Below are 72,089 nucleotides of genomic sequence, written 5' to 3'. Positions count from 1 at the left end.
ATTGCTTCTTATTTTCTGCTAAAAGTAGCTTTGGTCAAATAAACTCTTTGGTGGATTCAGAAGAACCATGCCTGGCCCAGAACAGAAGGACCACACCTGGCCCAGACCAGGAGGACCAAACCTGGCCAAGACCAGGAGGACCACACCTGGCCCAGACCAGGAGGACCACACCTGGCCCAGACCAGGAGGACCACACCTGGCCCAGACCAGGAGGACCACACCTGGCCCAGAGCAGGAGCTGCAGAGCACAGACCCTCACAGTGCATGACCATCTGTGTCTTCTAAGCTGTCTTGAGCCCTGTCTGGTTCCTCATGGTCACTGGTTTTCCTTCAAAGATGCTGAATGAGCCTAGGTCAGTGCCACTCAAAGTGTGCTTCTCGAACCAGCCTGTAACAAAACAAATAACAAACTTGTGAGTAGACATCTGATGCTTACTTTGTCACTTGCCATTGCTAGATCATTGAGGTTTGAACATGAAGGGCCCTCAGTGGGCTCCTGTCAATACTTAGTCAACAACTGGTATTACTGTTTTGAAAGTTGTGGCCCCTTTAAAAGGTGGAACCTCAATAGAGGTCATTGGGGTCTGGCCTTGAGATTTCACAAGCCTGGCCGCACTTCCTGCCCTCTCTCTGCTTCCTGATGACAAATGCAATGTGTCCAGCTATATCACACCCCTGATGCCATGCTTTATCTAACACAATCAACTGAATTCCTCCCCCACACACACACCCTAATTTCAGCCAAAGTAAACCCTTACTCCCTTAAGTTGCTTCCTGTCAGGTCACAGCAAAAAGGAAAGTAAGCAATGCAAAAATCTGAGAGCAGAATTAATGAGCAGGATTAATTAATAAGGAAACTGTTTAGGGAGCAAACTCCTCTGCTGAGCAGCATGTGGCAGAAACTCTGGTTTTGAACAGTCAAATAATTTATTGGCCTGCAAGAAATCAGAAGCACAAAAATATTTTTAAAGAGTATGAGTCTGGAGAGATAACTCAATAAATTGCTTGTCCTACACACATGATCATCTGTGTGCAATCTCCAGCAGCCACACAAAACGCCTGCTGTGGTCTTACATTATTAAAGTCCCAGAACTGGAGAGGTGAAAACATAGAGGTCTTTACACCATCAATGAACCTGAAGTCCCAGTGAGAGACCATATCTGCAAATCAAGGTGGGTGGCTATTGAGGAACAACCCCAAAGGTTGTCCTCTGGCCACCACACTCAGCAGCGCATGCATGCATGCATGCACGCACGCACGCACGCACGCACGCACGCACGCACCAACCCACACCTGCATACACAAGTATGCATCTTGACATACAAACAAAACTAGTTATTCATGCAAGATGATCTTAGAAGTTTTGGCCTGGGCTATTGAGAGTAGCCTGGGAAAGTTTAGTGAATGAAAGTTGGCAAGACTTCCTGACCTCTATAGTGTCCTCATTTCTGCATCATAACAACATGCATGAGGGTGGGTCACAGATTGGATAACATCCCAACGTAAAACTGCTTCCTTGGAGCCTGCAAAGCATTTTTGTCTATCCAGCAGAGCAGAAATGACTTGCCCTGTGCACGGCACTGATGTCCAAAAGAAAAGCCACAGAGGGACATCTAGTGGCAGTGGGAAGTTACCAATCTGCTCCAAAAGAGTTCAGGCATTCTGCACTGCTCACTGCCTGGGTGCTTTAGATTCATTTCTTGAGCTTTACGGCACGGCCCAGCACATTAGTCCCTGCATTTGAAGGCTAGCAAGCACCGGAGGAAAACAGAGCCATCTCCCCGGCCAAAGATGCCTTACCACCCAAGCCACTGTAGAGCCAAGCAAGGCAGAGTAAGGGCAGAAAGCAGAACTTGCAGAAGTGTGTGCTGAGCAAAGCATCCATGGAGAGCACCTTCACTGTACGCACAGCTATTTTTATACTCTTTCTAGTAAGATCCATGCAGACACGGCACTTGTCGGCTACAAACCTCTGGACTGCACGCACGTTTTAAAGGCAACCCTCCATGCATCCTGACCCGTCAATCAGCCTCCTCAGAGCTCTTCATAAGAACGACGGTGAATCGTGCAGCAGTAATCAAGGGCAAATGGAAGTAGTCACCCTGCACGTGGGCAGGCTTCTCCTGGAATTTGCTGGTGAGATGGAAGCTGCCTTAGACCCAGCTGCAGCTGCCTGAACTTGACTCTTCCACAGGAAGACAGATGCAAAATAAGTTAATAAAATACATTATTAGCTATAAAAAAATCATAATAGATTTTGTTTAGGAATACTAGTGAGCCAGGTGGTGGTGGCACATGCCTTTAATCCTAGCACTCAGGAGGATCTGTGAGTTCAGGGACAGCCTAGTCTACAGAGTGAGTGAGAAACCTTGTCTCAGAAAAAAAAATAGTGAAAGTCTCAACTGATGATTTTGCCATCTCTATGAATCACAAGGTCAAACGTTATATATTACAATTCATGTACCTAAAGGGTGTATTTTAAAATATTTATTATATTTTATTTTAGCGTGTGTGTGTGTGTGTGTGTGTGTGTGTGTGTGTGTGTGTGTGTGTGTGTCCCCGTCCATCACAGGATCTGTGTGACGGTCAGAGGAGAGGACAACTTGTATGAGTCAGTTTTCCCCTTTCTACCATGTGGGTCCCAGAGAGAGAGTTCATGTCACCAGGCTTACTGCAAGGACTTTTACCTGCTGAGCCATTTTGCCAGGCCCTCATGAAGGGAGCTTAAGACATTTGTAACTATAATCTCAAATCTCCCCTCCAGCATTTCCACCCTCGCTCCATTTTAAGAACATAAGAGAATTCTTCACTTTACCCATTCATGCTGACTCAATCTCTCCTTATCATTGCCATTCACTGTTTTTTGGGTTTGTTGTTTGTTTGTTTGTTTGTTTGTTTGTTTTGTTTTGTTTTGGTCTTACTGCACTGCACAGTACCCATTAATTTTTTTTTCCTTTGAAGTTCTTCTCCTCCTCAAAATGAACTGGAATACAAGAAGAAACTGTTTCTGGAGAGTCCTGCCTCAAGCCCTCATGTTCAATGCATCCTCTGCCTTCTGCCTCTCTGGTGAACAATGCCTCATTTCTAGCTCAATGGACACAGCTGCTATTGAACCTAAAGTCATTCCAGCAAGCCCAGGGCTGGAGAAACCCATGGTCTCTTCTCTGTTTAGTTCTGGCCTGTCTCCCTCTCCTCCCAATCCATTCCTTCTCTTATCTCTACCTGTATTGTCCACCTTCTCCTAAAAACATTGCAGGTGCAGTCAGGAAGCAAAGAAATATGGGTACTGATGCTCAGTTCATTTCCCCTAGTTTTACTGGGTTGAGGACCTACCCTAAGGGATGATGCCACCCACATTCCCAGTGGGTCTTCCTCCTTAGTTGAGCCTTTCTGGAAACTCCCTCCTAGACATACCCACAGGTATTTTTCCATGGTGTTGAAGTCTATCAAGCTGGCAATCGAAATTAACTCAGAGGGCCTTTGTAAGGTGGGGCCCTCCAGAGTGGGCTGTGGGAACTGAGACAGATTCGTTCCCTAGTTCCATCAGAACAGAGGACCACCAACTTGGTGACTTAAAGCAGAAATGTGTTCCCTTTGAGATCTGGCAGCCAGAAACCTGAAATCTCATTGTCGACAGGGTTAGTTCTGCCTGAGTTTTGAGGAAGAATCCGCTGATGCTTTGTTCTTGTCTTCTGACCATCAAAAACTCTTGCTATTTCCTTGACTTAAGGCTGCCTGACTCCAGCTTGCCTCCTCCTCTACTTGTCCAGCCTTCTGTGCCTCTCTGTTGGTCTCTTCGCTTCCTAAGATATACCCCTGCGTTACAGCCTGGTCCAGTTTCATCTGCAAATCTCTAATCACATCTTCTAAAATTCTAGTTCTCTATAATGTCACATATATAGATCCCAGGAGTCAGAGTTGGATGGATGGCACTTTTTACACAATCACATGCAGGCACAGTCTCTGTGAGAACTCTCCACCTGCTTACAAAAGCCAAGGTCCTTGATGGACCCTGGGAGCATCTTAGATCCTTCTCTTTGTGCACAGAGGCCAGAGGTCAATACTGGGTGTCTTTTTCCATCACTCTCCCATTTGTGAGACAATGTCTCTCTCTGCATCTGGAGCTGGCAGATTTGGCTAGACCAACTGGCAAGGAAACCCCAGATATCCCCTTGTCTCTGCATCCCCAATGCTGGGATTATAGATGAGCTACTGTACCCAGCTTTTTTATGTCAGTTCTGGGGGCTCATAGTCAGGTTCTTTCATTTCAATGGCAAGTACTTTACGAACTGAGCCCCCCTGTGTTTTGTAAATGAATAATTTACTTATGTTCCACTTGCATACACTCTGATTTGAAAACTTTTGATTCTCAAAGTACATATTCTCCATTTCCTTTTAGTTATTAAAGGCATAACATTAACAGTAAATAAATAAATTAACAAATAAGTAAATATCCAGAGTAGTTCAAGAGAGCCATTGTATTATTGGGAGAATATATTTCAAAGATATGATCTTTGTTATTCACATGGAAACACACAGAATACTGTATATTACAATATCCACCCAATATGACCTCTACAAACTTTAAGAGAGAAAGAATAGGGACTTGGAAAATGTAAAGCTTTGCTATGCAGAAAAATGCTAATCAAAAGCACCAACAAAAAACAGCTCAAGATTATATAAAAACCTTCCTCTATGGGATACAGAATGTTTTATAAATATTAGTTCAGCAGACAGCATGTAATTCGTTTATGTTTAAATAAATTAGAGTCTGAATTCTTCAAATAATTCATTCACCTTTCCCCTATATATTTTAACTTTTTTTCCCCCTGAAGAACATTTCTGGCATAAATATAAGCAGAGAGAATCCATTACTCTCAGTGTGCCTCTCTCTGGGTCAGCAACTAAGAACTAGTGCATTACCTCACTTCCTTTGTGGTTCAGACTCTGTCCCTACCTGTGAACGTTGATGTTCTCACTCATATCAACTGTAAACATTCCAGGGAAGTTTGTGAAGGGGGACCGAGGATCCAGCCCAATTGCTGATGTGCTCAATGAGAAGCCCTGAGTTCAATTTCCAGCACCACATTTCCAGGAGTTCCAGGATATAGCTTGCCTATAATCTCAGTACTCAGTTGGTGGAAGCAGGAGGATCATGAGTTCAACGTCAGCATTGGTTGTAGACAGAGTACAAGTCCAGCCTGAGTTACTTGAGACACTGCCCCCAAAAACAAATGAAGGTGCTTGAGCTATGGCTTAGCAGTGAAGAATGCTTGCTACACATCCGGGTAACAAGCAGGCATCTTTCTTGAGTCTGAAACCCCAGCTTGAAAGGGTAGAGACAGGAGGATTGCTGGTGCCAGCTGACTCCAGCCTGATGTACCACAGGCTCAGGGAGAGACCCTGCCTCAAAGGAATGGATGGAGGATGAAAGAGAAGGACACACTTGATTCCTTCTCCTGACTCTGCCCTTGTGAACAGTCGTGTGCATCTCTCCCACACTGACAGGAAATACTTAAGTAGTTAATATCAAGTTTTCAGTACTGATACATGTTTCTTAAAACGTGTATGTTTTGGAATTAGAATTCAAACAACACCCATACCCTGTCCCATTTCTTTTCATCTATAGAATTTTTTTTCTACAGAGTTCCCTCTCTTCTCATCCTCTCTCCACAATCTTTTATTGAAGAAATGAACTCCTTCCTAGGCAGTTCTCAGTCTGATCTCTGATTTTATCGTGTTTTGTCCTCATTGTATCTCCTATAAACCCCATATTCAAAATTAGAGACTTCTAGAGAATTTTCTTGGCTTTTATCCACAGTTTTATGGATGATGCTGTGTGAGTTTCTTGGGAATAAAAATTTCTAGCTGTCTACTTCTGTTAGCAGTCATTGGTAATCTTTGTTTAGATCCATTATCTCATCAGGTGCTGAAAAGGTAAATTATTTCTTCAATTATTAGCTGGTTTACTTTCACAAAGAGACATTTCCCTCTCGTCAACTAGTGGTTATGCTGAGGCTGAATTTATATAGGAAAAGTAGGATAAATTCTTGGAGGGTTTTCAAAAAGAGCAAGATCGCAAACATTCTTCAGGTAAGTCTATATGTGTTTATAGATGCATAGATACATAAATAGATATGTATCTATATCTATGTATGTGTAATTGTGTGTGTGTGTGTGTGTGTGTGTGTGTGTGTGTGTATTACTAACTACCTGGTTTAAAGAACTTTGTCCTGTGACAATTTATTGGCATAAAGCCTAGATATTTAACTGGATTCCTTTTGACATGCCAACAGAAATCTTGAATAGCATTCTTATTTTCTTATATGACATGTCATAGTGGTCAATCCTACATTTCTTGCACCTGGCTGTTAGCTCTTCTTAGTAGATAAAAACACCACACACACACACACACACACACACACACACACACGATAAAACACAGTACCAGTTCCAACTAACCTTTCAGTGCCAAACTTAAGAACGTTGAATCCTTTTATTTTTACCTATTCAAGTTCATTTCTATAACTCAGGTATGTCCTGCCTCAAATTCTGATTTTAATAATTCTATTTTAACTACTGTTTTATTTTACTCCATATTGCATATCCCAGTCTCAGAATGGTGTTTCCTCAACTGTCAATGATATTCTTGTTTTCCAAACCGTTATACTGTAAAGTCTCCTGGGATAGGTTCTTGGTGGGGATTAGATCACCAGCAGTGTTATCAAGGAGGTATCCTTTCTTTTAACTTTTTATTGTTTTATAAGAAGATTGTCTATATTTTAATTACTATGTAAAATATGCTTCAGATGGTTGTAGCTTCCAAAGGTGATATTAAGAAATCTCACCTTGTTTCTTATTTCTAAACTTCATAGTTTGTCTTTTTTTTTTTTTTTTTTTTGCTTTTTTAAAATGTAAGCGCACATGCATCACAATCCTCCTGTATCTTTGATATTGCTTTGTGGTAGCCATAGCAGTATGCACGGGGTCTTCTCCTTATTATAGCTACATAATAATACATTATGTGGGGCATCAGATTTCTCTCCTGGGGAACATTTTAAAGACTTGCAGTGCTTTGCTGCAGTAAATGGTGCCCCAGTAAATCTTATTTGCAATCATTTTCATATATTTGTCTAGTATTTAATTTGAAGTAAGTCCCTAAAAGCAGGAAACGTGTCATTTTTTTTTTCTATTTAGACATACATCTCAAAACTCTAATCAGGATTCTAGCCGTAATGGTTACTGATTTTGTTTTGAGTAGAGGGATTTGGGATGGGTTTTTAATTAATATATTTAGGGCCTGTTTGTGTGGCAGAACAGTGAGAAGATACAATGCCCCTAGCGGAATCACATGCCATTTCCACTGACAACACGAATAGTTTCAATTCATCAGAGAAACTAGGCACAGCTCTTAGAAGTAGGCACCATGACTGCATTGGACGTGGGAGGTGTAAAGCCATCACCATGGGTCCAACCATCCCAGGGAGAAAACCACAGGGTTGACTTAGATGTAGATATCACCAGCTCTTTCTGAGCTTGTTTGGTTGGTACCTGCTCTGTGGGCAGAAAGACTTGGCTTCTGATGTGATTAAACATGAATGATTTTAACTACCATTCTGAAAAAGGAGTGATTTGACAGCCTCCCACTGGAGCTGTCACGAGTTCTATATATTTACTATAAGCAAAAGGAGACCCTGCCACCCGAACTTCAAACTCCAGTTTTCATCACAGAGACAATGAGACCTCATCCTGCAACGTGATGAGAGCTCACCACCAGGGGGAGCACATCCAAGCTCAGACAAGCCCATCTCCATAAAGAAAACAGTGTGTGTGTGTGTGTGTGTGTGTGTGTGTGTGTGTGTGTGTGTGTGTGGTGTGTGTGTGTGTGTGTGGTGTGTGTGGTGTGTAGTGTGTGTGTGTGTGTGTGTGTGTGTGGTGTGTGTGGTGTGTGTGGTGTGTATGTGTGTGTGGTGTGTGTATATGTGGTGTGTATGTGTGTGTGTGGTGTATATGTGGTGTGTGGCGGTGTGTGTGTGTGGTGTGTGTGTATATGTGTTGTGGTGTGTGTGTGTGTGTGTGTGTGTGTGTGTGTGTGGTGTATATGTGGTGTGTGGCGGTGTGTATGTGTGATGTGTGTGTATATGTGTTGTGTGTGTGTGTGTGTGTGTGTGTGTGTGTGTGTGTGTGTGTGTGCATGTTCATGCATGCACATGCAAAAGCTAGAGGACAGCCTTGGATGTCGTTCCTCATGAGACAAGAACTTTGGTTTTGTTTATTTTTCCGAGACAGCCCTGTCTCCACACTACCCTGGAGCTTGCCCAATAGGCTATGCTACCTGATCAGAGAGTCCCACTGATCTGCCTGTTTCCACCTCCCTGGTGCTTGGAATACAAGTGTGTGCCACCATACCCAGATTTTGTATGTGAGTTTTAAGGGATCAAATTCAGGCAAACAGTTTACCAAATGAGCCATCTCCCCAGCCACCACATCTCATTTTTTAATATAAGTTAGCCAAATGCTTAGAAATCTTGATGTAGTCTAACATCTTCCATACTATGTAATGATATGGAACAAAAACAATTAATTTGGGTTAAAATAGAAAAGGATAAATATGGAAATCATGTGATTTTCTTAGTAAGAAGTCATTCGGTCAGTTTTTGGTAACAAGTAGCTTTAAAAGCTGAGTTACCTCACTGGCCCTGATGGTGCATTTTCAGTATGACATGCATTTAGAACTCATCAAAGAACCTCAGTTAACCAGGAAGAAGCCCCTCCCACCCCCCACCGGTCTTCCCTAGCTGGTGGCTGGGGCCTTCTTGACCACGTACTTTTTGTTTTATCCTAGGGTTGAAAAGGTACCGTCTGTTAGGTGATTGAGTGAATGTGTCCAGTGCAGTTGGATGGAGATTTGGAAGGGGGACCGTGATCAACAAGCAAGAGAGACTGTAACTCCCTGAAGAATACGGGCTGGCAGAAAGGGGGTGGGATTCCTCAAGAGGAATTGTAAAAACCACAGTTTTTGATAAATTATCAAAATAGTCATTCTTTCCTTTCTCCTAGAAGAGTGGTCAACTTTTCAAGATTGTAAAGTAAACAGCAGCATGTTCTGTACCCTGAGTCTCCAGCACTCTTACTGTGGAAGGGAAGGTTCATTGTCTATCACTGTAATTGCTTTGATTAAACCTTGGGACCAGTTAGTAGGTGCCAAACAGCTAGATAACTCATAGTCCTATAACAACGTCTTAAGCAACTGTGTGCATCACAGGTCCACATGTCTTATAAAGAGTCTGAGTAAATATTTCAGACTTTATGAGTCAAGAGGAAGAAACTAGCATGTCACAAAGGAGCCCAGAAAACAAGAGCAGGAGTAATGGCTACAAGAGTATGGTGTGCTTCTGTGTGTAATGAGAATAATGATGTGATCCTCCTCCTTCCTTTCTTTCTCTTTTAGTTTTTCAAGGCACTGTTCATTCTAAGCCCTGGCTAGCTTGAAACTCACTAAGTATATGAAGCTGGCCTGGAAACAAGGCATTCTGCCCAACCTTCCTCCTCCTCCTCCTCCTCCTCTCTGTCTTTCTCTCTCATTCTATATTCAGGCCCACTGTTAAGGAAATGGAGATTTTTTTATCCAGCCGATAGCTATCACTCTGCTTAATCTTGGTTTATTGTTAATGTCCTCAGGCACTGAACTGATTACAAATGTTTGTTAGTAAAACACCTTTTTATCCTGTGGTCTCTACTGAAGCATGCCAAGGTAGATTTGACCAACAGACTACAGTGACTTGGTTTCTGCCCGAGGATCCCATGGACAGTTTGATTTCGGCTATTTAATGAGCTCTTTTGATTTCTTTACAAACCCCTGTCTAATGTCTGTCTCTTCAGTGCTCTACACCAAGCGCCTACCACACAGAGGTTCTTAGTCAATAGTTCCCTGAAGAACGAAACACTTCCTTCTAATCTGTGTATCGAGATTTGGCCTGCAGGAACCTAACTCTCAGTGTCAAGATATGGGAAACTCAGAATGAATAGGACAGGGAATCCCATCTCATTGGCTTCTGGTCATTCTGTCTGCTCCACCCCTGACACTAATATCTATCAATGGCTGGTCTATTCAAGTGACAGTATGTTCCCCATCTGAAGAAAAAAATGAGGAAAGAAAAAATCTTAAAATGGAGAGAACTCAATATTTATTTAATGTTCTGGAGTGTTCCTGGTGTTTGGTGACATGACATTGATTCAGAGAAAATTAATTTAAACATTATTATTCTAAGGTGTGAAACCCACAAAATGCTATTTAGCTCACAAATCATCTCTGACCTCATTAATGAGGTTACAGGTTCTCTACTGTAATTACTCCCACATGTTGACGCCCCCATTCTATCACCAGAAATGAGTAGATCAACACCTGCCTCCAGAACAAATAGGATTTTCAGAGTCACTGATCATTTCAATCATCTACTTCACTGGAATGGAGAGAGCATAAGGTGATTCATCTGTTGTTAGGTGGGTTGGTGAGAAACAAATCATTAGAATAAATTCTTGGATTCCATCTCTAAATATAGTGTTACAAAGGGTAAGTTATAAAGAGGAAAAAAAACCTATCACATTAGCTATTAACTTTATAGACTGAGTAACAAAAAGTTTAATGTAGCATTTATGTTCATGATTAATATAAGCCATGGACTAATATTAGTCATTACAGCAAACACCAACATGGTCATTCACGCTTAGGCCAGTAATGTTCTCCGATCTACACTGACTACACCAATAGTAAAAAACATTAAATTTTATGAAGTGCTTGGTTGGGAGCATGGTGCAGATGATAATTCCAAGAGAACAGACGGGGCACAGTTTGGGAATCAACTTGGTTATAGAGGCTATAAGGCTATCCAAATATTTGTTCTTTAACCCATCTGTCTTCCTAAGGCGGCATGTTGTAAATGAGAGATGGGAGGCCAAATTCATATGCTTGCTTTTTTAAAGCTTAGTTGTAACCATTGTTATGACACAGAGCATACCATGGGTTACAATTAATCTGATAAAATGGTGAGCAAAGACTGATTTCATGGCATGAGGCTTTAAACAATGCTTGTGCTTGCATCTAGATTGAACTTCATAACATCATCACAAAGGATTTTTCCCATCAATAATTCCTCCATGCATACCTACCCTGTGCCTTGTGATGCTGAGGTTGTTCTCACGGGAATCTGAGTCTAAACACTTTGATTTTGAGGTCATCTGTGTGACGTGTGACTTTCTTTGTCCATTGGCATGTCAGTTGACATGATGCACTGATGTTTTCTTGGAAGGCTGTTCATGGGATTCCATTTCCTCCCTTGTTCCTTTGTCACAGTCATGGTAACATTCCCAGGCCAGCTGAATGCAGCAAAAGTCAGTAAATTTGTTCTATGAATAATCAGATAGTAAATATGCCTGTCTTGTGAGTTGTGGAGGTCTCCTTTACAGCAGCTTACTTCACTCTGCCACTGTGGCAGGAAAGAAGTGACAGAAAAAAATAAACATAGCTGTACCCCAAGAAGGCATCATTTCTAAATACCATCAACAGCTAGATTTTTTGCCGCAGAGGCCAGAGTTTACCAAGTCCTGCCATGGAAGATGAGACATACAAAATCACACTGAGTTGGCTCCAGCAGTCTTCCTGAAGGTCTTTCTAGATCATTCTGGTTTTAGCCAATTCCCAAAATGTGGCTGCACCCAGAGACACAGAACTGCCTGGCCGACAAGCAACTCAGAGAAAACACAGGAGGCGCCTCAGCCGGGGCCCCTCCACCTCACAGAGGCCGTTGTGCAGCCGCTGAGTCAAGGGATGCTGTGTACTCCGGGATGGTTGCACAATCAACCATGAACACAGAGGGCCATGTGTCAAAGCATGTAGGGTGGGAGATGGGGCTCACAAAGCAGCGACACTGACGCTCTCTCAGGCAGAAGAAAGTCTCAGGGCCAGCACTGAGATAAAGGCGTTTTTCAAACCCACTGTTCTGTTCCCATTCCAAACGATTTCAATAATTTGTTATTTTATTGTTGTTGTTTGGTTTTTGTTGCTTTTATTTGTTTGTTTGGTTTGTTTTCTTTTGTTTTGCTTTTCAAGACAGAGTTTCTCTGTGTAGCCCTGGCTGTCCTGAAACTCACTCTCTAGACCAGTCTGGCCTCAAACTCTCAGAGATCTGCCTGTTTCAGCTTCCCTGGGATTAAAGACATGCATCACCACTGCCTGGCCTTAACATTTTTTCTCATTTAGCGATTTTAATATTTATTAGATGTGAGTGCGTCCATGTTTGATACATGTGTTCACATGTGGAAGTCACAGGACAACTTGGAGCCTGTTTTCTCCTCACCATGTGAGTTCCCAGGATTGAACTCAGATCACTAGGCTTTTGAGAACATGCCTAAACCTGCTGAGTCATCTTGCCAGCCCAACGTTTTTTCTTAATTGTAGGTAGTCTTGTTTGTGTACAGTGTAGATATGTGTGATTTAAGCTAAATTATGTAGAATTCCAGGCGTCTTCTAACTTTTCATTAATTTTCTTCGTAACTTTCAATTATTTAAACCATGTGGCCTTGGCATCATGCCTGGAATATGTTCTTGAAGTCACTAATGTTGATCTCTTGGTGATGTATTGGAATCCATATTGTCCTGGTTTGGATTTTCCCAAAGTCCAGTGAAAGGAAATAATGGCTCACTCATGCACACAGTCTCAATCTCTCCATTTTTACAGCTCACACTTTATGCAGGGCTGTCAGGATTTTCTGAATTAAATGTGACTCAGGGCCTGCATTTGCTGACTGAGGAGGCTCACGGGTCCTATAGCTCATCCACCATCTTGCACTTGAGCTGTCAAGGATGAGAGATTGGTGCCAAATTCAAGCCAACATCGACCCTTCCCAGTAGTCTGCCTTCAACAACTCCTCCTTGTCAAATCCAACAGTTTACATAGAATTTACAGTGAATCAAGGACCCTGAAAGGCACGCAGGCAGTGGTACTGCTTCGCCTCCTAGCAGGAACACCTATCAACATCCCACAGGGCTGACATTTGAGGCTGGCAGGGGGGAGATGATCAGAGGATTTTTGTGTTGCTCTTTCTAAATGGATTGTTGGAAACTCCCAAGGCAAGAGGCTAAAAGTCAGGGTGATTCAGCTATGCAATCCTCCGCCAAAAACCCTCTTTATTAAATTGTAAATTACAGAGTCCTTGAATGAATGGTTTATGGAAGCCAAACAAGACCTCCTCGGACTGGTCCTCTGGGTGCAAGTACAATGCACTGTGGGTCAGAAACTCCATTCTCTTCTTCTTGCTGCCTAGAGAAACTTCTGGACATAGAATCAGAGAATGTTGGATCGTGGAGGTAGTTCTTAGCAGTTCTTAGGAGTTTTAACGGGCCCCACTAATGACAGGGGGCCAGAGGTTGTGGAATTATACTTTGACAGTTGACTAGATAACTAAGCACAGATTAAGAGATTGGTTTTCTAGTTAGCAGGACCCACAAAGTGTCACCTCTCTGTTCACATCACAGTGGCAGGGAAGAAAAGAGACAGGACTAGGGTCCCAATATTCTCTTCAAGGGACACCCACAGAAACTTATCCTCACGCTAGAATCCTCTCCCTAAAGGTTCCACAGGACCAGCCTCCTAAGTGTCCAAATGCTTTTACACATGAACCTTTCAGGGACACTCTTGATTACCACTATGGTGTCCTTCCCAGATAATAGTTACAGCATCAGCTGTGTGGTCCCCTCAGCTTCCCATCACAGGTTAAAGTCACCAACCACAGACCATAGGCAAAGTGATGTCATTTGGCTAATGTCATTTGGCTAAATGAGAATTCCTTGATGCAGGAAAGGCAAAATCAGTAATCCCCCTCTCCCCATAAAAGCAGCTTCATTAATAGATCTCTCAACACTTACAGCTTCTCTTCTGAATGAAAATTTAGTAAGAAACTATTCTGAATTTACTTACAGCTATTACTTAAATTTAGAATCTGAAATGGGTAATTCTTTGGCACTTTATTTTTCTTTAAGTGGGTTCTGTATTTATGCATAGATTTTAGGCCTTAGAGAATATAAAATTTAATACCCATTTTCCCTAATAATTACTGAAAATGGGTATTAAATATTAAGTGCTAAATAGATACGTATTAGAATAACCACAATCCATTTTGCTGTGAGTCTGAGACTTGAAATTTAAAGAAACAGTGGGGGAAAGGACAAAGTTAATGTAGACACTACTCAGAGTGAGAGGACGCTCAGCTACTGAGTCTAGGTGATTAAAATAGATGACTCGGTGCTTACACAGAAGAATTCTTGTTTGAAATGTACCAGTTCGTAGGTTTCACATACATACTAATATTTCACCTTCAAGAAACCCCTTAAAAGATTGCAAAGGCACTAACTCAGACACAGTGAGATGGTTGCTCAAGCCTAGTGTGTGCATCTGTGTGTGCATGTGTGTCTGTGTGTGCACTGGTGCAGGTGCATTAGTGTTGGTGTGTGTGTTCGCGCGTGTGCTTGTGTGTGTGTGCGTGCATGCACACGTATATGTGTTTATATGTGTGTATATGTGTATAGGTGTGAAATGACTGTGTACATTGGTGAATGCATGTATGTATGTGCATATGTATGCATGTGTGTGTCTGTTTATGTGTATGTGGTGTGTGTCTCTGTGTGTATATGTCTGTGTCTCTGTATGTCTATATGTGTATTTGTCTGTGTCTGTGTATGGGGTGACTACCAATCCAATCCCTGAATTTCAGATTTTTCACTTTGATTCCTATGTACAAAACTCCTGGTCTGATGGGTTTTGTTTCTGAACATTGGATGTACTCAGATTATCAAAACTGCAATGTCACAATGACTTTCCTCTTGTGAGATAGACTGAAATGAACAACTCATAAGGGTCACTAAAACTGTTTTTTAAGAAATATGTATTCAAGGGCTGAGGGGTGGTTCAGCAGTTAGGAGCACTGGCTGCTCTTATTGAAAACTTGGGTTTAGTTTCTACCATCCATGTAGCAGCTCACAACCTCTGTTACTCCAGTTGCAGGGGATCTGAAGCCCTCTTCTGACTTCTGTGGGCATTGCATGCATGTGGTGCACATACATGCAGGCAAGCGCTCATATATAAACTAAAAACAAGAAAATCCTTTTTTACAAAAGCAATATGTAAGCAATAAAAGTTGAGACTGTTGGAGTTTGGGAAGGAAAATGAGTATAAATGATGACATGTGCCAGGAAACTGTTGAGACTGTAAGAGTTCACCCTTCAGTGTAAGCTTTAAGGATTCACAACTCAGTCTGAGGCCAGTAGTCTACATTTATGTGGGTTTCTGTGTGCTTACAAATACTTCACTTTCACGTTTGCGTATTTATCTTTTCACATAGAAATCAAAGCAAGCAGCACTGAGTGTTAAACCACTGGGTGAAATTTGTTATGATCCATATGTAATTACAAAGATAAAACCACATCTTCACAAGGGACAATCTGACCAATATGACTGCACTTGCCTGTGATTTGAATTTATAATCAGAATAATGAAGCAAACTTACATCATATACTTACTCATAAATTATAGTGTATGAGATGAATCACCAGAAGTGTTTAATCTAGACCTAAGAATAAGAAGCTATAGACAAAACAAATCTGTACTAAGAATAAGAAGTTATAGACAAAACAAATCCGTACTAAGGCCATGCTGTAAAATTGCTAGTCAATACTCTTCAAAAAAGATCAGTTTATAGATAACACATGTTCTTGCTTCTCATGTAGACTTGTGTTCTAATTTTCATATATGTGTTTATGTGGGAGTGATTGTGGGTACAAATCAGGAAACTAGAAAGGGACCCATGAGAGGGGAGGGCTGGGTGACAGAACATGTGACCAGAAAATGGAGTGGGTGGGGCAGGGGTGGAGGAAGGGGGGGGGAGTGGAATCAACCAAAAAAAAATATGCCTGAAACACCACAAGAGTTCTGTTAATTTGTTTTCTAATTAAAAATTATTTTCAAAATGCATATTACAAAAGAAAACAACTGAGTAAAGGAATTCTTTAATCTCAATGAAACTGCCTAATAATGATCATCAAAAGGTTATATGTGCTCCTCATTTGGTTCCTAAGTCTGAAACAAGACAGTTGTGGAGGTTATTCATAGGAAACTGACAGAATTTGAGTGTCGAGCTTATATTAAAAATATTACTGTGGTGCTATATTTCATGGGTGGTTCTCTGAAGACTGCCTTCTTCATGGGAGAAACACACAAAAGTTAGAAGAAAATACCCTGATGTCTACAACTTACACTCACATGGTCCAAAAAACCCAACCTGAGAAATGGCCAAAGCAAAGGAGGCAAAGTTGTTGAAAATCAATGAGTCGACATGAAGGGCATGAAGAGGTTCCTTATTCAGTTTGCCCAACCTTTCCACAGATTTTTTTTTTTACTATTATAAAATAGGAACAATAAAACTAAAGGTGGACTGGAGAAATGACTCAGCAGGTAAGAACTTGTTGCTCTTCTGGAGGACTTGAGATCAGTTCCCACCTATAACTCCAGGTCCAGAGGCTTCTGTGGGTAACTGCACACACACGCATGTCATACACATCCAGACACATATTCATAAACATTAACAAATTAAAAATAAACCAGGTAGTGGTGGTGCACATCTTTAATCCAGCACTCAGGAAGCAGAGGCAGGCAGATCTCTAAGTTCAAGGCCAGCCTGGTCTATGGAGCAAGTTCCAGGACAGCCAGGGCTCTGTAGAGAAATTGTGTCCCCAAAACAAACAAACAAACAAATAAATAAATAAATTTTTTTGAAAAAGAAAACAGAAACAAAATTTATTTTTAAAGTTTTTAATTCATATGCCTACTTCAGCAATAATGAAACCTGGGTTTCACATACTCCTTTATAGATGCACAATATGAAATGTAGATAAATGTTACAAATTAGGGCACAATCAAGACTTAGAACAAAGTACTGCAGGAGTTAGAGAACATGGTTAAGGTTGATTGTATTAACTGTCTCTCCCTATTACAAAGTAAGATTAGAGACAACTGATGCTGGCCTTTAACTGAGTTTTCCCTGATTCCTAATTTCTCTGCTCCTCTCCTACATAAAACCTTAGAAATTGTTTGAGTATATTGAGAATACAGAATTCTTTTTTAAAAGCCAATCAGATGATGAGGATTGCAATCAGATGATTAGGATTACAATTCTCTTTACAGGTACAGTCTACTCTTCAGCAGCCTGTAAGCCATTGAAAAAGTAACTCCATAGCCAACGAAAAATGCCAAGCCCCTGTTTGGCTGAGGAAGAGGAGTCAAGTAGGCAATCGTGTGGTAGATCCGAGCACCGACAAAGATTCTGAAGTGCATGAGGGCTGTGGAGAGGTCTGGACCACTCAGGGAATACAGAAGGCCGATACCGAGAAAGGGCACAATGTTTTCAAGATCGTTCAGGTGGGCTCTGTGAGAGATGATGATATGAAGTTCAGAATCAGTGGGAATGTGTATACCCTTCCCTCTCTTCTAAGACAAAACACAGTCTTAATGGATGCAAGGGTTGGACTGGGTTGGGTTGGGTTTCATTTGGTTAGAGTCAAGGTTAGCTGAAGCTGGCCTGAAACTTACTATGTAACCAGACTCGCCTCAAATTCACAGTCCTTCTGCCTTTGCTTACGAGGGCTGCAATTACAGATATGAACCCACCACACTGAGCAATGCTAGAGAATCTTTACATTACGAAGGAATAGTCTTGATTTTCTTCCCAGCTGCCTCGCTTGCTTACTAACGTGATTTTTATTTAGAACAGCACATTTCAAAAAACTTTTAGTTTATCTTGAGACGGTAATTCACTGTTTCCAGAATACTAAAATGTCATCTATCTAGAAAAACACACACCATTTTTGCAAGTATGAGATATCATTCTTTCAATTCAAGTTTCTTGTAATAAAAATTTTTCTTCCCAAAGGAAAAAAAATTCTTTTATGGTCTTTCTCAAAACTCCTCCTTCACTTCTCCTTTACTTCAGAGTGGTTACATAGACATTCCTTCAGATAAACCATCATCAAGTCTCATGCTCTTTCAAATCCAGATAAAACCACCATCCCCCCGGATATGTGTGAGATTTCAGACATTTTCTATTGAAACCACAGAAAGAACTAGTGAGGAAAGGGCAAAAGAATGGGTCTACAAAGAAATGATTGGGGATGGGTGGAAGAGAAAGAAAAAGAATATGATTTCTTAGAATCTCTCTGTGTACCCCCCACGAGAGGAAAACAGAAAACACTTTTAAGTCAGAATTTTCTCTCTGGCTTGTGGAATCTTAGGCTTTTCTGACTTGGACTATGAAGAAAAGTACATCCATTATTGACCTGAAAAGTTTTAAGTGCATAATTACTAAATTGAATGTCTTTTATTAAGCACATAATTGGTAATAGCTTTACAACCTTGACTAGAATTTGGTAGCATCAGCAGAATAGAAAGTTTGTGTGTGGCATGTTACTGTTTTGACATAAATGCACAGTGCCCTCTGGATGGTATTTCCTTTCTCTACACTCCCCCTTTCTCTAAGAGCTCAAGAGAAAAACCGTACAACTTAAAGCCATAAAGAAGTCACCACAGACCTGGGAAGACCTAGAAGTATCCACCCCACTTCTCTTATGAAATAACCCAAGGGTACTTATGGAAGGGTCGATGAGAAGGTACAGTAATAACATCTGCTGGGAAGGGGCCTGCCACCTTACTCCGGGGCTGATTGCTTTGGTCCCCTGAATCCTTCTGAACACAACAGAGGTATCTTCCCCTTTGTTCTTGTGTGCATTTGTGTGTGTATGTCCACATTACACAGTGTTCGTGAAGGTGTGGATGCACAGGTAAATGCAGGTGCATGCGGAGTCCAAAGGAAAACCTCGGGTATTTACTGCTTTTGAGAAATCATCCACTTATACTTTTATTTATTTATTTTAAGACAAGGTGTCTCAGTGGCCTGGAACTCACAGGGTTGGCTAGGCTGACTGGCCGGTGAGCCCCAGGGACCCACCTGTCTCTGCCTCCCCTGTGATGGGATGATGAGCTTGATCCACCACTCCCAGCTCCTCTATGAACCTGCTAGGTTCACATGTCCAACCTTCCCACAAAGGCTTAGGAGACACTGTCACAGTCCATTCCCTCAGATCAGGCTCTCTGGTTTTCAGCATCTGCGTCACCTGGACAATAGCCACTCTGAGCATTTTAAATGAATTATCAAGTGGTGACCAACTATGAAAGGGGTGGAGGGCAGGGGGATCCAGTCATATTTCCCTGATGCCCTCTGCTCAGACAGGGCTCTAAGCATACAGCAGGGTGTCTAAATTCTCACAAGGAGTTTTCTCAAATTAATGTAATTTCTCATCACTTTTTCTTCCTCCATGAAATAATTCAAAATGCCATAGGGACTTACTCCTCGTATCCCACCACCCCGTCACAGGCATAGATGACTGCTTCATGTAATTGTCTGATTACTACATGTACGTTGCTCTCATATCTTCTTGGAAAATCTTTGATGGCATCCCAAGGAAGGTAGACCATGATGTACATGTAAGAACCTTCTAGCAGCTACTCTGTTCATGAATTGAGGCCACAAAGGACATCATCTAGTTCAGCCTCTAACCCATAGTTCAGTTTCTTGATGGAATTATCGCTTGGGTCACTCAGGCTCCACAGAACACTCTGGGGTAAAGAGTGTTCTATACCCCTGAAGACAGTGTGTTATAGATTCCTGGAATTTCCCTATAACTAAACCCAAGTTCTTCAGAATAACTCACTCTATTGTTCTAGCCTTCTTGATTACCTTTTGAGTTTCACTTATCTTGTAGTACTGAGTGTGTGTGGTCTTGAATTCCTCTCAGAATATAGTGAAATAGGATTGAGTAGATAAATCAGTATGTAAAGTGTTTTCTAATCAACCCTGGCTTGCATCTGTTTGGAACTCAAATTACTGACACTAAGTTACATTGGTTGGCATGTCAACACATGCTACTTTAAGATTGTAGCTAACTGTCCTATATGTACATGTATTAACTTTCTTAATATCTTCAAGGATAGTTTCCATCTTGTTTGTAGTACCTACCACCCATTCAACTACGGGAACAGCAACAGGTTTGTAATTACAAGTTGAAATAAGGAGAGGGAAATTCTATGTTGAAAATAGAAAAAGGAAATTCTAAAAACTTCTTCCAAAATTTATTTCACATGGGTGCTATTAGTATTTCATTTGATGAGGCCAATCAATTCTCAAAAATATGTAACTGGAAATGGGATCCTCGTCCTTCTGTAAAAGATTGCCTATTGCTACACTGTAAGTTCAGCTTCTGATCACCAGAGGGCGCTGTGCACACTGGTGTTTTACCTCTCTAGGCACCTAGAGCTAAGGTCAATGGTATTAAATGTCAGTTACATTTATTTGTAGTCTGAGAAGAAAAACATCAGATTAGATTATAGATTTCTCCTCTAAAAGTACCCACATGAGGGTATGGATGGCAGATGGGATAAATAATAAAGAGAATCTGATCTCTCAAAATAATTTTTTTTTTTTTAAGTTTCTGTATAGGAAGCTTGCATGTTCCTGTACATCTTGCTAATAATGCCACTGTAATGCTGTTAGTGTTTTCTAGTCCTAGTCTACTGTGTGAGGAGAATGCCATGATTAGCATCAACCATGCAACTGCTTGTTGTTAAAGAGAAACTGAGAAGGAACAGATAACCTTTAAAAGGTTTGCTGTCCCCAAAGCGTCTGACGCACGGCTCTACTCTTCATTTTCTCGCATCGTAACACTTGACACTGCTTGAGGTTTTCCCTTGGATTCTTTTGTCCTGAAACTATTTCTGATGGCACAACCTTTTCAAAGACTGGCTTACTTAAGAGGACTAAGTTACCCAGCACAAAACCCAGCACAGAAGCAGAAGCAAGTGTCTTAAGAATCTAGCACTCGCAAGCCGGGCGGTGGTGGCGCACGCCTTTAATCCCAGCACTTGGGAGGCAGAGCCAGGCGGATCGCTGTGAGTTCGAGGCCAGCCTGGGCTACCAAGTGAGCTCCAGGAAAGGCGCAAAACTACGCAGAGAAACCCTGTCTCGAAAAACCAAAAAAAAAAAAAAAAAAAAAAAAAAAAAAAGAATCTAGCACTCGCTTCCTCTTCAGAAAACACACTCTTGTTTGAGAAATGTCTGTAGTGGACAGTGTAAATTCCCATGCACCTTGATTTCCTCAAGGCCATTTCTGTTCACAGTTTTTCAGTTGATTTGTTGAGGGAATTGACAGAAGAGCTGACTTTACATCCAACATAACAAGATGCAAAATTTGGAAGCATGCATGAGTCTATGATCCCAGGCCAGGGTTCATCTTGAGCCCCTATACCTATCTCATGGCATGAGAGAATCTGTGGCTATCCCAGGAGGGCCATCAGAACTTCCCAGAAAAGCAAGGAAGGGCAACATAAACATGATACAGAGAGTTCATCTGACATCCCATTTGCAGAAGGAAAACTCTTTTCTCTCAATTCCTATTTCATGACAGTTCACACCAAACTGAGGAAATCTATTCAAGTACTCATCACTTTCCTGTCTTCACTCTCCATCCCAGGACTACCAGGCTACTTGGTGCCTTTAAAACTTCCCTGGTGCTTCAGCTGCAACATCACTGGCTGGGATATGACTGGAATTGTTCCATAGCTCAGGTAAACATTACAAAATAGTAACTGGGAAGACAGCATATAGCTCTGATATTCCATGTGTTATTAAAAAGGGAGCAACTATTACTTAAATTTGGCATTGAATATCTGTATAAAATAATAGGACACCACATGGCATTATGATGTCATAAGATTAAGAAAATGCTTTCAGTCCTACAGTTCTAGGTGTTTTTGAAATAAAGCTGTGAGGATGGAATGTGGCTTCTCTCTCCAGTGTTCATTGGATTTGCAATATATTAAATATAATAGATACAAAGGAGATACAGAGATGAAGGAGTGGAGAGAGACAGAGACACAAAGAGGCAGAGGCATAAGGGAGAGACCTTAGTTCTCTGAAAAGTGTCAACTTTCATATTTTAATTCTTCTACAGAAGCACCTAGTCCTTTGGCCCTTTGTGTGATGGACATCTCAATTTGGGAAAGAAGTGACATGTTAACTGCCGGCATTTGCCCTCCTACCTACTATTATTTTAATGTGTCCCTAAACCGAACCTGATCTCTTGGCCATGATCCTTGACCATGATTCTAGAGTGAGGAATTTCCAGAGATACTAGCTTACCTTCGCACTCGCTCCACCTTGTCGTCAGTCCGAAGAAACTTCTTGGCATTCTCCCCCTTGCCAAAGCTAGCGCAGTCTTCTGGGTTGGCAAAGACCTATTCCAAATACCAAAGAGAAGTAGAGGAAGAAGAAAACCACTTATGCATGCCAGCGCGAGGTACGTAGTTGATGACAGAGCACAAGGCCCCATGCTCAACTACTAGTGCCAACACTACAACAAAACAAACCGAAAAAACAGCATCCGAATTCCAAATACTGTGAAATGTGAAGGAGCAGTAGTGGTAGTCACCAATTTGCTAATTTGCACTTGTGTGTGTGTGTGTGTGTGTGTGTGTGTGTGTGTGTGTATGTGTGTGTGTGTACAGGTGCACATGTGAGCACAGGTGCATATACACATGGATGCAGGTACATGTGGAGGCCTTGCATATTCAAGTTTCATTTCAACTGGGAATTACTGTTAACCTTGTTTTTGAGATAACTTCTCTTAATAGCCTAAAGCTTCCCGGAGTAGGCTAGGCTGGCTGCCAGTGAGCCTCAGGGATCCGCCAGTCTCCCCCTCTCCACTGGTTAGATTATAAGTGCAGACCACCATGTCTGTCATTCTTAATATAGATACAGTCAGGTCCTCATGCTTACTGACTGAGCAACAGCCCCAGCACCAGTAATCTGAATCTTAATAAAAGAAACACAGCATCCTGGTTGGCCCTTACAAAAAGAAATTGTTGACCAATAAATCAAACACAGGGAGGAGGAGGGAAAGCGTGCGCAGTTCAAGCCTGAATCTTTATCAACATGAAAACTTTTTAAAAATAACTTCAATAAAGGCTAGGATATGAAAATCCTGAAAGGGGGGCAGTGAGATGACTCTGTAGGTAAAGGGGCACAGGCCTGACCAGCTGAGTCCATGTTCCAGAAACCACAGTAGGAGGAAAGAACTGACCCCCAAAAGATGACCTGAACACATACAGCAATACGAAATCTCTCTCTCTCTCTCTCTCTCTCTCTCTCTCTCTCTCTCTCTCTCTCTCTCTCTCTCTCTCTCTCACACACACACACACACACACACACACACACACACACACACACACACACAATGACCACAATGACACATTAAATAAGTAAAAAAAAAATAGTTAACAAGGAAGTAAAAACATAAAAGAGACATAATTCTCAGCCACAGCAGACCATCAACATAGTCCCCTGGCATCCTTTACATAGTGCTGTTGATACACCTTCCCTCAAGTGTATCAACATTCCAGGTGCTCAGCTTTCAGCAAGTAATGCCTTTGCCTTCCAAGGCTGTCAGAAGAGGCAAGCAAGCAGTGAGGGATGGAGAGGCATACTGACTTGATAGGGATGTGGAAATGCCCTCCATTTCTCTTAGGGGCATAAACCCTCATGTTGACTAATACAGTAAAATATAAGCAGATGAGATGCATTTCAATAGGCAAAAAGGATGTGTTCAGGGGCATCTGTTCATGGATTCCTTCCTTTAATTACTATGCTGTTTGAAATGATTTCCCCCATCCCTTGAAACTTGAAATATGCATTTAAGATATATTTAAGTAGGCTTCACTATTTAATAATTTATAATAAAGAAAAACACAGACTGTAAAAAGTTTTAATTTTAGCTTGAAAATATCATAAATATTATAATATTTTTCCTAACCTATAAGCATTTATTACAAATAAAGATGTTAAGGAGAACTGCTAAGCAGAGATGTGACAGAGTCAGCTCCTGAGGCCAGGTCTCTTGGTCTTGCTCCTCATGGGGCCTTTTAAATGGGTGCCTGGGCTGCACTGGATATCCAAAACATGAATTTTGAATAAAGAAATAAACAAACCACAATAAAAAATACCAAAAGTTAGGGTTTAAGCCAATCTGTATTAGAGGGGTTGCTGGAAATTGAAGTCAGGGCCTTGTGTATTCCAAGCAAGCACTCCACCACTGAACTGCATCTCCTGTTTCTCAAGGTGAGTTTGCATCTCAGCGCCATCCTTCCTTGCAAGGTCAAGGAAGCACTACTATTGACTGATATTTCTGTCCTCACAAAATGCATAAGCTGAAGCCTAATTCCCCAGGGTGATGGTGTGTGAAGGTGGGGCCTCTGTGGCATCATAAGGTCGTGCGGATGGGCCCCTCATGAATGAGATCAGCACCTTTCTAGAAAGGAACAGAACAGATCCTCCCCACTCCTCTTTTTCTTTGATCTAACATGGCCACAAGGAGAGGCTGGTCCCCTCAAAAAGACATCAGATCTGGTATCTTGATCTTGGGCTTGCCGCCCTGCAGAGCCATAAGGAATACACACTTGTTACCGAAGCCTCCTCTTCAGGGACACTCTGTACCACTGGACTACACTGACTTCAGCAGCTACTTGCCCCCTCTCTCTGTTTCCCTCCTTGAGGAGACTTCATTTCACCTGAGACTGCCAACAATGCCATAAAATGATGAAGGGGTCCAGGACATGTGAGAAGCAAAAGAAAGCTCGATTACACCACCAGCCCCTGCTATGGGATTACTGTAGTAGAATATTGTTTTACACTGTTACTTTTGCTTATGTTGCATTTTTTTAACGCTGTGAAGCTGTGTTACTTGTGCCTGCCTAAAACACCTGACAGCCAATAGAAAGGCAAGAGAATGGATAGGTGGGGCTGGCAGGCAGAGAGGATATATAGAAAGAGAAATCTGCAGGGAAAGAAAAAGAAGAGGAGCCAAAGAAGGGGGACATCAGGGGACAGCCACCCAGCTACTCACAAGCCATGGAGTAAGAGTAAGATTCACAGAAGAGAAAGAATAGGATAAGTTAAGTTAAGCTGGATAGAAACTAAGACAAGCTAAGGCCGGGCATTCATAATTAAGGATAAGCCTCCGTGTGTGGTTTATTTGGAAGCTGGGTGTTGGGCACCCAAGAAAGAGTAAAAACAAAACACAACAGTTTGGCTTTCTAACATGGGCTCATATTTTCATCTAGAGCCTGAGAAAGCTAAACAACAACAAAAAGGGATACAGCTCCTTGAAGAGTTTCAGCCAGGCAGTGTCTGCCATCAGTGAGACCTTGAGCAGTTAGTACTTAAGTAGGAAAAAAAAAAAAAAAGTAAAAATACCTGCCAAGCATGGGCATTCTAGAACGCAGTTCTCAGTCACAAACCTCCGACCAGGATGCAAGCTTTAGGCTTGGCTCTCAGGACCTGAGAAGTGGATGGAGCCAGCCGAGAGCCTTGGAAGGATCCAGGTATATCTTAGCAGTTTAAAGTTTGCTTGTGTATTATTGTACAGGATTATTCTAGCTATCCTGGGTTTTTTTTTATTTTTCCATATGAATTTGGGTATTTTTCTTTCCAGGTCTGTGAAGAATTACATTGGGATTTTGATAAGGATTTCATTGAATCTGTAGAGTGCTTTTGGTAAGATAGCCATTTTTACTATGTTAATTCTACCTATCCATGAGCATGATCTTTCCATTTTCTGATATCTTCTTCAATTTCTTTCTTCAAAGACTTAAATTTCCTGTCATACAGGTCTTCCACTTGCTTAGAGTTACCCCAAGGTATTTTATATTATTTGTAGCTATTGTAAAGGGTGTTGACTCTCTGATTTCTTTCTCGGCCTATTTATCATTTGTATATAGGAGAGCTACTGATTTTTTTTTTTTAGTTAATCTTGTACCCTGTCACATTACAGAAGGTGTTTATCAGCTGTAGGAGTTCCCTGGTGGAATTTTTGGGTCACTTATTTTTACTATCATATCGTCTGCAAATAGCAAAAATTTGACTTCCTCCTTTCCAATTTGTATCCCTTTGACCTCCTTTTATTGTCTTATTGCTCTAGCTAGAACTTCAAGTTGAATAGATATGGAGAGAGTGGACAGCCTCTTGTTCCTGGTTTTAGTGGAATCACTTTGAGTTTCTCTCCATTTAATTTGATGTTGACTGTTGGCTTGCTGGCTTTTTGGAGCGCATTACCTATGGTGGGACACCTTGCACAGTTTTGATGCAGGGGAAGGGGCTTGGTCCTGTCTCAACTGAATGTACCAGGCTTTGCTGACTCCCCATGGAAGGCCTTACCTTTCCTGAGGAAGGAATGGGGGGTGGGTTGGGGAAGAAATAATGGGGGGAGCAGGAGGAGGGAAGAGAGGGGATCTGTGGTTGGTAAGTAAAATGAATAAAAAATTTCTTAATAAAAAAAAATTTTAAAGTTTGCTCATGCAGTCAAAAAAGACTAGAGATATGCAGTAAAAGAGATCCAGATGGAAAAACCTCTGAACAGATTACAGTGTGTTTAGCAATGTGAATAGTCTTTAAAAAAGAAAAGCATACAGTCATACAAAAAGAATGAATAGTTTATAAAATAAAGTCTTTAAAGAGAGAGTAAAAGAAAGAAGCCACGGAGATGGGAAATACACAGGTAGTCTGGATCCTGTAGGTTATTGTGTTGATTTTGAATTTTTGATTGTTGAAAAGCAAATGATAGCTGCAAAGAGACCTGGAATTGAAATAGAGACTGTTGAAATAAATCATCCGATATACTTTAGGAATTCCTTAACTTCTAGAAAGTCAAAAAATATATTTGTCAAATGGAAATGAAAAATGCTTTGGAGTTTTGTTCCCACAGGAGATGAGAGGCTTAGATTCCTTCAGGGTTAATATGGATCAGGTCTGATCAGGTGAGACCTCCTGAACCTTGACAGGTGATATCTATCAACAAAGATTATAACTGGTCTTCCCAGGACTTGGTCATTATCTCAAAATTTTCTCAGGGATCCTAAAGATACTTCATCCACAGACAGCAGGAAGCAGTCTAGAGAAAACTATGCCCACATTCCCAAGGGTTGGGGGGTATGAGTGGTTTTTGGTTATTTGGTGGGTTATGGATGTTTGTTATCATTTAGGGGAAAATAGTTTATTGATATGAAGTTAAAGTTAGTTTTGTTACACTATATATATATTTCTACTCTTTTTTAAAGGATTTTTGTATGATAAAAATTTAAGGTTATTTTTGTTACAACATATTGTGTATATGTATCTATTATTGCTTAAAGTATTGTACCTATGCAGTTTATTTTAAAATGTAAGGTAAAATTTTAGTTTTTTGAAAGCTGTTATTATAAACTATATAGGATACTGTTGGATGTCCTGTATGTTGTGAATATATGCTGCTATGATTGAATGATAAATAAAACACTAATTGGCCAGTAGCCAGGCAGGAAGTATAGGATAGGCAGAACAAACAGAGAAGAGAGGCTGGGAGGTGGAAGCCAGGAGGAGATGCCATCCAGGGAGCAACATGTAAAGGCAACAGGTAAAGCCACAGAACACGTGGCAACATATAGATTAACAGAAATTGGCTGAGTTAAATGTAAAAGCTAGTCAGTGGTAGGCCTGAGCTAATGACCCAGCAGTTTAATTAATATAAGTTTCTGAGTGATTATTTTATAAGTGGGTGTAGGGTCCATGGTGCTGAGCAGGACTGGAGAAAACTTCAGCTACAATAGGATAAACAGGAAACATAGGTTAGTGGTTAATCATTTATAACAATCAAATTTGTAGATCTAAAATTTATCTCTATATGATCTGGAAAGTATACCTCTATATAAAATATATATAGAGAGAGATTTTAGATAGATAGATAATCTTGAAACCTTCCAAAGACCTACAGAATATGGCATTTAAAATGTTTTGTTAACTTAGGGCTTTTCATGACAATGAGACACATCTGCTCCTGGCAGCACCAATTTACTTCAGAGATGATGGGCATAGAAGAAACTCCTTATGGAGTTTGCTTTCATTGTGACAAGGTTAGCCACTGGGCAAAGAAACTGCTCTTGTCCTTGACAGCTTGACTGTGTGCTGTGCAGACTGGACAAGCAGGACCCATAGGAAACTGACTGCTAAACTTTGCCAAATCAAGGCAGGATTGTCCATCAGTATTCCTGCTTCACAGAAGAAACTGCCAGACATTCTGCAGGACACAGACGAAAGTGAATATTGAACTTTGCCAAAACAAAGCAGGACAGTCCAACATTCCTACTTCACAGAAAAGTCTGCCAGATGCTCTAGGCCTGCAGGTTGAAGATGGATGCTCCAACATTGCAGAGGAACTTTGGGTGACTGTTCAAGCAGCTAAATGTCTGTTAGACAGTATTACATCCTTCTGGGTCTTTGATGGAGTTGAAGACTAGATAGTTATAGTTGCCATTTTTCTTAGTGATGATAGAAAGTAAATCAGGTATAAAACTTTAGATTCACTAAGATAGGATAGATAATGCATTATTTTCTTTGAATATGCTATCTACAAATGGACTGAATATTATAAATTAATTCTTAGTTGATAACTTTTTGTTGTATGCAGTTTTATTATGTTAAAGTTACAATCTTTATTTTTTTATTAAGACAAAAAGGGGGAAATGTAGTAGAATATTATTTTATGGTGTGTTATTTTTGTTTATGTTGCATTTGTTTAACTCTATGAAGCTGTGTTACTGTTCCTGTCTAAAATACATAATGGTCTAATTAAGATCTGAATGGCCAATAGCAAGGTAAGAGAAAGGATAGGAGGGGCTGGCAGACAGAGAGAATATGTAGAAGGAGAAATCTGGGGCGGGGGGAGAAAAAGAAGTAGCCAGAGAAGGAGGAGGACTCCAGGAGCCAGCCACCCAGCTACACAGCAAGCCACAGAGTAAGAGTAAGAATTACAGCAGTAAGAGAATGGGAAAAGCCCAGAGGCAAAGGGTAGATGGAATAAGTTATGAAAAGCTGGCTAGAAACTAAGCCAAGGTAAGGCCGGGCATTCATAATTAAGAATAAGCCTCTGTGTGTGATTTATTTGGGAGCTGGGTGGTGGGCCCCCCAAAAGAGTTAAAACGAACAACAACAGATTAAGCAAAACCTGAATACTCTGGAGGTTTCATCTCCTATGAGAACTATAAAAGATGACGTCCACAGAGAGACAAGCAGCAGTGGGTTCATCGTGAAAGCAAAAGTCTTGTGCCATGAGACATACCGTGCGAGGACCAAGCGCTTCAGACTCCACTCATCGCACAGCACAGCACACCCTGCTGCTGATTGCGCATTACTTAAGAAAAGCAAAACAGAAGTAGAGAAGGCTGGTTCCCAGAATTCTAACCCTTAAAAGTGAGAAAGTGTTGCCACTGAACTCTTACCTTGTTGGTTAGCCTCTGGAATGCAGTTGCAGAGCTCATGAGCATCATCTTAGTAAGAATGATGGTTGCGTAGGAGGCAAAGGCCATCAACACCTCATTGTCCATGAGTTGCTTGAGGTCAGCCATTCTTTCGATCTTGGTCTCAATCTTTAAATGACTATAAAGAAGAGAAGGGGAGACAGAAACACCCAGGTAACTTGGGGATCACCTATTGTGCTGGTGTCGCTGCACTGATCATATTGTTCTTTAAAAAATGTACATCATGGACTGTTTACAAAGGAAATGATGACATCTTCACAAAATTTTCAAAGTAAAAGCAATATATGGTGATTCATTCCTGTAATCCAACTGTTGCAAGACTAGGAAGGAGGACCGCTCTGGGTTTAAGGCCACCCTTGGCTATACAGTAAGTTTCAAGTCAGCCTGAGCTACAAGGTAAACTCTTGTCTCAAATAGTTTAATTCATTAATTAGAAGCAAAAATATTTCCAGAATAAGCTGTATAATAATTTCTCTAGTTCTGGATCATTAAAGATGAAGATACCCAACAAATGTTGAAATGAAGTGTAAGGGGTTTTGGAGCATAAAAATAGTCAAAATGTCCCACCAGTGGAAGAAAATGCAGATTTGCACCAGGAAGAACAAAGGATTCAATGAAGAGCACAGAGATTGTGGCAAGGTCTTCAGAAGCACCGAGCTCCACTCACAGAAGGGCTGCCATGTTACTGAGAATGACTAAAATCTGATACACATCCTAGGTTAGAAACCTAGCTCACTGTTCTCTATCACTTCAGTCCTGTCCAAATTCTCAGGCACCCAAAATTTGAATTCAAGTCCCACAGTTTGGTTATCGACCTTGCTTGGGGAATATAAGTTCTCTGAGACTTAATGCCTCCATCTATAAAATAGAAATATTAATAATATCCAATACTAATTTGCTATCAGATTCAAATAAAAAAGCATTAGAAATGCATACAATAGCTGGGCAGTGATGGCACACGCCTTTAATCCCAGCCCTTGGGAGGCAGAGGCAGGCGTATCTCTGTGAGTTCGAGGCCAGCCTGGTCTCCAAAGTGAGTTCCAGGAAAGGCGCAAAGCTACACAGAGAAACCCTGTCTTGAAAAAAACAAACAAACAAACAAACAAAATCCATACAATAGTAACCAAGTGTGGCAGGGGAGGCCATCCATATTTTATTAGTTTATTATTTGTTCATTTGGGGGGACATGGTTAGAGGTACACTGTGCTCAGGAGAAAAAACACAGGCAAGACAAATTTGACAGGAACTTAGGGTAAGGTTCAACATCTGAGTTCCCCACCCTTTCTGGTGGCCCTCTGACCCCTGACATCTGCCGTTATCCACTCCTTGTCGCATGCATCTTCTCTCACACTCGCCTTAGGCAGCTTCTCCATGATGCCCATTCCTGCCCTTAAACTCCTTCCTGTAATTTTATAGCTTAACCTCCAGAAGCTTTGTCCACTTGCCTATAGTCTACAAAGCTACATCTATCTTTCTATTTGTTGCTAGTCAGACAGTTGTCTCTGTGTTGCTGGAGAATATAATAAAAACCATTTCCATTAACATTTAATTTGTAAGACTTTGTTGTGTGCAGCAATACCTCAGACTTTTCTACAAAACTCTACATGATGTTTATGAGCATAATGTTGTAATCTACTTCATAGAAACAGAATATGGGGGCTGGAGCACAAACCTAGGTCTCTGATGTCTCATCCCTCATGCTTGCACATTGTGCTGACTCCTTGGGGACACTCACTTCATTTGCCTTTCGACCCCTTGATTCTGTTTAATCCTAATTCAACTAAAATTGGATGTTTACTTGCGGCTGACCCAAGTGGACAACACATCTCCCACCCCTTACATCCTTTCTTCTGCCTGGTTATACCATGTACTAGGTGCTATGCTATTTTACTAATAATGAAACTGAAACTTCCTAAGAAAACTCTGAATTTTGTCTCCTTAAGATAAAAATGTGTGTCTTGTATGCAGAAACTACACAGTCATCCCCAGGGGTCCCACGGTTTTAGGAGCTTCCTGAGGGTACCAGCTCCACAGACGTTCAAGTGTCTTCTACGGCATTACCTATGCACACCTCCTACGCAGTTTCCAATATTTAAAATCATATGTGCTGAGTAGTTTTTATTGTGGACTTGACAAAACTGAAATTTACTGGGAAGAGGGAACCTCAGCTGAAAGATTGCCCCAACCACATTGGCCTGTGGTCATGTCTACAAGGAACTGTAGAATGATGTCAGAGGGCCCAGCCCACTATAGGCAGCACCATCCCTAAGAAGGTAGTAGGCCTGTGCTGAATAAGAAAGCTGAGAGAAGGGGCGGAGGGAGGGAGGGAGAGAGGGAGGGAGGGAGAGAGGGAGGGAAGGAGGGAGGGAGAGAGAGAGAGAGAGAGAGAGAGAGAGAGAGAGAGAGAGAGAGAGAGAGAGAGAGTTCCTTCATGGTTTCTGCTTCAATTCCTACAATGATATCCCTCAATGACAGATTGAGACCTAGACGTGTAAGCTAAATAAACCCTTTCCTTCCCAAATTGTTTTAGGTCAGAGTGTTTTATGACAGCGAAAGAATGAAGCTAGGACGTCATCTCACCATCACTCCCAACACTCGATGCCCTGTACACCACATGCAAATAGCTACATACAGTACTGCTCAGAAATTAATGAGAAGAAAAACTTCAGCACACACTCAACACAGACACAATTTCTTCTGATATTTTTTATCTACAGTTGGATGAAATTCACAAAATAAATGGTTCACTATACTCTAAATTGTTTTTAAATTCCACATATGACAGTAAATTAATCCACTACTATGAGTTCATGGTCTTGAAAGCATAGTGTGTTATCTCAGTGCAAGATAATACTTTCAGTAGTTTTAATATATCTGCTATTGCTCTGGTATTGAGGGAATAAAAGTCATGGTAAAATGCCCTATCCTTCAGAGCTCTTGTAAAGTTAATTAGCTTAATAAAGAATCCCTATGGTCCATGCTTCGGAATAGAGATCTGAAGAAATACAACAAGAACTTTGATTTAAAAAAAAGAAAAAAGGAAAAAGGAAAAAAAAAACTTAGGAAGTTTATCAAGTAGAAAATTCAGCTATCTAACAACCTTCAAAATAAAAGTCTCTGTGATTGTTTCCAGAACAAAACTTATTTACAGCCAGAACAAAAGTTCAGGAAGGTTCTGCTGGTGGTGGTTGTTTTGTTGTTCAGCATGGCAGAGGAGAGAAAATCGGGAACCTTCCAGAACTGTCAGTGAGAAAAATACAAAGGTGTCAGCAGGTGGAACGAAAGGGTGATGGAGGGTTTTCCACACCTGCAAACAATACACAAGCAGCTTATACAAGTGGAGTTGCCAGGGGTGTGGGCGAACTCCTCGGGCCTGTGATTCTGGGAGACTGGCCAGTACCAAGTCCCTGCCATCGTACACCGTGGGCCCAGGAACCTCCTCTCCCAGACATCTTCCACTTCCCAGGTATAGGGGGGCGTTGTGGGAATTGTGCCATTTGGTCCAGTGGCCAACTGAATGGAGTGGTTCGGCCAATGGGCATGGTCTTCTCTGAAGATACTGACCCATTAAGAACCAGGGGGGAAGGGTCACGTGCTCTCTTGGGCTGGTTAGAGCAGGCAGCGAGCAGCGGAGAAGCATGGCTTGCAGTTTGGTCTCCAGCTGTCCCTTGGGAACCGAGAGGCGGCAGCACAACTCCGTTCTATATTTGTAAGTGTGTTGTATTGATTTTCATCCTTTAATAAACCCGACCTGGTCCCAGACTTCCGTATCCCACCACAGGGAGGCCGTGTGATGGGAGTAATGCTAAAAACATTAAGAAATAGGAAGCACCAACCACGAGAAGGAAAGCAATATAACTCTGCATCTCTTTTCTTTTGTCATGAGCCTGCTACCCCTAACTGAAACCAGAATAATGGCAAGACTGTAATGGTGAGAACAAGCCCACTGAAAGTTTGCTGTCAGGGAAGGTGTCCAGGAGGGTAGAAGTGGTAAATAAAGAGACAGATAACATGTTAGGTGAATAGAATCTTTCTAAAACTGCAGTGGAGAAAATTCAGGCTATTTGATTATAAAATACATGAGATACAAAATTACAAGGCTAGGATCTGCTGTAGTCATCCATTCATTTCACTATCCTTATCTTGGTTGGCATTATGCCCAGTCCCATGGTGTGGAGACAGCGATGCTGTGCCTGAGAGGACACAGGGAGGTTGAGTTCACACAGTCTCTGGAAGTAGCCTGGGGTCCAAGTAGATTTCAACAGACCATTTCCTAGCTACAAATTAACCATACCTGTAAAACAGGATTTCTTATGTAGCCCCTGGTGGCACTGAACTCCTGATCCTCCTGCCTCAACCTCCAAAGTGTGGGGATTACAGGTGTGCCCCACCACACCCTAAACACGTTACCAGTAAATCCTACCTCAGAGGATTCTTTTATGTGCTGATTGTGTAGTGTTTTAAGACTCACCAATGCGCCAGGCAGTGGTGGCACACACCTTTAACCCCAGCACTCGGGAGGCAGAGCCAGGTGGATCTCTGTGAGTTCAAGACCAGCCAGGGCTACAGAGTGAGTTCCAGAAAGGCGCCAAAGCTGCACAGAGAAACCCTGTCTCAAAAAACCAACACACACACACACACACAAGACTCACCAGTGCCTTGTCAGTACCATATGAGTGCTTGATAAAGACTCCTGCTGTGACACTGTTCTCATCGCTAAGGATGTAATATAAGGGTTTTTTAAAGGTCTCATATACCAGACCTCCCTTTAAGACAGGTGAAGGACCTACCTCTACCTCGAGTGTTATGAAGGTGTTAAGCATTATTGAAACATTGCTAAACACCATAAAAGTCATTATTAAGTTTAGTAAGTCCTACAGTAAGCACTCCTTCTGATATTTATTTTCTTGTATATTAGCAAATATGTTGGTGGACGGAGTAATTTAGCTCCTTAATTGGCAGCTGTTAGATGCTTCCCCGGCTGTGTGCAGCACAGGACCATCAGTCAATCACCCAGATGACATACTGTCATGCCAGAAGATCATGCCCATTGGCCTTGAAGTGTCCAGTGTCATGGACACTTCAAGGAATCAAGCAACACAGCCACCACAGCTGCATGCTAACAATGCACATCTCTGGCTCCTCAAGGCCTCGTTGCAGCCATCACGGCACCAGGTGCTTGATCATCACAAGCCTTGGTGACTCTGGAAACCCCAAAGCCTTCTGCACAGATGAGAGAGGAGCAGTTTCTCGGGGGGGGGGGGGGGGGGGGGGGGGGTGTAGGACTTAGCTAGTGAACACAGGCCTGTGTTTGCATGTGAACTGCTGTGATTGGTGCATATGCAGCTTCTCATCTGCATGAGAGACTACGCCACAGTCTTTCATTTACATGGATGTCTGCTGTGATGGACACCAAGATTCTCTTTCTAGACTGCGTTGTAGAAACACCCTCCTGGTACAATAGCATCGAAAGCCTTTTCTTGAGAGGCCTTTTACTGTCTACCTTGTATGTGTGTGGTCTTTTGAGGCACAGTCTCACAGCGTAGTCCAAATTAGCCTCAAACTCACTACACTCCTAGCTCTGTCTCCCATATAGGTACTACAAGCCTGTATCATCACACTCTGCTTCTTGACTATTCATGCTGTTGTTCATCATTAGCCACAGTGGGTCTACTTGATAAGCCAAGGGAAGACCACCAAGTCCCAAGGCAGCAGGGACCATGGTAATAATCATGCGAGGCAGCTGGGGAAGAAATGGCGTGGAGCAGAGGTGCCAAGGACAATTGGGGCCAAAGGCAGAAACTCTGGATCCTGATGCCAGAAAGACTTGTCAGGAGCTGGTAAAGATCTAGACTCCCAACCCCAAGCCCAGGATCTAGAACACTCGCCACTGTCAAGGCTGAGAATCCCATTACCCTAGACCTGAGAGCTGCACACCTGTCACCGTGGGTCGAAGAGGACCGGAACGTGAGACCCCTAGAACTGCAACATTACACTACCTTCCGCTGCTTGCTCAGTTTGCGATCACCTATCTCACTGCTGCCTGAAGCAGAGAAAGACAAGAGCTACCAATCGATAAGCCTGGAGATATGGACAGTTGGACCTTTAACCCAAGAGTCTAAAACTGTGGGACTCTGCTTTCCAAAATGTTTGTAGTTACATACCTCTAGGTCTACTAGTCCAGCCTCTAAGCCCGGCTCCCCTCCATGGACTACACAAGGTTCTCTTCACCTACCCAGGATTCTTGTCAAGAGAGAACAAAGGGACACGGGTCAGTTGATTGGATATAGCTTGGGATGAAAGACTCCAGCACAGCAAAGATTTTTGTCTACTTTAGGATAGTAATAAAGCCAGGCGGTACAGTAGAGGCATCAGTCTGGAGCCCGCTTTCCTCGACCTGTAATTCCTGGGCTCTCTACTATGATAGGAATTGTGAAGAAACTGTGGCCTCCTGGAAGACTGCCTTTACCTCCCATCGCCATGTTTCACCCTAGTACAGGATCTCACAAACAAGATGCTATCTCTGGTTGAGGGGCACTCCTCTTTCTCTTCATGGGCCCTTGGCCAAGAAGAGCAAAGTTCCTTTCTTCTCAAAACTACTTGGCCTTGCTGCATCAGTATTGTGAAACACAGAAAGTCTGGGCACATAGCCACAAGACCATGACTCGTCAATTTTGAGCCTACTGAGAGCTGCAAACACTTAGAGAGGAAAAACAGGAAAGAGGACGCTACAGCCATGCTGCTGCTTATCAGCTCCACAATGTCCTGAAGGGATTGAGATGGCTGAAGCCTCAGTTTGCTGAGAGGCCTCAATGAAGGAAAATTTAGGAAACCAAATAATGGTGGCTTACAGGGGAGGGTGAGATGGGGGAATTACTATGTGAGAGGGTAGGTGTGGGATTGGATATGGGGGGAAGAGTGGGTGCTGGGGAGAGGTGGACATAGGAAGAAATGGATATGGGATTGGATTTGGGAGTAGACAAGGAGGAGGGGTGGGTCTGAAAGACAGAGGTAGGTTAGGGGATAAGTAATAAAATAGATATGGAGGAGGATATGAAGGAGGGATGGCTATGGGGAATCAAATGTTTCTTGGAGACCATGAGGAGTCAGGTGTTCTTTGGAGACCATGCTGACTTTCCTCTCAAGCTTCAGACATTAACCAAAAAAAAAAAAAAAATGGCTTCCTAAAAATACTTGACTATCACAGAGTAATACTCAAGTCAGGACCAAATTTGTCATTTTTGCAATAGCCAAATATTGTCGGCACACATCCGTCATCTTGATTTGAAAACTGCCAAGGACAACAGAAGCAATGCTGGGCAAACTCACTGGAGGAGGCACTTCTTGGAAAGCAAAAAGTGCTTCCAGCATGGGTCCTGAACACCCCAGGCTTCAAAACCCTTAGCTGGGATCCTTCCTTACACAGCAGCTTAGTTGGCATCCTCCCGGCATGGCACTTGGAAGAAAAGCAGGAAGAAGGGGAAAATGCTTGTGATCGGAGTCCCAGGAACACCTGGGACTGAACGGAGACGCAAGGAGACTTGTCGACTCAGGCTCCTCCCCTAGAGCCTCAGTCCAGCCATAGCAACCCAGGCTGGACCCCAAAGCAGAAGCCCCTTGTCTTCTGGAGTGGAGTGGAGGGGGAGAGTGGCACCCGGGAGAAGCCCTGCAAAGGCCGCACCCTCAGCTCTCTGGTCATCTATCTGCCTTCAGTACCGTGATAGCTTCATCTACCAAGTCTTTCTACCCAGTCTTCCCACATCAGCTGACATCGAAATTATCATGTCTGAGACTTTTCGAGGTTTCTCTGGCCTACCAAAAGTGAATCTAGAAAAGCAAACAGCCTTCCAACAATTGCAAAGGCCTTCATGTCGGAGTCACCAGAAACACTGGAGGGCCGTACACACTAGGAACGGGCCAAAGTTGCTGAAACCACAGTGACTTCTCATCTTGCTACACCTTGCATGTACCTTTTCCTCTCCTCAAGACCAACGGAGCCTTTCAAAAAGGGGGTGCGATTTGGGCTTGAGGAAGTAAGAAAACTATTTCTTAAACACGAAAAGACATATGCTTCCAAGTTTCTTCTTGGAGTAAAGAAACAGAAACTTAATGCAGGAAGAAGAGAAAGGCACAATTCTCTTTCAGAGCAGGCCACTAAAAGGGACATTTAAGCAGCTAAAGGGAACAAAGACTTCAGACAGGCCCAGCCACCCTCTCGCCTTACACTGGCCACCCACCGACCCCTGGCACCCACCACCCTCCCCTGGCCTGCAAGCAGTACCGCGGCTGCGCAGCTCCCCTGCTGTGCACCCACCTGAGTCCCTGGAGAAGCTCCGCAAACTGTAGGGCCAAGCTGGCACACCCCGGGACTTTTCACCCAGAGGATCGGAGCCGGCACCTCCCTCTTAGTGGCTTTCTTTTAATTACCCGCCTCCTGAGCTCGCCAAGCCCCGCCCCCAATCAACCGCGGTCCTGCAGCTACCGCCCAGCCGGAAGAAGCCTGGATTCAGGTCGGCTCCAGGTGAGGACCACTCCCTGCCAAGGACCTCTGCAATTCTGTCCAGGCTTGGGGGTAGGAGAACAAGGAAGGCTGCTAAGTTTTATGTCGCTGGATAAAGAAAAAAAAAAAATTCTGAGGTTTTATTGCTGTGACAACCTTTCCCCTTGTCCCTTCTTCAGGGTGCAAAGTGGAACCAGAGAAATTCTGAGTCTGTTAGGCAATAACATTGTGTGTTTTTCACAGTGACTTTAGAAAAGTGTTGCAAGAAGGCAGGGTTGGTAGGGCAACATCAAAGCTATTGCACACAACCCCACAAACAACCCTGCAATAATGTCCAAGAGCCGGTTCTGGGGGCTTCCCTGACACCTTCTGCATGTGGCATGTTCCCATATGTATTATTTCACTCGTGGATAGACACCATTTCACACCTGCACCCCACATTGCTCTGGGGATCTTTCTTTCACTTTCTTTTTTATTTCATCTTCTTTTCCTCCTCCTCTTTCTCATTCTCCTTTTCTTCTTTAGTATTTTCTGATTTTCATTTGTCTGTTTGCCTCTACATTTTTGTTTCCTTTGTTTTCGGGAGGGTTTTGCTACTTAGGCCTGTCTGGAACTTGCTGTATACACTAGACTGGAGTCAAACTTGTGACCATCCCTACCTCATCCTCCAAGTACTGAGAATTTCACCACCATGACTCACTCTCTTTTTTAAAGAAAATGTTTAATAGACAGTTCTATGCTCTACCCCCTTCCAAAAACAAAAAGGAATTAAGAAATAACTGGCTGTCTGCCACAGAACTTATTTGGGCCTGACGTTGGTTTCTTCAGAGGCATGATAGGTAGACCATCAGAAAAGACTGTTTCATTTTGCTTGAAAACTTTGTTTAGTTAGCTCGCTCACCCTCTCTGGAACCTGGCTGGAACACGGACTGCAATGGAACAGAGCTTGAGAGGAGATGCAGGCATTTTGAATTCCCTTGAGAAAGTTCAGTACTGCAGGACTTAGAGAGCTCTTCATTTATTCCAAGGAAGACAGCACAAGTCTTGCAAACAAGATTGTAGAGAAGGGTACCAGAGAGTTCTTCACTTCATAATCTTATGTTCAGAAAGCCAGTGGAGGGCCAATAGCATGCTTTTATAAAGGAAGACCACCTAAGGATTCATCTAAGGAACTAATTCCAAACCATCAGCTAATTAATCAACAAATACAAGGCTTGTGTTATAATACATTAGTAATTATTTATCAGTATGCTAACTGGTAAATAAGATTGTATGTATGTATATAGCAGAAAGACTACATATATATCTGTGGCTTTGGTATAATATGAGCATTTGCTTATAATAGATTTAACTCAGCAAAAATTTATTAAGTGAATGCAACATACTTGGTTTGAGGATAAAAATTAAAGGGGGTTTGTACTACAGCAAAGGCCAAAGAATTAAGTTGCCATTGAACTTGGAATGAAAGGCCTGAACTTGGGCATACTAACTGAGCATGAAGCAGAAGTGTAACAGGAAAGGGACATAAAAGAACAGATGCTTTCTACTCACCTTCCCGGAACTACAGTAAGGTGGAAAACCAGGCTTTAGCCAGCTTCCCAGCAGGCCCATGAGAAAGATGAGTGATGATGAAGAGCATAGAGATTTATTCAGTGTGGCCACACTGGGACAAGGAGCACGTAAAGGGGTGTAGGAACCCCACATCTGTGTCCAGGGTAAAGACAAGAGCAGTAGGTTTAAGTGGAGGAAGAAATCAGGGAGGGAGAGGTATTCATGGCTTAGCAGTCCTGGTCAAGGTGTGGTCCTGCTCAGGTCTGGTCCCATACAGTGGTCAAAGATGGTTTTCCTATCGCTTGAGTGGACCAAATAGTTTATAGGAAGTGATCGCTTCTACTCCAGGATGCAGGCTGTCTCTCACAGACAATATCTGCATCTGGATAGAGGGTCGTCCATACTGGAATCAAGGCAACTGCAAATTTAGGACAATGTGTGATCTTGGTGTTTTCAGTCCTGCAAGAGGATGAGGCAGGCCAGGCAGCTACTACTTGAGAGAATAACATGCTGACCTGCCAAGATGAGCAGGTGACCCAGAGTAAAGGGGACAGGCACAAAAAGAGTAGAGACACCAGACTTTTATCCTGCATTTAGTCGCTGTGTGGGCCCATGAGAGGAGCAAGCACAGCTTCTGGGTGCCTCTTGCATTCCTGATGTGCTCTTAGATGATTGAAGAGAAGGATTATTATTTCATTTGTCTTAGTTTGAATAAAAAGAAGAGTTAGTTTTCAACCATTCTCCTCATCACCATTTTAACACAGGATAACCTTCAGAGAAACTCAATCCAAACTTTAAGACAAATAGTCCTGTAGTAAATATTAAAACAGTTTAAAATGTCATTGATTTGGAGGTGGAGAGAGCAAAGATCATTCTGCAAAGCACAGCTGCTGTAATGAAGAAAACAGATCCCTGGAAGGAGAGACAGACCCAGAAATATCCATGACAAAGCATTAGCTTCTAGTACTCCTGGCTTTTTGAACACCACAGAGAAAGGCTTGCCAGCAACACTAGACTGGACCTCCTGCAAATGAGTAAAAAACAGGTGTCTATCACCCCATTCCAGTTGCTTTGGATCATTGTTTTTCATTAAATCAACAAGAATCTCCCCAACTTCTACCCCACTGTCCAAAAATATCCACTTAGAGATTTGAATAAACAAGTATGAAAACATGTCTTAAGCTTGAGGGAAGCAGAATGTAAAGTTACTGTAAGCAACCTTACAAATGTGCAAACGCTGTTATAGAATTATAGTGTACTGCTAGCTGGCAGGCCTGAGGATCTGACCCAGGGCCTTGTGCATGCCAGGTAGATGCTCTACCACTGAGCCATGCCCCCAGCCTATAATATACTTTTCTTTCTTTTTTTCTTTTTTTTTTTTTTTTTTTTTTTTTTTTTTTTTGGTTTTTTGAGACAGGGTTTCTCTGCGTAGCTTTGCGCCTTTCCTGGAGCTCACTTGGTAGCCCAGGCTGGCCTCGAACTCACAGAGGTCAGCCTGGCTCTGCCTCCCGAGTGCTGGGATTAAAGGCATGCGCCACCACTGCCCGGCACTTTTCTTTCTTTTCAATTTAACTTTGTATTGATTCTTTGTGGATCTCACATAATGCATCTAGATCCCATTCATCTCCCTGTCCCTTTGTATCTGCCCTCTGCCCTTGCCTCTCCCCCCAACAAGAAAAAAATTAAAAAAAAAAATCTCACCAAGGAAGCTGCAGTGTGACAGTGAGTCACACAAGTGACTTGCAAGTGTTCATTGAAAAGAGTCATGAGTCTGGTTCGAGGCCTCTGGTTTCTGCTACACTATCAATACTGGGCCCTCACTGAGACTCCTCTCGGATATCCTGTTGTTGTCCTGTGTCATGGAGATCCTCCAGCTTTGGGTCTGCAGGACAGACCCCTTCACATGCTCCAGCAGATCATAGATGGTGTGAATGATGGGGTGGGCCAACTCATAGCCCTAGTTCTGGGCCTGGTTGGTTGCTGGGTTGGTCAACCCACCAGCTCTCCTTCATCCTCAATACCAGGGAGAGCTCTCCAGCACAGCCTTGGCTAGATCACCTTATGTAGTAAGCAGCAAGGGGCAGGGACCCACTCTCTTGAGTGCTGCCATCAGTGAGAGGCAGGGACAACTCTGTGTACCCATATCCTCTAGGCCTTTGGTGGTAACAGAAGCCATGGACATCAACATAGACCTCATCTGACACAGGGCCACAGGCATAGACATGGTCTTTGGCAGCAGCCCAGGCCCAGACATTACTATGGTCCTGGGTGATAAACAGGCCACCCACCTCAGCCTGCTCATCATCACCTTGACCTCTACAGATTTGCCTCTCTCCACCGGACAAGAACATTTCTGTCTCTCTCTTCCATATCCCACTGCAACAGGCTTTCTTTTGGGTCACCAACCAGCTCCCAAGTCATGACACAGGGACTTAAGATTAGTTATGAATGCTCAGCCTTTGTTTCATGCTAGCTCTTATAACTACATTTTGCCTCAGGGCTGTTTACCTTTCTTTCTCTCTGTAGTCCTACTCTGTGTCCACTGGCTGGCAGCTGCCTGGCTGGCCCTGAGCATCCCCCTCTCTTAGTCCCTCATTCTCTCTTCTCCGGAGCCTAGATTCTTCCTATTTATTCTCTCTGCCTGCCAGCCCCACCTATCCCTCTACTGCCTAGCTATTGGCCATTCAGCTTTTTAATTAGACCAATTAGGTGCCTTAAGCAGGCAAGGTGAAACAGCAACACATCTTTACATACTTTTAAAAAAATGCAGCATAAACCAATGTAACACACCTATTCACAGTTAAAGTAGTATTCCACAACACCCCACCATATATTTGTTTACCATAACAGGGACTGTGTTTTCTCTTCCCTCCCCAAGGTGGCAGCCCTGGACAGGCATGTGGGTCTTCTTCTCCTGCTCAGTCTTAATGGTGCTGGGCAGGCTCTTGTTCTCCGCCCCCTATAATATACTTTTAAAATGTGTATTAGATTGCTTATTTTTGACAACAGTCATATAAAGGAATTCTCATTTTTCCTATTCAATGTATGGATACTGATGTAGCTGGAGTTTTCTCCAGTCTGGCTCCGGCCCACAGCCACTCAGACCCACACAGAGACTTATATTACTTATAAACTGTATGGCCGTGGCAGGCTTCTTGCTATCTGGTTTTTATATCTTAAATTAACCCATTTCTATTAACCTATAAGTTGCCACGTGGCTTGTGGCTTACCAGTACTTTACATCTTGTTTCTCATGGTAGCGGCAGTGGCAGCAGCTGGCAGAGTCTCCTGACTCAGCCTTCCACTTCCCAGCATTCTCCTCTCTGCTTATCCTGCCTATACTATACTTCCTGCCTGGCTACTGGCCAATCAGTGTTTTACTTATCAGTCAATCAGAACAACACATTCACAGCAAAGAGAAAGACATCCCCAGCACACTGATATCCAGTCTGGCTTATGAAATAAGACCCACAAAAAGGAAAAAGTATCCACCAAGAGAAGGACAGAGCAAACTGAATCTAGTCAAGAGAACATGGAAGAGCATGAGGATAGATAAATGGGTCAAAGGAACAGACCAGAGTCCAGATATTGAACCACAATTATTTGGGCAATTGATTTAAAACAATGCATCAAGACAATTTAATGGAGAAAGGAACACTTTGAACAAGGTGGGGAAATGGTAAAACTGAATAGCCATGTGGAAAATAAATGCCTTGCATAGCATGCATAAATTAAGGCAAAATGAATCATAATACTATAAAACTTCTTTAAAACACAGACACACACACACACACACACACACACACACACACACAAATAGCTTCATAATGTTCCGTAGGCAAAGGTGCTACAGATAGGATTCTCAAAGCTTATTTTATATGTAAAACAATAAAAAATGATAAATTGTGATCATTAGTCTTTATGAAAATTACAGTCTACTCATCAGAAGACATCATGTGAGTAGCCACAGAAAATACTCAACACGTTTGACAAAGAATTCCCGTGCAAAATAATGCATATGACTATTATTAATATTCAAAGGTAGACTATTAAAACAGAAAATTGGCAAAATATTTGAGCAGAAACTTCACAAAAGAAAATATATGACTGACCAAAATGTGTATTAAAAGGTTTATAATGTCATTAGTTCTCAGAAATATGAAAATCAAAATCCATCACTTTGACTTATTCTTCCAAATATTTTTACAGACATGAAGAGATAGACCAGCCTAGCATTAATGTGAGCACCAACAGGCTGCCTTGCCACCTCTAGTGGTTTGAAGGTAGGACGTTAGAGTACAAATAAAGCATGCAGAGGGATTGTCATTCTCTAGCCATGCACCTCTGTTTTACCCACTTCTGCATATCCTGCTTGCTTTGGCCAATTGCTTGAGGAAAACACTTTTCTCCAAATTCGTGATTATCTCTACTCTTTGGAAGTGCACATGCTGCTAAAAGCTTAATTTTGCATGCATTAAAAGGGAAGAAATACAAAGATGCAATCAAACACGGCATGGTAGAAAATATTGAAGTCTTATACCATGCAACTAGAAAAACTGTCTCAAAGTTTCTCATAAATATAAACAGATTTATATCCCAACAAGATTATTTCTAAATATTGACCCAAGAAATAGGAATGGCCACAAAGAAAGACATCCAAGAACAGTCAAAACGCTCATGAGCAGAAGAGTGGAAAAACTAATTATGGTATATTCGCACAAGGTTCTACTGACTGTATCATAAGGAAAAAGCATTAAGCTACTGCTATCATGATGGCATGATTCAAACTCATTATTGTGCTAAATAAAAGAGGACCAGGCACAAATTATACAACTTGATTTATGTGAAAGATTTTTTTAAAGGGAAACCAATTTACAATAATGAGAAAGTGGCTGTTTTTATTAGAATGAAGGTGATGAATGGTGAGAATAAACAATGTGTTTGTCTGTACACAGTTAGTGTGAGCAGTTAGAGGTAACAGGACTTGATGGTTCTGGAGACTAGAAAGTCTGAGGTCATGATACCAAGCAGATTTTGATGCCAGTGAGGGCTGTGCTCTGCCTATAAGATAGAGCCTCACTCAGTGTCCAAGGCAGCCCCATCCAACCTCTTTTATGGACACCAACTCCATTCTGATTTAATCACTCCCCAAAGGCCTGTCTTCTCAATACCATCACAGTGGCAACTGAGTTTCAACTCAGATTTTGGAGACAATGTGTTCAGACCCATTGCAGAGCATAAAGAACGTTCTGGAGTGGTGTGAATGAAGGTGTTTGTTGCATGAGCAAATACATTTATCATGCGTGGTGATGACCGAAACACTGAAAATCAGTGCACCTCATCATATTCAAATTACACCATCGGTGTCATTAAAGATTCGGTGTTAAAAGTTTGTGGTCTTTACAGGAGGTAGTAATGAGCTAGGAGTAAAATAGTTGCATATTTATGGAGGTTCATGTCACCTTGACCCTGGATTGAAAGCAAAGAGAGGAACAAAGGTGAAGCAGTCACACAGCAGTTTGTGAAATCCTGGTGGTTTCTGCATGTCAGCCTTGCCAAAGGACCCAATCGCTGTTTGAAGATGGGAAAATGCTAAAAGGCAGCTCCACAGGGTTCTCATGCACACGATTAGTCTTCCCATTTAAGCCATTAAGCTACACCACCCAATCTTGCCAGGATTCCCCGGCAAAGGTTTCAGGCAACATCAAGACATAACTACTCGTTACAGAATTACTATTGACTTTTCTAAGACCTACTGCTCTACTGATTTGTGAATCCTATTTGCGGATTGAGGGAAAGCAGCTGGCCATTCCAGTCACCCAAAATAAAACCGAAACAAGTAAGCAAAAATAAGTCTCTATGTACACATACATTTATAAATGCATAAACTTCAGTGTCACAAAGTTTACATTCATAGCTTGTGTGTGTGTGTGTGTGTGTGTGTGTGTGTGTGTGTGTGTGTGTGTGTGTGTGTGCGTAAATGTCCTTGTAAAACATATGTACTAACTTAGTCATCCCCCTCAGTGATGTACTGGCGACTTTCAAATATTGAATTCACAGAATTTTTTAAATTCAGAAAACAGGCAGTGCACAGCATTTACTGTCTCTGTAACAGCCAGTTTCTTTGACACCACATAAGATTACTGCCTATAATTACCAGAATGTACTAATAGAAATCACCAACTTTTCTATCAGAAAGCTCCTCTTGGATTACAACCATTCATAGGTAAAGAGAAATCACTTGGCAAATCTCATAGAGCCCATTTTTTTCCTCTGCCAAACTTGTTTAAAATTCTTCTTCTTCCCAGTTTTGATTTAGTAACTTTAGATCTGTGCATTATGTTGTGTTTTGCAGGGAGTTATTGACTTCAGCTAAGGAACCGTGAACAGTAATTATTTTGCACGACTGAGCTCTGGTACACCATTGTCAGACAGGAACTTTACAGCACCACAAGTTTCAAAATTCAAAACAGAGCTGTCAAACAGGCAAATGCTTACACCAAAGATTTCTATTTTCAAGCTACAGGCAGGAGCTCTGTGATGTGCAATAACGGAGTGAATCTGTGTGTGCTCAGGAAGCTCCTCATTTGACAGCCCTGGAAATGAAAGGCTGTTTCCTTCTAGAAAAAGAAACATCATAGCAACGGTACAGATTTTCAAGAATAACTGAGGAATGGCCTCTGTTCTAGAAAGGGGTGACAGGCACTGAGATTATTAAATATTATTAAGAGTTTTTGTGGTGAGCAGAGAATAATTTACCCTAAATTGAGGACTCCAGGTTTGACTCATGTCAATCAAAACCTTTCCAATGAACCAAGAAAGATTTTTATGGAGCTATAACATTTATATCCAATTAAAATTTTTCTCATGCATTGAAGACTCATGTTTCCCAGTGTGTTACAAACCTGAGAATACAGCACCAAATTACAAACACTCATAGGAAGGGACTATATATTTTATGTAAATTAAATGTCATTTTTCTTTTAAGCACTGAGAAAGATAGCTCACTCAAGAACATGGGTTTAAATAACTTATACCCCAAGTGCCTTTAAAATTCTCAAACACATCCATTTTCTCCCCCAGGTTTTCTCTTATGATATTTTGAGCCTCAAAATTACACTTGGAGACAAGTATCATCCTCTACTAATAGACTAAGAAACTGAAGAACAGAGATTAAATAACTTTGAAGTGTCATGTAGCTGTTAAAAAAAGAAACAGACTAGGTATTTGCATGTTTTCTTGGTTCCTTTTCTGCATGTTCTTGGTCCCTTGCCTTCAGTACCACTGCCCTTTCATACCCAGACCCAGTGGGGAACTGCACTAGGGACCTTTCTTGGACCTCACTCAAGAAAATTCACCACCACTTAGGACCTCTTCAATATACCAGTTGCCACTGAATTTGAATCACCACACCCAATCCAATCAAAACTCAATACCAACTATCTGAAAGACTGTAAGTTACGTACTTCTCCTACTTGACCTCAAATCGACCAAGTTTGGATAGCAAAAGCAGAATGAGACTCCCACTCAGCATATGTGTGCTGGAAACTCTCATATCAGACACACAACCACTGAAATAACTCCACTTACCCAGCTCCCATTACAAAAACACAATATGAAAGACCAAGGCAGTCTGCAACCTCCAAAAGACCACCAACCCCGCCAAAATGTTCTGCAATGAGAACTACCTAGGAGAACATAAAATTTAAAAGAACAGTGTTTTAAATGATTAAGGATTTGGGGGAGTTTAAAGAGGTCACAAGAACATGAATGAACTTAAAGGGAACAGGAATAAACTCCAGATTGAAGTCCAAGAAAACACAAAGAAGCAAATCACTCAATGAAATGAGGAAGAAATTCAAGACTGGAAAGGTGAATTCAATAAATAGATACAAATACTGAGGAAAGCTCAAGCTGAAATGAAGGTGGAATTGAAAAAAATCAATAACCTAATTGGAAACTCAGTCAAATCTGGACCACACAGAAGACAATGAGGTCTTGAAGACAATGTAGAAGAATTGAACTGCTCAATCAAAGAAAATGAAAAAAAATTAAATACATGAAAAGAATATTCAGGAACTTGAGGGAAAGACCAATTGTATAAATCATAGACACAGATGAAAAGAAAAATAATAATCCCAGATCAATGGCATAGACGATAAACCCATACAGCTGTGACACACAGAGAACCCAAAGACAGGTCTGGAAAAGAAGCACCCTACATCATATTCCAGCCAGAATATTAAATAACTAGAACAAAGAAAGCGTATTTAAACTGCAAGAGAAAGTTCAGTCACAAGTAAAGGCAAACACATCAGAATGACCACTGACTCGGCGATGGAAACTTTTAAAGCCAGGAGAGCTATGAACTTCAAGTTTTAACAAGCTGCAGATGCCAGTACAGACTATTTGACCCAGCAAAACGACCTGCTGTAGTTAAAGGAGAAAGAAAATCTTACCATGATTTAAACATGCTACAGAAGTAGTGTCTACCAAACCAACCCTGCAGAGAATACTGGAAGCAATGTGTGAACTATAGAGAGGAGTGAGTCCAGGCAAGAAACTAGGGAAAGTACAAGTGAAGATATGATTACTGAAATACAAAATGGAACTAAGCATAAAATACAACAAAGTGACAGCAATCAACATATACCTTTCAGTAATGACTTTGAATATTAGTAACATCAACTCTCTAATCAAAATATGCCACTTAATTGATTAGGTTAAGAAGCAATCTCAAGCTCTTTGTTATCTGCAAACACACCTTACTTTCAAGAACAAGCATCACCTTAAATTTACTTTAAGGATGGGGGAAAAAAATCCAAGCCAGAAAACAAATAAACATCACTATCTTAATACCTGACAAAATAGATTTTAAACCAAAATTAAACAGAAAAAAATTAAGGAAGACATTTCATTATGATCAATAGAACAATTAACCAAGAAGATATTACAATCCTAAACTCATAAATATTACATTCTGGTAAACTAAATTTCATAAATAACGTACTACTAGACTTCAGGCCCAAATTAATCTCAACTAAGGACTATTATGTGAACACAAAACCTACTTCCTCCAATAAGTAGGTCATCTGCCTAAAAATTAAACAGAAAAGCAGGAATTAAATGATATCAAATGAACTTAATATATATATGTGCGTGTGTGTGTGTGTGTGTGTGTGTGTGTGTGTGTGCATGTGTGTGTGCGTAGAACATTCCACCCAAACCACACAGAATGCACAGTGTATTAAGCATCCCTTGGAAGTGCCTCTAAAATGGGTCATGTATTGGGATATAAAGCAAGCCTCAAAAAATATAGAAAAATTGGAATAACTCCATTTATCCTATCAGACCACAATGTAAAAAAAAAAAAAGAAAAGAAAAGAAACTAGAAATCAATAATGAAAGAATCTATAGAAGTTAAATAAACTTATGAAGAATAAACAACATACTACTGGATGTTGAATGGCTCAGAGAAGAAATAAAGAATGAAATAAAAAAAATCCTGGGAATAAATGTGCTGTGGGATGGTCTGTATGTCAAATTGCTCTGATTGGTCAATAAATAAAACACTGATTGGCCAGTGGCCAGGCAGGAAATAGGTGGGACAAGGAGAGAGGAGAATTCTGAGAAGCAGAAGGATGAGGCAGAGAGACACTGCCAGCTGCCGCCATGACCAGCAGCATGTGAAGACACCAGTAAGCCACCAGCCACGTGGCAAGGTATAGATTTATGGAAATGGATTAATTTAAGCTTTAAGAACAGTTAGCAAGAAGCCTGCCACGGCCATACAGTTTGTAAGCAATATAAGTCTCTGTGTTTACTTGGTTGGGTCTGAGCGGCTGTGGGACTGGCGGGTGACAAAGATTTGTCCTGACTGTGCGCAAAACAGGAAAACTCTAGCTACAAATGGTGCCCAACGTGGGGCACGAGTTTCCACCTAAAACCTGAGAAAAGATTCTAAAATGGAACTAAAAACAGCTTCCTAATTGTCTCTCTCAAATGAGTAGCAGCTGCAGATTTGAGTTACAGGCAGGTTCCTGTTGTGTGCGCTTGACCTGCAGTATGGCAAGAATGAGGCCTCTGCAAGTGGCACATTAAACTGCGTGGTGGATTTAGCCTTTGCTAGTACAAAACAAAAAGGGGTTTCTGGGCTAAACGCTGCTTTGATAAGAAACATAGACCCACTATTTCTGAGAATTGATGGCTCCCAAAGCTGGCAGAAAACTTACCACCACCATGTTGGAAAGCTGAAGTGGGAGGAGCCAGCAGCCACAGCACCTTTTCAGTCTTAGAATGGTGCAGTTTAAAGCAATAGGCTCAAGGTAATATAAAACATAAGCCACAAAATGATGGCTACCACACAGAGAATCTGGATTATGTTCTCTTTGATATTCATAACTGAAAAAAAAACATTTGATTGCAAAAGCTGTTGAGTTATGCCAAAATGTATATTTTAAAGGTACCTTGACTTCAAAATTTGGCTATAAGGATATGTTGTTTTGGAAAAGAGGCTCTGCTTTTGTTTCTACAGAAAGCCAGAGGCTATGGATTTGTTCCAGATTAAGATACATCAGGTTTGACCAGCCAAGACCCCCTGAAAGGTCTCTGATGACACCATGGCCCAGATGATCCAACATCCAGAATTGTTTCAAGGCAACTGGCTCAGACAATACAGTCTCACGGACTACTCCATGATCCTAAAATTTTCTTTGTGTCCCCATAAGATACAGCACCCCCCTCCAGCAGGAAGTAGTATGAAAAGCTAAGCCCAAATTCCCAAATATACCAAGCTGGCTTTGGAGATATATAAAAGTTAAAACCTTCCTTTTTAAAAAAAAAGAAAAGGGGAAGTGCTGTGGGATGGTCTGTATGTCAAATTGCTCTGATTGGTCAATAAATAAAACACTGATTGGCCAGTGGCCAGGCAGGAAATAGGTGGGACAAGGAGAGAGGAGAATTCTGAGAAGCAGAAGGATGAGGCAGAGAGACACTGCCAGCTGCCACCATGACCAGCAGCATGTGAAGACACCAGTAAGCCACCAGCCACGTGGCAAGGTATAGATTTATGGAAATGGATTAATTTAAGCTTTAAGAACAGTTAGCAAGAAGCCTGCCACGGCCATACAGTTTGTAAGCAATATAAGTCTCTGTGTTTACTTGGTTGGGTCTGAGCGGCTGTGGGACTGGTGGGTGACAAAGATTTGTCCTGACTGTGCGCAAAACAGGAAAACTCTGGCTACATAAATGAAAATGAAAACAAAACACACCCAAACCTCTGGAATGCACTGAAGGCAGTTTTAAGAGGGAAATTTATACCAGTTACTGCCTACATTTAAAATCAGAAACAGTATAAGTAAGTAACTTCATGATGCATTTCAAATGTTTTGAAAAACAAGAACAAGCCAAACCCCATATATATATATATTGAGAGAGAGAGTATATATATATATATATATATATATATATATATATATATATATATATATAGAGAGAGAGAGAGAGAGAGAGAGAGAGAGAGAGAAATTAAACAAAAAACAAAGAAGTACAAAGAATCAATAAACCTAAGAGTTGGTTCTTTGAAAAGATAAGCAAGATTGACAGACCCTTAGCTGAATTAGTCAAAGGAAAGAGGAGACTCAAACTAATGAAATTAGAGAAGAATGGGAAAACATTACAACATATACTAAAGAAAATCAGAATGGCTATAATCAAAAACACTAATGACAGTCAATGTTGGAGAGGATATGGAGCAAAGGGAGCACTCCTCCACTGTTGGTGGGATTGCAAGCTTGCACAACCATTGTGGAAATCAGTATGGCTGTTTCTCAGAAAATTAGGAATAGAACTACCTCAAGACCCAGCCATACCACTCTTGGGCATATACCCAAGGAATGCTCAATCATACAACAAAGATATATGTTCAACAATGTTCATAGCAGCACTATTTGTAATAGCCAGAACCTAGAAACACCTAGATGCCCATCAACTGAAGAATGGATTAAGAAAATGTGGTACATATACACAATGGAGTACTACTCAGCAGAGAAAAACAATGACAATATGAAATTTGCAGGCAAATGGATGGAACTAGGAAAAAATCATCCTGAGTGAGGTAACCTAGACCCAGAAGGACAAACATGGTAAGTACTCACTCATAAGTGGATTCTAGATATAAGCAAAGAACAATCAGACTGCAACCCACAGAAACATGGATGATATATATATATATCTTGCATGGGGGACCATCCACATATAGGATGACTGTGGCTTATAATAAGTTTTGGTTTTACTCAATTACTGAGCAAGCCTCAATGAAACATTTCACTACTAAGATAAGAATTTATACTCTATCAAGCTGATAATAAAAAATTAATTAATTAATTAAAAAGAAAAAAGAAAAAGAAAAGAAAAAATGAACTATTAAGAAAAAGAAAATCAGAAAAATCACAAAGGAATATTTAAAAATTTATACACCATTAAGCTTGAAAACCTAAAAGAAATTAATGAATTTGTAGATATATCCAAACCACCAAAGTTAAGCTAAGAAGAAATCAACTTAAACAGACCAACAAATAAGGAGATGGAAACAATCCAGAAAAAAAATCCTAGAGAAAGGGAGAATAATGTGGAAGCAGGTTTTAGTGGTGGAAAGTGATGGGAGGGTAGGGTAGGGGAGGGAGTTGTGGATAGTTATATCACTAATAATGTTGAAAAAAACATATGGAGACCTACTATTTTATAAACTTCCTAAACATGCATATTTCTATAAGAATTTCTTTACACAGGGAATTATGCTCATCCCAGAAACCATCGTCTATCAAATAAAAAACACAATGCTAGTTTAAGATATCTCCCCTTGAGCTGTTGGTCAGAGGTATCCAAGAAAGCCCCAAATACACAATATTGCTATGGCTCTTGATTGCACACCAAAATCTGATGAGCCTCACTGATGAACACTCCATACACATTGGCTACCAGACATGGTAAAATCAAACTGTTACTGACCTGGAAGTTTCTTCCCTGCTGGTTAGTTTTCATAGTGCTAGAAAGTACTGTATATGATGCCAGGAAGAAAAAAATCATCAAAAATCTATTCAACTGTGAACTTGTGAACTCTAATAATGACCAAAATGACAGTATATACCTGCGGGTGCAATGGTGGTACCCATACTTGGGAGTAACCAAATACTTTCTGATTTAAAGTCTGTTCCACAGGAGAAAACACATACCTGATGTTGTGATTTTAACCAAAAACCCAGGACTGGGGACCTCACAGGTCACAGAAGCGAATATGCTACTAGCATGTTGCTAAGTTAACATGGTATGAAACTGCCCTCTAAATCCTGTCTCTTTGTACAGAGATGAATGAGGCTCTCTGACCTCACCAGAGGACTTCCTTGGTGCAATGGATGGTACCAGCAGAAATTTACAGTTGGTCTAAGTGTTAGAGAATAGGTGTCTGTAGAGTTGTCAGCCACATTCTGGATTGAATATTGCGATGACAGCCTTCTGTATCCTTATTTGTACTCAGTAGATGGGACTTTCACAGATCCATTGGGTAAGTAGCCATCTGGCAGAAAGGCCAGGCAAGCCTTTCTCTGCATCATTGGTGCTATCTCAGGTCCCTGGTAGTCAGTTTGTCCTTCAATAAAAGCTCTGACTAGCTACCTACCCTCTGAGGTTGATCTCAGAGTCTACCCCTCTCCTGCCTCACATCTCCGTGGGTGCTGGGACTGTGTACATAGCTGGTGCGAGAACATCAAACCCAAACTCAAATCAAGGAGTTTCATTCACTCAGGTAATTGTGTCTTTCAGGGTTTGAATCAAGTTTCATAAAATGGCATCAGGTCTTTTCCCATTTCACATCTTTGCTCCCTTGGTATTAGCTATATTCCAAGCAATTTCTTCCCTCATGTTTGTGAGAGACATTTGTCCCCCAAAGCATAAGACATCATGAGACGAGCCTTCTGGATGCAAATTTATTTCAATTTGATCTGGTAGATATCTCTGAAAACAGTTAAATGGAGTACACATGACTCTCTTACACTAAATGGGATTACCCCTAGAATTGAGGATGGTAGCCAAGCCTCTTCTAACATCAAAGGGGAAATATGGGAGCAGGTTTAGGGATGGAGGGGGCAGTCTTGGTCCATGATGAACTCTTTAACAAAATAGTTTAAAACTCCTCTGATTCTCCGTGCTTTCACTGTGTGATTTTGGAGCCAGGTGAGTGGGTTTGAATCTCATTTCTGTCACTCAGTTCTGTGAATGACTGTGTGTACATTTCTTCTCTGACCCATGCTCTTCCACTCTGTAAACCAGCAAGAATAACGGTATTTATCTAATGGAGTTTTTGTGATGATTAGTTCATTAATTAAACTTAAAACAAGGGTAGCACATACAAATCCTTTCTTTTTTTTACCTGATAATAATTATTATTATGCAATAATACCATTTTGACCACAGCTTTTCTTCCTCATTTGTTGACTTGTTATTTTCCCTAAATTACCTTGCTCAGAGTTCTCAAGAAGATTTTCCTAGTCTAAGTTTTCCAGGCTTCTCTGGCTCCCGTTATCTCCTCTCCCCTCCCTTTCCCATCCTCCTTCTCTTCCTCTCCTTGCTTGCCCTATTTCTGTCTCTCTGCCTCCCCCTCTGTCTCTCTGTCTCTATCTCTGTGTGTGTGTCTCTGTCTCTCTAGATCTCTCTTTCTCTGGGTCCTTCCCCCTTCTCTCTCTCTCTCTCTCTCTCTCTCTCTCTCTCTCTCTCTCTCTCTCTCTCTCTCTCTTTCTCTCTCTCTCTCTCCCTCTTCTCTGTTTCAGGGCATGGAATCTAGGGCCTAGTATATGCTGAACAGGCATTTTACCAATGAGCTACTGCCCTAGATCCTCTGTCTTCTCTATTAAATTTACTTGTGCCAGTAAATTATATATATACATACATATATATATATATGTATGTAGCCAAGAATCACAGATTTTTAAAACTTATATGAACTATGCAGATTGTCTAATCTAGTAGTTCCCAAAGCAGGGTCCATGAGAATCTTGATCCATCCAGTCATGTGTGAGGCCTTAGGTTCAATTTCCAGTAAGGAGAAAATTAAATACATGCATACATACATACATTCACACATACATACAATTCTATAGCCAGAAAATTCAGAAGATCTTTCGTGTCTTCCCCTCTTATTTCACAGCAGAGAAGAGTGACCCAGGGGAAGGAAACATTTGATCAAAGCTTACAAATGTGCGTGGAGAAACCTGGCTCCCAAGGAAGTCAGGGTAAACTGACCTTGCTGAAGTCATTTTATGTTTTAGATTTGTTTATTTTATTTTATCTATGTGAATATTTTGGCTACATGTATGTATGCACACCAGATGTGTGCAGTGCACACAGAGGCCAGAGGGCATCAGATTGTCTGGGTTGGAAATCACAGAATGTTATGAGCCTCCAAGTGGGTGCTGGGAATCAAACCTGGATCTTTGCAAGCACAAGTGCAATCAACAGGTGCCCTTAACTACAGAGCTATTGAGGTTATTTTATTAGATCTTTAAGATGGAACTAAAAAGCCTCATCAAATTAAGTGAGAGCATATTGATAAAGGGTGATATAATGTTTGGCATAATTTTGAATTCAATCAATATTAATTTTCACCCTTAATCAAACTAACCAGCATTATGTTGAAAGATATAACCTCTCAAAAAGAGAATAAGGTGTTGTGCTAATTTGTCCTGCTTATAAAAGTGTGTGTTATTTATTATATTAACTGCTTTTCCTAGTGCTATGTAAAAGCAGTGTAAAGAAAGAGTTTGAGGATACAGACCACCACAGCAAGAAAGAGACATGACATCAGGAACCTGAGAACACAACTGGCCGTGTTGCATCTTCAGTTTAGAGACAGATGAACACCAATGCTCAAGCAGCTTTCTCTTTTACATGCCTGTAGTGGCTGCCATTCTCCTCCATTAACCTAATCTAGATAATCTGGATACTTCTCCACATGCATGCCAGAGCCTTGTTCTGTGGTGATTCTAGAGACAGTCAAGCTGGTGATCACTGTAGCTGAAGTTTTCCTGTGTCCACCAGGCTACTGCAGCCACTCAGACCCAAGTAAACACACAGAGGCTTATATTACTTATAAACTGTATGGCCATGGCAGGCTTCTTGCTATCTAGTTCTTATATCTTAAGTTGACCCATTTCTATTCATCTATAAGTTGCCACTGGCTTGTGGCTTACCAGTACTTTTACATCTTGTAGCTTTTCATACTACTTCCTGTTGGATGAGGGTGCTGTACTCTTATGGGGACACAAAGAATATTTTAGGATTATGGAGTAGTCTGTGAGGCTGTATTGTCTGAACCCATTGCCTTGAAACTGTTCTGGATGTTGGATCATCTAGGCCATGGTGTCATCAGAGACCTTTCAGGGGGTCTTGGCTGGTCAAACCTGATGTATCTTAATCTGGAACAAATTCATAGCCTCTGGCTTTCTGTGGGAACAAAAGCAGAGCCTCCTTTTCAAAGCAACATATCCTTAGATCCAAATTTTGAAGTCAAGGTACCTTTAAAATATACATATTGGTTTAGCTAAGCAGCCTTTACAATCAAATGTCTTTCTACAGTTATAAATCCCAGAGACAGCACAATACAGATTCTCTGTGTGATATCCATCTTTATGTGGCTTATTTTTTATATTACTTTCACTTTTTTTAGAGACTTTATTTTTAAATCTATCTATTTCTTTACATAACTGCATATATTACTTTTTTTTCTCTCTTCCAAGCCTATGTACATTTTTACACACATTGTAAACCGTTTAGAGGTTTATCCCATCTGAATCTGTCTTATTGTGAATCTGTTGCTTTAAACTGTAGCATTTTCCTCCCACCTCAGCTTCCCAACATGGCAGTGGTATGTTTACTGTCAGTTCTGGGTCTGGAAGCCTTGTGTACCATCAACTCTCAGAAGCAGTGGGTCTATGCTTCTATAAAAGCAACGTGAAGCCCAGAAACCTCTTTTTTTTTTACTGGCAAAGGCTAAATCCACAACGCAGTGTAATGTGTGGCTTGCAGATGCCTCATTCCCGCCGTGCTGTAGGTCAAACCCGCACGCCAGGAACTTGCCATAGTGTAGCTCAAGCACACAGGCTGCGGCTCACTTAAGAGAGACAACTAGGAAGCTGTTTTTAGCTCTGTTTTAGATTTTTTTAAGCTTTCTCAGGTTTTAGGTGGAAACTCTTGCCCCACTTTCTGGCGCCATTTGTAGCTGAAGTTTTCCTGTGTCCACCCAGCTCCTGCAGCCACTCAGACCCAAGTAAACACACAGAGACTTATATTACTTAAGTATGTGTATTAAGTATAAGTAATATTAAGTATATTACTTATGTATGGCCAGGGCAGGCTTCTTGTATCTAGTTCTTATATCTTAAATTAACCCATTTCTATTCATCGATATGGGGCCACGTGGCTTGTGGCTTATTGGTTCTTTTATTTCTTGCTTCCTCTGTGTCTGGCTGGCGACTCCTTACTCAGCCTTCCTTTTCCCAGAATTCCCCTCTCTGCTTATCCCACCTATACTATACTTCCTGCACAGCTACTGGCCAATCAGCATTTTATTTATCAACCAAATCAGAGCAACACATTCACAGCATACAGAGCGATATCCACCACAGATCACTATTAACAATCACAGTTACTAACTAGGGGGTTTCTTCCCCACTAGGGGTTGGAGAAACATGTTGGGATTGTGATTTAAGACAGTTTATAAAAGACACAGACGTTTGAATAAAACAGAGAAACTCAAGTGTCACAGTCAACTGGTAACAGTGTCAGGATAATGGTCTCCTTTGTTACCCTCCTCCCAAATCAAAACTACTGGGTCAATGCTAGTATAGCTCACAGAATTCTTTATGTTAGAAATTTAGGGACAACCATCTAGTTAGAAAGCAAAAATCAGAACTGGGTATGATGACACATGCCTGTCACTCCAACACTTGGAAGGTAAGGCCAGAAAAAGCAGGCTTTCAAGCTCATCCTTGGCTCCATATGAGTTTCAGGACAGCCCAGGTTACCTGAGAACCAGTCTCAAATAAACATAAGGCAAACACACACACAAAGAAAAGACAAAAAAAAAAGCAGGAACTTGCTGTTTACTTACATGTGGATTTATTTAATGCAGGACTATTAAGGTGGTATTTCTCACTGCCACCCACACCCAGCACCTCTTACCGGTCATTGCTAAGTACTGCCACAGACCATCACATGCGTCTGCATGTCTCACCTAGCAATTTCTCCCATTCCTCCTCAAAATCCTGTGCAAACAATGATAAATCTTCCCATTCATGTGTGCTCTAAATAGCCACTGTACTATGGGAATGGATTTGCGTTCAACTTACTAACTCTTCCCATCCCTAAATCAAGACTAATTAGCTTTGTTTCTCAAATTGCTGACACTCAGGGTCTTCACTATAGCAAACGTGTGTGTGATTAGTGATCTAATGGCTGGTGCTGAGCTTGGGCAAATATTTATAGAGTAATCATATTGGATAGGGTTGAATAACCTTTTGGATTAAGTGTGAGCTTCTGCCAGACAATGCTGCAAAATTGTGCTAATTTAATGGTACAGTCCATTGTTCCATCTGCTAATACAAACTCCACACACACCAATACAAATAAAATCAGGAATATTAGGTCACAGTGTGGCTCCTTTATTGGCACTCCTGGCAGGACTGCACCAGAAAAATCCAAATATCACTTTGTAAATATAAATTATGTGGTGGATAAATGAAAGCTCATACATGGAGAAGATCAAATATATTCACACAAGGATGAGCTGAAAGCAAGTAGTCACTAGATAAACAGTTGTTAGGTTATTAGTAGATGAGCTGTGAGAGGAATGAGTTTGCTTTTATTTACTTTCAGAAACAGTAAACAGATTTTAATTAGGCAAGTCGGTTTCACCGTTAAGGGAGGATTTTTTTCTATATCAAGCTGTGTTGATATTAACTCTGACTTTTCAGGGATACACCAAACAAGAATGAATGTATATTATTAAGTCTTTGGTTTAGTAGTGCTGGGGATAGAACCCAGGGCTGGAAACATGTCAATCAAGCACTCGGTCACTGAACTATATGCTTAGATTCCAAATAATTCTTAAGATTTGGGTTTTAACCTGTAGCATGAAAAGGGACTCAAACTTTGGGAATAAAGAAATTGAAGTAGTAGGGATTTGGGGGTGAGGGTATTGGCTGGTTTTAAACAGATGATAAAGAAGCTGGCCGTGTTTGAACATCCTGAGGTGAGGACAGAAGGGTCAAGAGTTTGAGGTCATCCTGGACAACGTGTGGTTCTGTCACAGGATTGAGGGGAGGGTGGAGAAACAGATGATGTGGCTAAGCAATGGCCAAACTGAGATTTGAAATTACACCGCTGTCTATCATTTTGTCAACCAGGGTATGAGGGTTATAGAAATAAAATACTGCAATATTGATACACAAGCGACTTTAAGAACATGGGTCATTTCCTAACACATGTTTTTTGCTCATAATCATATTTAACTTTCAATTTAATTAAAGATGACCTATTTTATATACATTGATGAAAAACCTGGAGCTTTTTCTTTACCTTGATCATTTGTAACTGCACCATTTTTAAAAGCAGCTTAGCTGTCTTTCGTAGACATTCCAACCAGTTAGCTATATTTAGATGTGAGGAGGAGGCAGAATAATTTTTTTTAAAAAATTCTATGTTTTTTACAACTGACTTGACTGACAGCCCTTAAGTGCTGTTTCTTTCAAAGCAAATATGATTCACAGCCCTTAGGTAGAGTGTGTGCACAAGCTAGAAATATTGATCTGTCCATATCCTAGAAACATTAAAACACAATAAAAAGAATTTTTAACTTAATTCTGAATAATGCAATAGTTAAAAAAAAGCCCTCTATATTAACAGTACACACTTGACAATGGTAATATACCTGTAATGTTTTATAATGTCAAGGATTTAATTTAAACTCAGGAAGCAGAAAGTGTCTTTCCAGGGTGAACTCACCCTCTTCAGCTCTGCTGCGACAGTTCTCAGAACACAGGGTGCCTCTGAAGCTATTTAAAGATATAAATAAATCTGCCTTATTTAACCCATTGGATACTGGGAGCCCATCTTGCAAATTATTCTAGCCATTAGCACAAAATTTAGAAATGAGAGCAACCAGGGGGCCATTAGCAAGACTTCTTTGGGGTGTTTACTGATATCAGAATGGAGGCATGGTTTTCATCATGCCACACCAACATGGCCAGCGCACATGTAGTAAGAGGCAGGTTGCAGAAGAGAGCCTTACCCTCAGAGGTTGTAGTTCCCGGTCCCATCCCCACATTTGGAACGACCAGAAAGCCCCTTTGTCTACTTGCGTCAAGCCAGCCTTCTTGCTACAATTATTTCTGGCTCCCACAGAAGGCAGCAGAAAACAATCAATACTGATGTGAGTTATAAAACACAAAATATTTTCAAATTTGGCTCTGGTAGCTCTCGGTTTCCTCCAGAGGTGTCAGCACCTGGATTCCTCTTCCTTCTGGCAGTGACCCAATGGCAAGCTGACCGACTATACTCCTAACACTCCTTAAGAGCCTTCCCTGCAAAGCGCAGTTTTCTACAATTACTTTTGTTTCCACTGACTTTCCCGGGGCAATGTGGAGATGCTTCCACACAGTTACATTGCAGGGGAGATGGCAGTTGATGAGAGACAAATGAGTCAGAGAGGAGCAGCAGTGGGAGAGACACTGGCACATTCCCAGGGGGTCATTTTCCCATGGCTGCCCCCGACTCCTGCAGCCCAGACCTGCCCTCCCACTACATAGCATTATGTGGTTCTCTCACCTAATCTTCTCCCATTATCTCTAGAGTTTGTTTGGCTTCTCCCACGCAGATTGAAGTACAGGTTAGAAACATGACATGAGTCCTCATCTGTAGGCAAATACTTGTCCCATGCAATAAAAGCAGCCAGCACCAGTATACATATTTCAGAAGTTCCATCTCCATTTAACTCTATGAGTTTGTCACCATGACACTTGACCCGTGTACCAATTTCCCCCAAGGCTTGGTTCCTAGTCCTAACTCTCCTTTATTAACTAGGATCACACAGTGTGCGGTGCACTGTTCATTTCTCGCCATAATTCGTATGTTCAAACTTTATCCTCAATGTGATTGCATTTGGGGTGAACATAATTAGATAAAGATGGAATTTGTGCCCACATAAGAAGAGACATAAGACGCAATTTCTTAACACACTGTAAAGATCTAGCAAGAAAATATCTGTGAGTGCATGAAGGAGAGGTGCCTAGCCATGAACCCAATCAGCTTGCACCTTCCCCTTGGACTTCCCAACCTCTAAAACTGTGAGAAATAAAGGTCCATTGCCCACATTCCCAAATCCACATTGGCTATAGTAACCCATACTTGTATCACACCCACACATCAGTTTCTTGACATCAGTTTTTGAACACATGACTATATGCCTCTTTAGCTCTCTAGATGTAACATTTATCTTTAACCTTGGGCTACATACTACCTCTTCTCCCCTTTGAATAATCTTCTGATTTCAGATTCCTTTCTATATGCATTCCCTGTTCTCCCAGCGCTGAAGCTGGATTAATGCTCTGTTTATGATTCCTTTTCTATATGCATGCCCTTGTTCTCCCAGCACTGAAGCTGGATTAATTTTATCTTAGAAGTTCTGAGGGTATCCTGGTCTACTTTTCTGTATGTCCAAAGTATAAGATGAATATTTAAAAGAAAATTGAAAAGGTGACTTTACCTTCCTAGGAGTTGTTTAGGGGGGACTTTTACTGTTTCTCTTCGTTACCCATCAGAACTAGATGATGAGCCCTTATTGCTGAAGATACCACACATGTTTATAGTGAAATATGGAGAAATCAAGCATGAACTGAATCAGAAGCTTCCTTCCTGCTGGTGACCTTTTCTAGTGCCGAAATGTACTGTGCGGGCCACTGGAGGAGAAAAAAAGTCAACAATTTTACAAAGTTCTAAGCCCTATGAACTCAATGCCAACCTGATGAGCAAGATGTGACCACTGATGCAGCCATGGTACAATTGTTGTGGAAATAACCAACTGCTCTTCGAGTGAATTTGAGGCTTGCCCTGTAGGAAGGAATACATGCCTTTCAAAACCCATGTCTGGAGAAATCATAGGTCCTAAAGAAAAACTTGTTACTGTTTATTTACTTATTTTTAGTTATGCATATCTATGTGTGTGGATATGTACACATATGCACACAGAGAAAGGTGCCCTTGGAGGCCAGAGGCATTGAACTCCCCTGGACCTGGAGCTATAGGCAGTTGTGAGCTGCTTGACATAGTTGCTGGGAACTGAACTCGGGTCCTCTGCAGTAGCAGGAAGTACTCTTCTTAATCAATGAGCCATTTCTCCCGCCCTCAAAGAAGACATTTATACCATCCCTCTAAGGCTTAGGGAACATTGGAGAAAAGATGACAGAAAGAAGAATGTAAGAGCTGGAAGAAGTAGGGAAGGTTTGAGAAATGTTATCGTTTCAGAACATGATACAATTATTGCAAATATGATCTTACAGCAGCTGTGATTGGCTGGATTTGGCCTGCACAAGAATGGATTTACCACAGTCTATCATGGATTGGGGAGGAGTTTATCCTCTCCCTGATGAACAACTATTGGCTAATGATGGATTCTGGGGGGAATGATGGTCATGGTCTTCAGTTGTGTAGACAATGGTGAGCCTACCAGACTCCAGTAGAAGGTTCCAAACCAGTGGTCACACAGACAGTCCTGGATAAAATTAGTGGGTCACAAAGCAAAACAAAGACATCTATGTGGGGAAATGTCTTGGTGGGAGGGAGATGAGAAAGTGATAAGAATGCATTTTATACATTATGAACTTGTCAACAAACGAAGTTCAAAAGAATGTTTCAAAACAAAAAGATGAGGTCTGAGGTGTAACTCTGTGACACAGCACTCACCTGGCATTTCTGCAGTGTGGCCTTGGTTTTATCCCCAGCAATAAAACAAAACATTAAATAATAATAATAATAATAATAATAATAATAATAATAAAGTCTACTTTACTATTGTTGAATAACCATCAGGTGTTAGGTACTGTGTTTTCAGTCATTATTCAAATGCTGAGAAGAGAGAAATTTTTTTATTTAGCATGGGCTGATAGTAAGTCAATGCACAAAATACCTGAGTTGTGCAAACACTATCACCTTTGCTTGGGAAGTCACCACTGATCCAACATTCCAAATGCCCTTCTTCTCATCCCCAGGGTTCTAAGGCTGTCTTCTTGCCCCCACCCTCTCCCTCCCCACAACAAAGGAAATCAAAGCTTGATGCTGGCAGTATGTGGCCAATATTGATTCTGATTGGTTCCTGGTGTACCACATGGCCTGCTAATCATTCTTCAATGCAAGCCTCAGCCTGTCAGTGTCATCTCTCATGTACAATCAGATAACTGAAGCTCTGGGACATTCCTTATGCAAAGTCACAGTCACATAATCAGTAGATGACAGAGAATCAAAGCCATCTCTTTCTGTCCTCATAGACCATTGTTTATCCTCACATAGACAAGCCATTAGGAACAGAAGTATTTCCAAAATTTGTCCGATAAGAAAAGAGTTTTGTCAGAATTACCCATTACTTCATCCCTGCACCTACAGATCCTGATTCAAATTCACCTAGTTCATGGCTACAATCACTTCCTTCAAGAAGACAGGTCCCATGGTTAGACAAGCTTTGGTAACACTACACTGGGATTCCTCTTTCCCAACAACAGTAATTTGAAACACACTAGCAAAGAAACATCTCCATATTTTACAAGGACAAGTAAAGACTGTCACAATGTTGGGATTACAGGAAGCATTTTTGAGCAGAAGAGAATATGTGTTTCAGAAGGCAGGCTTCTTGCACCTATTTCAGGTACAGGTGCAATCAAAAGTAGAATGGTTCTCTGGTTGGTCTCAAAACATCATTCATGGTGGTAACCACCAGAAGAAGCCTCAGTATTAGTGTTTCACAAAGGGAGAGGACAGACTGGAAGCTAAACTAAGAATAATTCTGTGAAATGGAGGGAGGGGATCCTGCATTGATGGTGGAAAGTCTTCAGACTCTAAAAACTGTGAGTTGACCCAAGTAAGGCTTTAAGGTATGCTTTGCAGGACAATAACCCATAAGAAAAGAACCTAAAAGGAGTTAAGTGTGCAGCATCACCTGGGAGAGGGGACCCCTCCCTGCGCTGTCTTCTCCTCCGCTCGCGCTGATCTGTAATGTTCTTTTCTACCCAGGTTTGGCAATTTGGACTGTCACATGGGTTCTCTCAGCGGCAGCTTCTCCCTCCTGACATTTCTCTCTCACTTCTGATGTTAGCAAGAGCTAATCATGGAACATTAAAAAATGTGTCCAGGAAAAGGCAAGCATCACTTATTAATTGCACACAGCAGGTTTATGAAGCAATTCTCTTCCACATGAAAGACCTTGGGGAGAAACTAGAGAGGGTAAGTATAAGAAGAAAATAGAAAAGTGATTGTCTCCACTCTGGTCTTTTAATGGGAATTGATTCATTAAATATTTCTGAGACCATCAGAGTTATCTGACTCAATAGAACCTTCTAGATGTTCCTCCTGACTTGTAAATCATCAATGAGCAGGAGAAAGCTACAGGGGGGGCACTGAGATTTACTACCACAGGACATGGCCCAAGCTGGGTTGATCCTCTTCCAAGTGACAAGCCCTGCCAAAGGCTTAAACACCTGCTACATCTCTCTGCACATGTATTCCCTTAGACAACTGCAAAATGTCTCACTGGATAAACCAGTAAGTAAAATAAACTGCCAAACACAGCTTCAGCAGAGGCTGATAAAATAAAACATTTAAATGGATTTAGCCGAATACCTCCAAATGGTACATCTGATGATGTAGGAAAGGCATGGCGGCTGGAGCCTTAGAGAGATGAACAAAAGAAGGCTCTCCCCCACCTCTCTTATTCAGAGGCCAGAGTCATCTCCAGTGGCATCCTCACCACCCACAAATAGATGACTTCTTACCCCGAGGTGAAGGAAAATAAAGCAAAATAAAAAATAATAACAGCGAAGATAAGCCTTAAAGTCGCCTAGAACAACCGACTAAGAATGTGAATTCATTTTTGGGAATGCTGAAGCTTTTCTCCAATTGTTCACCTGTTTATTTTCATTTCCTTGCAGTGCTTAACACCTGTATGAAAGTCTCTGACCGAAGAGGTCGGGCTCAGCTAATGAGGTGTGTCAACACAATTGGAAGCCCATTTCTAAATGAAAATTGCCCGACAAGGAGAGCACAATTGAGTCAGACTAAAGAGCATTTGGAAGGCAGCAGGGGTGGGAACCAGTGATTTCTCTTTAAGAAGGGGCCTGGAAGGTTAGTGCTGGCTAGGGGAGCAAGGGGCTGGCCTGGAGCTATGGGCTAACATGGTAATTCCCCTCCAAATTAGTCATATTTCTCCAGGTTACCTTGGTAGATAGCGAGTAACGGCTGATATAATCCCTTTCCTAATTGTAAACCAGCACCAGCCTAATTATATTCCCATTTACCCCAGATACTCTAAAATCATAGGCTTTCTATTTGCTAATTCCTCTTATTCATGGTTTTATGACTCCGGAGGAGGCTTTGGGGAGTATGAATTGAAAACCAGCACAGTGAGTTCTTTCCGTGTAGGCATTAACTGTGAAAAGGCAATGGCATGGGGGAGGGAGGGGATCAGAAGAAAAGGCTGCCTATTTATTCTAGGCTGATTTCAGTCTGGACTGGAGGAGTATTAGAAGCCTTGCCTAGCAAGCTCAGGGGTCAAAGTCTGAGTTACAAGTTTACACAGCAAGGTGACAATCACTGGGCCTCTATTTCCTCTCTAATACTTAGAGCCACTCTGCATCAACTCTATGCCCTTTGTTTTAGCATGTATCTTATCTTTTCCATCATTGATATGTAAGATCTATGCAATTTTTGAGAACTTACAAGTCGTTTCTCTTTAATGGGGTCTCACTACATAACCCTGTCCTGCCTGGAACTCACTGGATAGCCCAAGTTGGCTTTGAACTCATGACCCTCCTACCTCAGCCTCCTAAGTATTGGGATTACAGACATGTGCCACCATACCTAGATGATTCTATAGCATCTTAAAACTAACATGAGGAAATACCATACACCAAAGCTTATTGGGTAATGCTAAAGGATCTCTGGCATTAAGAGCTAATAAGTAAGCCAAATAATTCAGGTAGAAACAGTTCATTTAAGTTTTTTTAATCATATTAACTTCATATTTTTTCCACCCATCCTCAGTCCAGACAATGCAAATGACTCTAGTCTATGACAGGAGAAAGAAAATTTAGAAAAGTAAGGAGTGGTGTATAGAAGAAGGAAGTGTGTGTGTGTGTGTGTGTGTGTGTGTGTGTGTGTGTGTGTGTGTGTGTGTACAGAGAGAGAACATGTTGAAGATATTCCAAGCACATACGAACTTGGTGTCTTAAGTTTCCCCAAGGCTACACCATAAAAGGAAACCCACGGGGCTGGAGAGCTAAAACAGTGATAAAGAGCATTTGCTGCTCCTGCAGCGGACCAGAGTTTGCGTCCCAGCACCTATGTAGACAGTTCACAACTGTAGCAAGAGTTGTCCTGCCTTGCCCACAGTTGGGACAAATCTTTGTCACCCTCCAGTCCCACAGCCGCTCAGACCCAACCAAGTAAACACAGAGACTTTTATTGCTTACAAACTGTATGGCCGTGGCAGGCTTCTTGCTAACTGTTCTTGTAGCTTAAATTAATCCATTTCCATAAATCTATACCTTGCCACATGGCTCGTGGTTTACCAGCATTTTCACATGCTGCTTGTCATGGCGGCGGCTGACAGTGACTCCTTCTGCCTTCCTGTTCTTTTATTTCTCCTCTCTGTTAGTCCCGCCTATACTTCCTACCTAGCCACGGCCAATCAGGTTTTATTTATTGACCGAGAGCAACTTGACATACAGACCATCCCACAGCACAGCCAAGTGCAGACCATCTCAGACACCTGCACTCAGGCCCGTGGTCCTAATCATCCTCTATGCGGACCTGCTGGGTAAAGCCATGAGGAACCCGAGAACGGGCTCCCACAGGACATACAGAACATCCCACAGCACACAACCACCTGGAAGTCCAATTCTAGGAGATTTGATAGCCTCTTCTGGCTTACATGGGCATCTTTACACATGCTGCATATCTCACACAGTGAGATAGGTAGATGATAGATAGATAGAGATACATTTTTAATTAATAAATTCTAGAGGTCAGCATTAGGTGACATTATCATAGGCCAGGCATTCTCAGTCCTTCGGAGACTCACCAAGGTCAGGTCTATCTCACTGGACAGAGAGGTGGAAACCAAGACGAAGGATGCCAGGGAGCGGTGCTCTCTGAGAGTTCATCTTCCTGGTGGCCTGCAGAGGACTGGCAAGCAACAGATGGCCAGCTCTTGCTGGTGAGATTTGTGCTTGACTAGAACAAAACTGTTTACCTCAGAATGTTGGACGCAACTGAGAATAGCCATGTTATTTCACTCACTATTTTGTGCTACCCTCAGAGCCAGGAAGGGCTCCTGCCCAGCACGGGTCCCCTTTTGGCGTTACTTAAGTCAGCAGAGAAAACAAATTTAACGGTTTCCTATGAAAATGATTGCTTTAAAACAGTCAGGTTATCTGTATTTTTGTGAGTTTTTTGTTCTGTTTTGTTTTTCCTAATTCCTTATCCAGGTCAGGGAACATTGAGAAATTGAATTTAAATTTGAAGGCTGCTTGGTAAATATGGAATCAGAGAAATGGAAATTGCATGGCCTCAAGAGAGGCTCCTCTCATGCAGCTGCAAAGCATGGTGAGTCATTCCTCTTCAGTGAAGGGTTATGTTTGCCAATTTAATCGTATATTTGTACTCCCTTGTCAAATGACCCTCTTGCTTTTGAATGCCACTCCTTCTCTGTAAACACATTCATTTGTACCCTAATTTTATTTTTATGGATTAAAAATACTACTTCTCTAATTTATCAGCAAGCTCCATATTTGCATTTCATTTCCATGATCATTTCCCTTGCTAATCTCTAGACTATCCTCTCAGGTAACTAGCTGATTTTATTGCTTAGCCTAGAACCTTCCTTTCATCAACTGCCTTGTTCAGATTCTCAATAACATACTTCAGTATCATACGACTTGGTACACAATGGTCACAAGGCAAGTGGGTACAGACATGTGAAACATATGGTCAGTACCAAATGAGATCACATACAGAGTAAAAAAAATATTTGAATAAAAAATATTGTTCTTGTTGTCCTCATTGATGAATAGGGGTAATCTGGAGTAGGGTGGAGGGCTGTCACATGCACAGGCTCTGAGACATGACCCTGGGGCTCCTACTCACCCAGAAATTTGTAAGCCATGTGGTCTTAAGCAACGACTTGCTCATCTCCTTGGTGATGAATTCCTCCTGTATGAATTGTGATGTTAGTAATTGCTTCTATTTTGTAGTGTTGTGCTAAGAATCAGATGAATTGACATATTGAAATAATCCTGGGCAACATTGTTTCCACTGTTATTATACACTGCTTATTCAGTTGATAGGATACATTGGGGCTGGGGAAGTAGCTCACTTAGCACCACAAAGTCCTGAGTTCAAGGCCCAGCACTGTATAAATGAAGTCTGGTGACACGTATCTGCAATTCCAGCACTCAGAAAGTGAGAGCAAGAGGATCAGGAGCTGAGGATCATCCTCGGTTACATAGAGAACTTGAGACTAGCCTGAAATACAGGAGACCCAGCCACAAACAAAACAAAATAAAACACCTTTAAAATAAATATATGGGGCTCAGAAATGTCTCAGTGGTTAAGAGACCTTGCTGATCTATCATGAGGACCAGAGATCAGATTCCAGCACCCACGTCAGGCAACCCTCTGAAACTCCATTTCCAGGGGATCTAATGCCCTCATCTGGCCCCTATAGGTATCTGCTCACACCCTTACATATACATTCACACAGATGCACATGCATATAAATAATACTTTTATTGAAAAATAAAAGTAAATAAACCAACAAAAAGTAGTTTAGAATGACTTTTTATTCCATTTCCTGGAAGTAGGCACAACTTGCATATAGTCCTTATACAGATGATATTAGTCACCTTACCCTCTGATTATTAATCATGGATAAGTAGATGTACAGTTGTCATTGACTATAATATGCATTTGTATTTATTTATTCCTATTCATTCACTCACTCAATAAACAAATACTCACTGAGTGCCTCTTCTGTGATGGTTCTTTACCACTTGGAATATAAATATAGTAAGATAGAAATATGGTATTTGACATCATGAAGCTTGCAGAAGAGGTAACATATAAATACAACAACAAAATGGTAATTAAAATTATGCTGCCACAAGTAAAGTATCTTTCATTGATTTTCTCATTTCTTCCACACAGCCAATCTGGAGGCATCTGCTGTGTTCCTGCTAGATTTCATATATGTGGTAAGATAGAATCTTTTGTTTGTTTGTTTGTTTGTTTGTTTTTTGTTTTTTGTTTTTCGAGACAGGGTTTCTCTGTGTAGCTTTGCGCCTTTCCTGGGACTCACTTGGTAGACCAGGCTGGCCTCGAACTCACAGAGATCTGCCTGGCTCTGCCTCCCAAGTGCTGGGATTAAAGGTGTGTGCCACCACTGCCCAGCAAGTAAGATAGAAACTTAATGAACTGGATTTTCAAAGACAATGAAGGCGAACCAGAGAGCACATGGCAGGTAACGAATCAAGTTCAATGGTGAACACAGAACCTGAACTGCAACCATTGCTCAGAATTCTCTCTCTCTCTCTCTCTCTCTCTCTCTCTCTCTCTCTCTCTCTCTCTCTCTCTCTCTCTCTCTCTCCTTCTTCCTTCTCTCTCCTTTTTCTCCCTTCTTCTCCTCTCTTTTGCCTGGTTCTGACTGTGCCCCTCTCCCTGTTCCCACTGTCTGTCACTTCTTGCTTCCCTCTCGGTCCTTTCTCTCTTCTCTTTCCTCTTCCTTTCTCTGCCTTTCACTCCCTCTTTCTCATCCATCACTTCTTTACTCTGTATCTAGCTTCACTTCTCCCGCTCGTGTTATGATCCACAGAATTCCGGAGGCACACATCTTCTACTCCGCAACAGAAATGCTCGTTTTGAACACTGAGCTTAGACAAGGCAGTATGGACCCTTCAGGACCCAGGGCTGCTGCACTGTTGCTTCTGATGGCATATCACAGCCATGCCTGTGGATAAATGTGGCCTCAGCCAGGAGAGGATAAATGATAGATGATTTGGAAGAAATAAATGACAGGGTTGTTAAAATGTTTTAGGGCAAGGGACATTCAAATAAATGCTACCAGGTGATTTATTCTCGAAAAGGTGTTCTGTTTACTGTTGAAACACACCTGTGTGTCTGCCAGAAACATGGCTGTAAACAATCTGTGTATAAAAAATTTACACAGCAGCAAGCTGACCTAAGCCTTTCATTTACTAATGCCACCACCTCAGCTGCAAGGGCAACTTTGCACATCCTTTCAGTAGTTCAGCGCCTGGACAGCCAGAACTACCTGAATTAGGAAGTACTCAGTGTCTGCAGCCTTCCCTCTGCTGCCAAGGTTGGTCAAACAAGTCTCCACTGGCCATCATCTCAGCAGGTGTGGGGATACCCTATGATTGCCTGTCTTATCCTTACTTAGCTCTCCTATTCTGATCCTCCTCAAAATCAAATATGAAAATCTTCTCCCAGAGAATATCATATACCTACCAATCACCTGTCTACATGAGGACTCCCATAGTCAACCTTCAACAAGACTCAAGCAGAGTTTAATGTCGAGTGTAAGTTCTAAGACCTTGTCGAGAAGAGTGAGTGGGAGTAAAATGGAGGCAGGGAGGGAGGAATGAAGTATAAGAACATCTGTGACTGAACGGGCCCCAGCTTCGCAAGGAAGCCCAGGTAATGACTCTTATTCACAAGACGAAGTGGACATTCTGCTGGGAAAAAGACAGGAGAAGACACAGTTCTGATGAAAGTGTCCATTGTCTGTCACCAGCACCGTAAAGCCCACATGTCCATCCTGCTTTCCTCTCCCTGCCTCAGTTGCCAATGGAGAAGATGGAGGCTTTACCTACCCACTCAAACCTGCCATCAGCACCAAACTTCTGTGGCTTCCTGTGGAATTCCAGCTCTGAGGTAAAAACTATTACGATGCCCAGAACTATACTTCTGGGGAAAGCTGAAACAACTAGGAGTGTGAGGAGACAGGTGACATGCAGAGGCCAGCATGCAGGAAGCCCTTGCTTGATGCAGGTGGACATGAAAAATAAGACAAACAGGTGAGCATCGTATGCGGAGGCAAGAGAGACAGGCTGTTGTGGGATGACGCATAAACTGTTCATGCCCCCCAACAATAAAAGACATTTTTATATGATTAAGATATCCACACATCTTGCACAGAGGAGAGCTACTTGTCCAGTCTCCCCAACTGAAGGAAAAAGGAAGAGAAAACAAGAACTCAGCCCTCTCTGCTTAGTGACATTAGATGCTGTAAGAGCAACTACCTGATGCTCAGGCTGCATTCCCTCCCCACACAATAAACTGTATCCCTCAACCTGGAGGCTAAAAGGAATCACTCTTGAGTTGCTTTTGTCAGGTATCTTGAAACATCAGCAAGAAAAAGCAGCTAATCAAGTACCAATCTCTGTCTGTGATGCCTTTTGGGATGCCACATTCCTACTGACTCACTCACTCTATTATCCAAATGATGTGGGTAGATACACACATTTTCACTGAGTCTTTCCTATCCTAATAGACTTTACCCCACAGGTCATAAAACCAGTGATCAACCTTTACCAACACTGAAACCTATCTCTATATCTCAGATATGCTTCGGGAGACTTGACAGGTAATCACAGGTTGGCTCCATGAACCCACATGACCCTCCGTGAGTCAGCATTTGCCCAGGAAGACTCTTGATTCCACCTGTCTTCTGTACACCTTCCCTCTAACCTGAATGATTTGCCTTTAACTTCACATATGCACAAAATTCATATAGGTCGGCAGCCTTTAGTAGTTCCCTTTCACTGTGCTCTGGAGAAGAAGTATATGCCCTATATTGGGTGTTTAAAGTGATATTCACTGTGCATCATTGTGGTGAATTCTTAGTGTCATTCATTGACTTTCTGCCTAATGCAGCTGTGAGAAATGAGAGTCTATTGCTTAGAATCCTCCTGCCTCTGCTGTTATGTTATAGCAAACTGAATTGAGAGTACTCTTCTTTGACAAAAAAAACAAGAATGGGGCTCTTCTGCCAACTAGGAACACCAGAAGAACATTGGGACTTCAGATTCTCCAACCCTGTGTGCTCCAGTGCATGAGGTCCTGCTTTAAACCTGTAAGTCATCTAACTGGTGGAGGACACCTGACCCAGCTGAGCAGCTAGTCTTCTCTGCTGGGTTACTCTGTAATGAGAT

At 41.6% G+C, this 72,089-nt stretch overlaps 1 protein-coding gene across 2 annotated transcripts; it reads right to left on the bottom strand.

The window, feature by feature from the left end:
* Window positions 1–16,846: 16,846 nt before the first annotated feature.
* On the bottom strand, window positions 16,847–37,948 carry Mgst1 (microsomal glutathione S-transferase 1). Of its 2 annotated transcripts, XM_042274204.2 has the most exons (5): window positions 37,813–37,873; window positions 35,663–35,741; window positions 29,460–29,616; window positions 22,297–22,391; window positions 16,847–17,475 (listed from the first exon to the last, which is right to left on the bottom strand). In XM_042274204.2, the coding sequence occupies exons 3-5, from the start codon at window positions 29,583–29,585 to the stop codon at window positions 17,229–17,231; spliced, it is 468 nt and encodes a 155-aa protein (XP_042130138.1). In that variant the 5' UTR covers window positions 29,586–29,616; window positions 35,663–35,741; window positions 37,813–37,873; the 3' UTR covers window positions 16,847–17,228. The 2 variants fall into 2 exon arrangements, with proteins under 2 accessions (XP_042130138.1, XP_006976559.1); XM_006976497.4 differs by lacking the exon at window positions 35,663–35,741 and having other exon boundaries at window positions 37,813–37,948.
* Between the last annotated feature and the right edge of the window lie 34,141 nt (window positions 37,949–72,089).

Source organism: Peromyscus maniculatus, chromosome 3 (assembly GCF_049852395.1).
Source record: "Peromyscus maniculatus bairdii isolate BWxNUB_F1_BW_parent chromosome 3, HU_Pman_BW_mat_3.1, whole genome shotgun sequence".
NCBI classification, from domain to species: Eukaryota; Metazoa; Chordata; class Mammalia; order Rodentia; family Cricetidae; genus Peromyscus; species Peromyscus maniculatus.
This window is presented reverse-complemented; position numbering and strand designations above follow the sequence as displayed.

Bases quoted from the DNA above. Each gene is read 5' to 3' on its own strand.
- Mgst1 (XM_006976497.4), bottom strand. From the start codon at position 29,585: ATGGCTGACCTCAAGCAACTCATGGACAATGAGGTGTTGATGGCCTTT. The intron at 22,392-29,459 runs GTAAGAGTTCAG...TATTTGGAATAG, and splicing joins TCCAGAGGCTAACCAACAAG to GTCTTTGCCAACCCAGAAGA. The intron at 17,476-22,296 runs GTAAGCTAGTAT...CATCTCTCACAG, and splicing joins AAGGTGGAGCGAGTGCGAAG to AGCCCACCTGAACGATCTTG.